Source organism: Anabrus simplex, chromosome X, assembly GCF_040414725.1.
Source record: "Anabrus simplex isolate iqAnaSimp1 chromosome X, ASM4041472v1, whole genome shotgun sequence".
Classification (NCBI taxonomy): Eukaryota; Metazoa; Arthropoda; class Insecta; order Orthoptera; family Tettigoniidae; genus Anabrus; species Anabrus simplex.
The window spans coordinates 39,515,282-39,587,370 of NC_090279.1; the positions used below are offsets into that span (position 1 = coordinate 39,515,282).

At 39.7% G+C, this 72,089-nt stretch overlaps 1 protein-coding gene across 5 annotated transcripts; it reads right to left on the minus strand.

Annotated features, from left to right (window-relative positions):
- Positions 1–7,378: 7,378 nt before the first annotated feature.
- On the minus strand, positions 7,379–52,905 carry LOC137503386 (ankyrin-3-like). Of its 5 annotated transcripts, none has more exons than XM_068230986.1 (4): positions 52,835–52,905; positions 45,453–45,604; positions 18,281–18,400; positions 7,379–9,508 (listed from the first exon to the last, which is right to left on the minus strand). In XM_068230986.1, exons 2-4 carry the CDS (start codon positions 45,453–45,455, stop codon positions 7,580–7,582), a joined length of 2,052 nt encoding a protein of 683 aa, XP_068087087.1. In that variant the 5' UTR covers positions 45,456–45,604; positions 52,835–52,905; the 3' UTR covers positions 7,379–7,579. The 5 variants fall into 5 exon arrangements, with proteins under 5 accessions (XP_068087087.1, XP_068087086.1, XP_068087085.1 ...); XM_068230985.1 differs by lacking the exon at positions 52,835–52,905 and adding an exon at positions 52,366–52,501; XM_068230984.1 differs by lacking the exon at positions 52,835–52,905 and adding an exon at positions 46,262–48,072.
- Positions 52,906–72,089: the final 19,184 nt, after the last annotated feature.

The following is a 72,089-nucleotide window of genomic DNA, read 5'->3' on the forward strand; positions in this document are numbered from 1 at the left end:
TGCTTATTATACTGCCATCCTGGGAGAATACACATACTAAATACCTATTTGAAATTATCTACCTGTTCCAGTTTTGTATTCTCAACCGGACAATCAGTTCTCTTTTAGGTGTCTTCCCTACTGCTATCACTTTAGTCTTGAAACGATTAATTTTCATGTCATATTCATTGCATCCTTTTTGAAGTTGCAAGATAGTAGATTGCACAGTTTCAATAGACCAAGTCGTTCGCATAGGACAAAATTCTTACTACAGTTATACCTGATAGAATCCTTCCCTGCCACATTATACCTTTGTAACTTAGGTAGCCTTTACCTTCTCATTCCAAGTACTCTCCTGCCATTGGTACCTGTTTGGACCAGCAATCACTACTTTCATGTCTGTTACCTTACTTATAATTTATTAATAACATACAGGCCTATAGAGGACATCAAGGTAGACCGATTATTTTATTTCTTGTGCTGTAGATCCATGTAAACAATGAAAAAGAAAGGTGAAAAGTTCATTTGTAACTATTTTAACAGGTGTTTCTACCAAAGTTTTGAAGATTTTAATTTACAAAATAAAAAAATTCATTTTGTGTGATGTGATATTAAGGGGATATGATGGCAGAACATGTACATATTTATAAAAAATATATTCATATGACAGTTACATGCTTGTAATAAAAGGTTGAGTATATTAATTACCCTGTAAGTCAATCCAAGATCTTACAAGGCCCATACACCCTACTCTGTCAAACATTAATTTATATAATCAGTATTTACAAAGTTTTGAGAGGCAATGTAAGTTATAGCAAAATTAAATATTTTACCACCTGAGCAACAGGCCTAAATAACATTTTACTGTAGACGGCAATAGTATTTAGTTGTTAGAAAGGCATACTCTTCACTTCTAAAAATAGAAGGCAAAGTGCTTGTTAATAGCACCTATTATTGTTTGCAGTGTTTGGTTCTCATTTTTGGTGAAATTGAAGGCAAAGTTTTCATCTTCCTTGAACTGATTCATAAGGAAAGTATTTCAGGACGGATAGATAGGCTTGGTACTGTTCATATCAGTAAAAAAGTTACATATGAACAATACAGATAAAGGCAAAATCAACATTGAGGTAAGAAAGAGAGTCCTACCAGACCTTTGCAGACAAAGTTGTTACTCTGTACCAAGGAGTTTACCAGCAACTTGGATGGAAGTGCAGGATTTATATTAATTGGTTTATTATTGCCAAGTGAGCAATTTGATCAGCTTTCCAGTGCAAAGTTTGGGGAGACAGTACTTTATGCTTAGTGATGAGGGTAATATACAAGACCTCGTGTGTAATTTACATGTAGTTGTGACAAGTATCAGTCTATTACACTGCCAACTTACTTATTAGAACAATATTCCAGATGCTTTTCCTATAGTTTTTAAGCTAGTGTACAGAGCACTAGCCTCACCTGAACTCCTCAAGAAATGTACACATATATGAATATACAGAACCCTAAAGAGAATTTACTTTGGAAGAGATGTCCATAGACAACCTTTCTTTGCAGCCATTTGGTAAAATTAGCTGCTTTTGAAGCTGCTGTAGTCTTCAATGATATAAATCAAGACACGATTGTCATTCTTGCAAAGTTTGGATGTGGACCTAGATTCTTTGCACAAAACACAGTAGGGCCTACAGAAATTCAGCAACATGCTTGTCATGAAAGCAATATGACTATTCTGAACGTGGCACAATAACAAAGCAGAGGAGAGGCAACAAGAGATTTGCAGAGGATCATGAGGGAGAGAAACAGTGTAAGGAACTCCATTGCTTTTCTCATTTTCACAATATTCAGAGCATATGTGCATTTTTCTTTCAAAATTATTTACAGGATTGTAATGAAACTTGACACACTATTTCTACATTAGGTAATGTAAATTTTGACTGGAAGCATTTCTTGATATGTCTATTATTTTGGTAGGTGGGATCTCACCAAGTGGTATGAAAAAAAACAAAGCTGTTAGCCTCCATCTAAATCATTGGAAAAGACAGTAATTATGCTCCAAGATCCAGCATCATTAAAACAAATAGCATAAATGGTATTAGTCTTATATTTTAAGTACAATGAACCACTGTTGTGAGGCTTTTGTTGGAATTTTCACTCTGTCAAGGATTCTGGCTGTAGTGCTTTATGAATGGGATCACATATAATAGGAACAAATCCACTGACGTTTTGTGAGCAATCCTAAATCTGTATGAGTCACCAATGTCCAGAAACCTGTAGGCCTAAATAAATATATTTCCACTGTTGATTGTAGCACCTTCAAATTATGAATTCAAATTGATGTACATAACAGTTCAGTCCTTTTTGTCAATACTTTATTAGAATCCTGTAGAATGCAAAGAAATGTACCTGCCACTAATCTTTTATTTGATATATTTTGCCACGGACATACAGTAGTTGTTTTGGAGGTGAACATCACTTCTGGCTTTAAACCTAAAAAAATCGTTGTGAATATTGAATTTAACGATAGTGTCAGCCTTTCCTCAGAACTTATATTTTCCTGTAATTTGTTTGCCTGATGTTTATTACTGACTTCATTTTTTCCTCTAATTCCTTATACTGTAATTATTGATGGGCATTCGGTACTAGTTCCTGAATTTTTCTTCATCATTCCACAACGAAGGCACACTTTGGTGGAATTCTCCATGGCTCCTTATCTTGTCCACTGCGAGCGTCTGGTTCTTTCCTTTCTCCTAATATATTCATAGGTTAGAATCATATTTCCATCTGAATTATCGCTTTCACAACACATTCTTTTTCTCTCGTGAATATGAATACGTCTGTAGCCTGTACGGTACTGGGCGAGAGTATCAGCTGTTTCCGTGCAGTCGATCCCTCTCGATCGATGAGCAGTGTGACAAGGTAAATGAATTTAGTCGTTAGTACTCGATGCCAGTTGGTCGCTCTTGATCGTTCGATGCTCTATGTGACAGCGGGCTTAGTCTAATTTATTTAAACAAACTGTCAAATATACCCTTCCAATAATATTACATCACACTTGTAATTATTCTCTTCTCAAAATTACTTTTAAATAACCAGTTTATCAGTCTCTGACTTCCTTGGAAAATACACACACTTCTATGATTCACTTTACAACATTTATAAATTCCCTTCAGTCTTTAGAGTTTCTTAACTAGTTGATACTTCTCTCAGGTTTTGAAGCTTCTTTCTTCTTGCTTCTCTCTTGAATCCTCGTTGTGATGTTCCTCTGAATCTTCCCTAACGGTTTCAGGACTCGAGCACAGAACTCTAAGGTGAATGCTAACTGAAGCTACAGTCTCCTTCGAACACTCAGTGAGTTCTCTACGCACTGTCTCTGTACTTAACCCTGTGGAACACTGCTAACCAGTTCTACTGCTTGACAGTCTTAATTGCGGCCTAATTTGAATAACTTCTTATAGTGCTGTCTTCACTAACTGATGGCAGGCTCAACTACTGCCTAATCTGACTAACTTCATATACTGCTATCTTCACTGACTTTATTCTACAGTGTCTCTTCTCTGCCAAGTAATCTAGTGTCTGTCCCTTCCCAAGAGAACGTTCCTTTCCAATGTTATAGAATAACTGCCTGAATGATACCAGGATTACTACCAACAGAATGACCAGAATGTTGCAGAATGCCCGAATGACCAAATGACCAAGAGGCTCCTTTGTCACTCCCCTTTATCATTTCTCTGAGCTTCTGGAACAAGTCATCCCCTACTACTATGTTACCTCACATCACTGATCTGTTAGTTTCCTATTGGTTACTTCAAGTGTGGTCCCACCCGTCTCATGGATGTACATGTGACTGGTGACCTTCCAGAGACTCTTTCTAGAAAGAATTATTGCACCACAGCGTGCGTTCTTATTTTTACAGGGCACCTTGCTACGTGACCAACAACAGGTTTGCTTTTCCTGGTCCACCCTCTAAAAGCTTCTATGACCTTGTAGTCTGTTTACTTGTTTCTCTGACCAATATTCTGATTGCACAAGTTTGCCTCATTCTCAGCTCACTGAAATGTTCCAAGTTGAGACTAGCTTTAAGAAATGCTTTTAATCATAATTGCAATTCTGCACTTATTCACTGCACTGATATTCTATTACACTTACTCATTCACTTCCACTGTTTCTTGCTGTATCTTCCTTTTATATATTACACTTAAATTACTCATGAGTATTAGGGATTTCTGACTGGGAGGTCACGGATCGAATCTCGTTCGATGCGCTCACCCCGTAATTTCCCACGGAAGGACGAAGCGGTGCTCGCAACACAGTATCTCGTACAGAAGAGCAGGAGAAGCCTTTGCAATAAGGTGTCAAAAAAGCATACTGGAGGCGGGAAGAGTAAATCAAGTCAGGAGGGAAGAGATATACTGAATCAAGTTTGTGAGAGGAAAATGACTACTGTTCGAAATTTGAACTTAATTAACGATGCATTTTTAAATTAAAAATGATTCCTTCAGTTGTCTTTGAAGGGAAACTAAGGGACTAAGGATGCTGGGAGGAGACCAAGATGAAGGTTAGAGAGCTCCACTGTATTAACATCCGCAGTTGGTCAGATTTCAATATTTTTGTGGCCAAAATGAATACAATGTTTTCAATAATCAACATACCTATTTAAAAGAATAAAGAGGAAATACACACAGAAATGTCAAACACGTCAAAAGTCAAAAAATCTGTGGTCATTTTAACTGAGAAGAGTTTTCATTCACCCTTTCTGGTGGGCAAAGGCGTTCAGTATTAATGCACAGAGGGAGAAAAGACCTGCAAGAGCAAATATATTATGTTTTGTTACGGCGACATGACGTCAATGAATGTTCGACTGAATTGTTGGACTCGCAGGTGCACACATACAAACCTGTGACCATGTATGGGTATACATTTCTGGAACAATTTTGTCGAATGGAAATACATAGAACAGGCATTAGTTGCCTATGAAGTGCTCTGTAACAACCAGGATGTACCATTAGCACGGAGTAATGAGCTTGTGTCGTGAGCACAAATATCTTACTTACAGAGTTGGCAAATAATTGAATTACTTCGATTACTTTCTTAGTAATTTTTACTCGTAATTTAATTCTGAAAATAAAATTATAATCGTTGCATTGCAGTAATCAATATTCATCGCATCAAGAGCTTAGTAACTCTGGAGCCCCAGCACTTGTTCATTTACTTGCAGCTTGCTGAGATTTAGATAATAGTGTACTACATTGTCGATACGGTGGTGGTGATTATTGTTCTAAGAAGAAGTACAATTGGGCAACCATCCTCTTTTAACACTAATCAGAGGGAAGGCGGAGGAGATCGTACACTTCGAAACATGTGGCGGTGAACAGGTTAAGGCATTTCCACTCCTGTATTTGAATAAGTTATCCTGAAAATAACGTAAAATCGAAAGTGATATTCTAATCTTGCCTGGGAGCTATCATTATGAATGTCTGTTTACTTTCATGTAGCAATGATGGCCTCCTAATGTCTCTAAGATAAAAAGCACAAATTTGAGTCCCCTTGCAAACTGTGGTACCATTCCATTCCCATGTGAGAAGAAGTCAGAGATTTCCTGAAGACTTGCGTTCTCTGAAGTAATTGCAATTTTACTGATAGAGAAAGTAATTATTAATTCTCCTCAGGTAACTGTAATTGAGGCCAAATACTTTTATTTTGCACTCTTCCCATCACTGCTTACTTACATCATAACTAAAATGTTTCCACTGACCGAGCTGTCTTTAGAAATGGGATCAAACTCCACCTCAGCAAACCTGAATATTAATTTCCGCGGTTTACAATTTCCACACCAGGCAAACTAAGGCCAGTGTCACTTCCTTCCCTACCTCATTGTCACCGTATGACCTGCCCGTGTTGGTGCAACGTAAAACAAAGGGTGAATATACATACATAGTCCCACGTGTAAAAACGGCCTTGGTTCTGACTGCACATAGAACTGGAGGTTCCTGGGCCTTGATCAAGATATTAACATTCAAGTGGAATATCAACGTGCACAAGAGACGTCATCATGTAAAGGGACGCCTGTATGGAAAACAATCAGGAAGTTATGATTTGATCTGATCTTGCACACAATATGAAGATTAATTTGGAATTCAAGAGGCAAACTGGAGCAAGTATTCGTTTAGAGGATTTAAGAAAATACTGCGTAAACATCTAATAGTGAACCTGCCTTAAATGCAGATCAGTGGCGACTGACTGAAAGTGGCACCCTCCTTTCCCAATACCACGGTTATTCCTAAATGCATCAAGGAATCAAATGAGGCATTTCTTGGAGGAAATGATTTGTTGGAAAGAGAGTTAAAATGTTTAGATTGAATCACATAGTGCAACTAGTGACCCACTTAATTTCTGTACAGGAACAATAGTTGATTTCTGGTGACAGGGCTGTAATGACATTGGTCAATATCCTCCTGTACATAGCTCAGTATGACAGCTGTCAGCTCACTCGTTTCATCCCGAGTGGTGTTTAAACCAATTCTACCATTTCAATGAAACTAAGATAGCATAACAGTTAGCCCGGTTCGATTCCAGGTATGTAGTAAAGAAGGTACATCCAGCTTCATTGGGGGTGTGCCAGAAATGAGCTGCACCACTTCAGGGCAATGACATGAGTGTACTGAAACTACAGCTTTTCAAACCGAATACTCGCTACAAAAGATATTTTTATTATCATAAGATAACTGAGATCTTTCACTATTATCATGATAAATTTTATGTGATTAATCTGAAAATATGGTTTCTAATTTCAGGTCTGATTTTATACTATGGTAAAATCGCATTTCACGCACTGGGACAAGTCGATTATGTTTGTCTCATTCTTTTTTAACACCACCACTTGCTTCCACCTTCACTTTCACCCCTGTTTAAACAATAATACAAATACTTCTGGAGGGATCAATGCAGGAACTACTCAAAGTGTGAATGAGGTGGTGAGGAGGCAAAACATGAAAATTACAAAAAAGGAGACTGAATTGTTCAATTGTCTTCTGTGTGATAAGACAACTTACGTACAAAATTTCAAGTTTCTCATCTGTGCCTCATCTTAAGGCCACATACCTGCATGTGATCATGCCACCTATTTCATTACCAGCGCCTTCAACGGAAATGTTTCTCAATGCCACTTACCTGGATGATCTATGGTGCTGACTACCCACACTGCCTTCACTTAATTAGATGATACTAAGTTACTACAGACACCAGTTACTCCACTCAACTCCCAATTAGAAAGCGTAATGTGGTCGACACTACTCAGGAACAAAGGAGGCAGTGAGCTGCTAATATAATCAAAAGGAAGATGGCACTGGTGCCAACACAAACTCACATTTAACAGCTATATTATCTTACAATTTATTTACAGGGTTACAAACTTTACCACATACAACTATTCACTTCCAGGTCACGACACAACATACGAGTTTTTTGTTACCGGCAGGACCCCTCACTGTAGTAGCACTGATCCTCCAGATAGGAGGAAGGATTCCTCCTCACCTCCAAGGCACAGGTAGCGACTGTATTGCAGATAGAGGGGGGCCACTCAAGATTGCTATTATTGTATGTTCCAAGGAACTTACTTATTCAGTGAGCACTGCTCTAGAAGGTATACCACATTCTGGTGACCATAAAATTTAGCGAGGGTCAGAGGAGTAAAACCACCACTAGTCTCAACACTGAGACTAGTGGGGTCCAGTAAGGTGAGGCACTTTATTACTTCCAGGTGACCTTCACGTACAGCCAGGTGTAATGGAGTGTAACCATCACTAGTCTTAACACTGAGACTAGTGGGGTCTAGTAAGATGAGGTATTTGATTACTTCCAGGTGACCTTCACATGCAGCCACATGTAGTGGAGTGTAACCATAACTAGTCTTTACACTGAGACAATTGGGGTCTAGTATGGTGAGGTACTTCATTACTTCAAGGTGACCTTTATGTGCAGCCAAGAGTAGTGGAGTGTAACCACCACTAGTTTTAACATTGAGATTAGTGGGGTGTAGTGTGGTGAGGTACTTAATTACTTCAAGATGACCTTCACATGCAGCCAGGAGCAGTGGAGTATAACCACCACCAGTCTTTACATTGAGACTAGTGGGGTCTAGTGTGGTGAGGTACTTGATGACTTCAAGGTGACCACACCGTGCAGCCAGGAGTAGTGGAGTATCACCACCACTAGTCTTTACATTGAGACTAGTGGGGTCTAGTGTGGTGAGGTACTTGATGACTTCAAGGTGACCACACCGTGCAGCCAGGAGTAGTAGAGTGAAACCATCACTAGCCTCAACATTGAGACTAGTGGGGTCTAGTGTGACGAGGTACTTTATTACGTCCAGGTGACCTTCACATACAGCCAGGTGTAGTGGAGTGTAACCATCACTAGTCTTAACAATGAGACTAGTGGGGCCTAGTGTGGTGATGTACTTCACTATATCGAGGTGACCAAACTGTGCAGCCAGATGTAGTGGAGTGTAACCACCACTAGTCTTAACGTTGAGACTAGTGGGGTCTAATGTGGTGACGTACTTCACTATATTGATGAAACCAAACTGTGCAGCCAGATGTAGTGGAGTGTAACCACCATTAGCCTTAACATTGAGACTAGAGGGGCCTAATGTGGTTAGGTAACTCACTATATCGAGGTGACCCCACTGAGCAGCTTGTACAAGAGCAGTATCCAGCATCTCCCCAGTAATACCTCCCTCCTCCACCAGGTACCTCACCACCTCCATATGGCCCTCTTTTGCTGCCAGGAGCAATGCAGGCACTCCTTGACTGTGGGCGCCAATGTTCACGTCAATGTCACATCTTCCAAAGGAGAGACAGTCCTCTTGACCCTGATTTTTCTCCTCTTCTATCAGAAACCTCACGACAAGCAGCTGCCCCCTCTCTGCAGCATGGTTCAAAGCAGTGCGCTTCCAGTCCACACAGGGATTTCTTGCAAGAAGGAAATTCACCACATTGATGTACCCCTGATCAGCCGCCCAATTTAGAATTTGCTGAAGGATTTCGTGACCTGGTTCACACTGGGTGAGCAGTTCCTGCCACCGTGGACCTTCTCGTCTGTCCCGCCACTCCCTCTCTCTCGGTTTCTCTCTCATCTCGTACTCCAACTCTTGCTGCTCAACAATCTTCTCTCTGTCCTTACATGCTCTCACCACTTCCTCTTCTCTCTCCTCACATGCATTCTCCACCTCTTCTCTCTTCTTACATGCTCTTTCCACCTCTTCTTCTCTCTTCTTACATGCTTTTTCCATCTCTTCTGTTGTCTCATTACATGCTTTCTCCACCTCCTTTACTTTCTTCTCAAATGCTTCCTCCCTTTGTTCTATCACCATCTCCCTCTTTTTCAGCACTTCTTCCCACAACCTCAGGCTGTTCTCTGTCTCTGTAAGTCTCCTCTCCAATTCTTCCACCACTCTGGTGTTTTCTCTCAGCTGCACCTCCCTCATCTCCACATCTTCCACTAGTGATCCATAGAGTACTGCACATAGTTTGCAACGAGTCTGGAACACACAATAAGACCATAAATTAACAGATAGTCCTCCTAAGAGACGGGTTACATGGAATGAATTCTACTGACACTGGCCACCATAAGAATTACCTGAAGAGATATTGATTCTCTTACGATGTGCCGTACATATTGCAACCATATTATAATTTTCTGGACATGAACTAGATCAGCTGAGTGGCACTGTAGCCAGGGGGTGAACAAAGCAAGAAAGAAAGAAAAAGCATTGTATGCTAAATTGATGAATTAAACATGTAAGTTATTTGTAGTCTGTCATTTTGAATTATACAGTGCCTACGTTTCATATTAAACTACCCGCATTTCTCAATGTTGCCTGCTGCATGTTTACTTTTAAGATTTTTACTACCTGTTAATTGTGTATGATGAGAATTTCTGTAGATTTGTTTGTGACAGCGATTGATATTTTAATAATTGTTTTTAAAGTTATTGTTATATGTTTAAGTGTTATACTATTCTGTTTCAGGTTTATTAAACTTCTGACAGGTCGGTTTTTCTAGGAAATACTTGATACGCTTGAATTAATAATCGCATTAAGTGATAATGGCATGTATTGACATGCTGTACCATAGATATGTAAACAATTCCAACAAATGCTGGAACTGTGAATAATCAACAAAGGAACTATAGAAACTGCATTCAACACTAATCTCAGTCAGTTTGGACATTTTTCTTTTCACCCCAAGTTGTTGGGTGCTGGGACTGGACTTCACTATGTATTCTACACTATTATCAATTACTTTTACATGCTACCCTCTCCCCTACTGACCCTAAGATTTTTAATGGTGTCTTACCCCCCATAGCGTTATTTCACAGATGGTAAAATGAGTACCAGGTTTTGCTGAAATAGGCCCTGTGATTTAGGTGGAGATGTGAAACAACCTCTTCCCTCACACACATGAATTATTTATATTAAGACATAAATTTATGAAATGGAACCAACACTAATAACAGAAGACTCACCATGTGCTGCCACATACTAAAACGTGCTTAGTAATGTAAATTGTGGCAATATATTGGAGCTTCCTGAGCTGTATGTTCTGACAGTACCCTTGAATTCCATCTTTTATTTTCCCTTTGCCTATACTATCACAAAAATTCCAATAGGTTCCCAGCAAAAACAGGGTGAACAGCGAATAGGCTATAAACAGATAAGGTAGCATCTTCAGTCTTACCTGTACCTAATTACATTTGTAACACATTTCAGATGGAGAATTACACAATCACTGATTCCTACCGAAATAAACCAGAGCCGATTTCTTTTTATACTTCTTATTTCTAATGTCCTCTATTTGGTTTTCAAGCTCCTAAAAGTTATGAAAATTCTTTTCAAACCCCTCTACAGATGATATATTTACAATAAAATGTCAACTGCTAAACTTGTCTCAGCATTTTTAGGCACCAATTCACTGTGCATTTATTCTCCTTTCACTGGTAGGAAAGAGTTGGGATGGTTCTTGAAGTATCCTGCTTTGAAGAAACAATTTGAGATCATAGTTAGCTTCACAGTTTTCCAAGACTTAGCAATGAAGTAGAGCGCAGACAACATTGGAACTTTAAGTGATGATGGAATCTTTCCAGCAACCATAAGGAATAAAATGTGCTGCACCAGCTTTTCCCTATAGAATGACTTAAAGGGATGTATAATACCTACATCACACATCCTTGAAGCAAGGAGCCTTTTTACATTTCTCCATCACAAAGGCGTGGAGATTCTCAGAGCAATCAGCATCACTGTGAGCCTCAATTTACAGTGTTTTCCATCACAGCATTTATCTCCTTTGAATGCCAAAGGTTAAAAATGTTCCTGGGTCCGTAGGTCAGCTCCTGCAATCTTCCACTGATTTCCTCTTCCACAGATTCATCACTAACTGTGTTTCATTCTCTATTGGATGCACTGAAATTTCCAACACCAAGAATATTTGCTACTTTACGTGCACATATCAAAATGGCATCTATCCTTCATCCACATGATGTATGCTGGTATCCTGATTATGGTGTCTGTTTTATGTCCTTGCTAATTTCAGATAGCCCCCTCCCCAGAAATACACATACATGTGAATAATATATTGGAAAATAATTTGTGGGCTAGGCAACCCACTTTTCAGAATTGTCCTGCTTTTTGAGTAAATTTGTTAAATAGGCAACCCATTCATCACAGATGTCCGTCAGTTTCCATAGTTTTCCCTGACACTCGCAGTAGGCTAGTATTCTCCATATGTTGTAATGTGTGCTGTCTGGTTTTGGTCAACATGCAGCAGTTATTTCAAGGATTATAGGTTAGTTGTGACCCCATTATACTTCGATTTTTCTACATCTTGAGCAGCCTGACGTGGTGTAAATAGCAGGAAGCATAAAATACTGAATGGAGTACACAGGAAATGCCTTTGAAAAGCATAAAATGTCGCAAACATAAATTTCAGGATTTTAATACATTTTGAGTGCACGGAAACTGAGAGGACCACAGAAAATGTTTTAATGGATGGTAAAACGTAAAATACTGGAATGTAAAAGCAGGGCAACACTATAATTACTTTAACTTTTATGAAAGGCTTAAGGAGGCTGCTCGAACATACTGACATAATGCCAGGAGCTGGAGAATGGGAAAGGAGAAGGATGATGAGGACAGAGCTGAGAATTTTAGGTCAGAATGGACGGGAGAAGAAGGTCAAGTAGAAAAGTTGCATAGAGATACATCTTACTCAATATAAGCCATGATGTATATGATACCAATTCCTAACCCAACACTAGTATTGTCAATGAAGAGGTAATGAAAACAATGAAACTTGGCAAGGAAGGAAAATACACCAGGATACAATGGAGACCTCATGGGAACAAATGTGCCATACACAGTTTAGCCTTACGAATGCTCTTGACACCAGAGAAGAGATTACTTATGCAGTAAAATGCCATTATAATAAACGCCTGTATTGTAACTAATTTCAAACTTCAGTATATGGAATTAAAATTTTGCCTTTTGGCTTATATTTAACATCTTTTCCTTCAAAATATAATTGAAGTTCATCCTGTTTTCATCTCCGCATATTTCGCACCTGTTTCTATTCACCTAATACCAGCTGCAGCTGAAGTCAAATGTTATGGAATAAGCGAGTCTAAATTTACGAAAATGGGTTTCCAGTTGGAAAAAGTTCATTCTAACATTATTAGACAAAAATACGGACAATCAGCAAATAATTAAGAAATAAATACGGACGCCAGGACAGACACTAAAAACAAGGGCACATCCTGATAAATATGGACGTTTGGTAACCCTAGCCTTGAAGAATACCGCTCTTAATTATTACAGGGTCAAATAAAGCTTTGCCTACTCTAATTCTCTGAGATCTATTTTCTAGAAATATAGCAACCCATTCAGTCACTCTTTTGTCTAGTCCAATTGCACTCATTTTTGCTGGTAGTCTCCCATGATCCACCCTATCAAATGCTTTAGACAGGTCAATAGCGATACAGTCCATTTGACCACCTCAATCCAAGATATCTGATATATCATGCTGGAATCCTACAAGTTCAGCTTCAGTGGAATAACCTTTCTTAGAACCGAACTGCCTTCTATCGAACCAGTTGTTAATTTTGCAAACATATCTAATGTAATCAGAAAGAATGCCTTCCCAAAACTTACATGCAACACAAGTCAAACTTACTGGCCTGTAATTTTCAGCTTTATGCCTATCACCCTTTCCTTTATACACAGGGGCTACTACAGCAACTCTCCATTCATATGGTACTGTAGAATTCCTTCAACCCAACACTTCACTGTACCACTCAACACAAAATACATTTCTACGTTCTGAATGGAATGCGAAATACAAGCTCAAACAGGCTCATTCTGCTATTCAGCAATCCCACAGCTAACCAGTATGCAAAACTGAACATTCCTGAAGCTAGCAGCTTACCCCCCATAAGCGCAACTTATCCTTGGAAGTTCAGGAAGGTCTTTTCCTGTAATCACGCAACTGTGGCGATGGCTCTTACCTGAGTTGGAAATCATATTTCTTTCAGAAGGGATGACAATACAGTAACATGTTTAGGTCGAGGAAAAATGTGATCGTACTAACCGGTAATGGTGAAAATTCGGTATGCGATATTTTTTATATAGATTTAATGCAATGAGAATGGGGACTTAAAATTTACGACATGCTATGTGAATGGAATACGGTGTATGGTGTTCCATACATAATGGTACTCTTCACATGTCATGGTTTTAAAACCATCATCCCTTAGTCGCTTCTTTTAGTTGTTTCTTACAAGAGGCAGGGGATATTGCGAGTGTATTTTTCGTCTCCGGATTCTACCTACAGGGGATCAGAAAATCAGACTTTTCTGATTAGGCCTACCTGCCAACTTTCAAAAAGAAAAATCTGGAAGATTGTAAAGCGGAAAATTTTTAACAACACGTGCATGCGTAGCAAAGTCTTGAAACACAATGAAAAAGGATGGCAAAGAGGGAGATTATAAACAATACTAATACAAGTCAAATATATGTTATGATCACCCATGAAATTAAATACTTACACAACGTTACATCTTTCAGTGATCGTATAAAACAAGGGAATTAAGCAGAATATGCCTCCCTAAAAGACTGATAATATCTATTCTTAGTTGAACTAATTACGAACACCACTAAAGATACTAAATCGCTTACAAATTCGTCACACAATTCCAGGAGTTTCAGAACTACCACCAATGTTACACCCACACACAAACAAAGCCTTTCACAGCTGCTACGAAGCACGATGCAGTTACTAAAGTTGTTATAAATAAATTCACAGCCTGCTACTTTTCACGGATTTCTTTTCTTAAAAATAACAGCCTGCTACTTGTTTGGGAACATCTCAGTGAATGAATTAGGAGTTGAGGTCGAAGAGGAGACAAAAGCACCATGGTAATGGATAATGTGATTATCGATACATTTACCAGTCGAATTCCAAACACTGCATCTCATATTACCAGCTAGTATCAAAAGTCAAATCTGATGTGACCGCAAAGAGCAAAACCAAGTGCGGATATTTCAAATCCGTAAAATAACATTGTTCATCCATACAATGGTAAAACACACTCAAAATCTGTACATTTTACAGAAAATCTGGAATACTTGGCAGGTATGCTGACGGCAAGCAAAAAGGTCCATTTAGAGTTCGAATTTCTTAACAATTAAGAAATATACTTGGCACAAAACTTAGGGGAACAAATGTTTGACATGCTGTAAAAGTTCATGTCATGGACCATGAAATATGTACAGGTTTATACGAATTGCTACACACCACAGTAAAGCAGTCATGGCGATTTAACTGCATAAAGGTTACCCTATTGAACGTAAACATGCTTCCAGTCCAGTCGGGTCTCAATACAAAGTAGTCCGGAGTACACAAACCAATCTCGCCACACTATTTGACATTAATACGCATTATTCGAGTATGAGACAGTCAACACGAGGCATCTAAGCGAAGTGGACGTGTCCCGAGCTGTTGCCCTACGTCAAGAACGACCTCAGAGTGCCTCCATCAGTTGTGCACAGGTTCTAGCATCGTTATGCGGAGACAGGAGGGTACGTTAGATGCCGTGGACAAGGTCGCAAATGGGAAAGTACTGCTCAACAAGACAGATTCCTATGGTTATCAGCACTACGCCAGCCCTCCAGCAGTGCCAGGGAACTGCGAAGTGACCTTACAAGAGCCTCTGACGTTCAGCTGTGTGTTCAGACTGTACGCAATCAATTACGAGAGTATAAAATACGCTCTAGAAAACCTGCGCGTGTAACCCCCCCTCACTCGGGAACACCACAGAACATCGTCACTGGCAACTGAGACACTGGCGTCAGGTAATGTTTACTGACGAGTCCAGGTTTACCTTATATGGACTGGATGGCCGTCGACGCGTGTGGAGACGACGAGGACAGTGATTCGTTGAAGGTCTTGTGCAGGAAGTAGACAGACATGGTGGGGCTTCGGTCATGGTGTGAGGATGGATCATGATTGATAACCGTATGGATCTTGCGGTGGTACCTGGCCATCTGAATGCTACAGTGTACGTCAGGGGCATCGTGAACGACCATATTGCTCCTGCTGCTCTTGGTGTAGAGCCTGATTTCTTGCTGATGCGTGACAATGCGACAACCCATACTGCATGAGGCACCAGATATCATCTCCAGTGATTGTACATCTGTGTGATGGAGTACCCTGAAAGGAACCCCGAACTAAATCCACTGGAGCACTTATGGGATATATTGCAGAGACCGATTCGGCAGTGCGAAAATGCTCTACAAACAATACACGAACCACTGGTTGAGGAATGGGATTCCATTCCACAGGCAGGCATCCAACGTTTGATATGCAGCATACTACGCAGGCGTGCAGCTGCAATTGAAGCTACAGGAGGTGCAAAACAGTATTAGACAACTACTGCTCGGGTATGCAGATTCTTCCGCAAGAAATTTACATTGTGATTGTGATAGTTCATCTGTTCTGTTGCAAATTGTGGCGAATGGCTAAATGCAGTGGCGATGGTTTTGTTGTTGCTAATTAAATAAAGCATGCAGTTCCTTCACCAACATGTGCTTCTTTTCACAAATCCACATGTCGAGATTCTACACAGCATTAAAAATCTGTTCACCTAATTTTTGTGCTCAGATAACAATAGATTTCACAAATTCTGAAGCTTTTATTTGCATGCAGTATTAATGAAATCAATATTCAGCCAGGGTAATGCTCGATCATAAAACAATGTATTGCAGACTTCCACCATGGAGGTTATTAGTTATAAAAGATACAGTAGAACCTTGTTTTAACGTGCCAGCTTTTAATGACGATTTTCGTAAGGACAATAAATTAACTAGTGATAAATATTATTTTTAAGTGGTCCGCCTATTCAATACATTTATAATTTATTACACTTAGTACATGTTTCTTCCCCTGAGGGACATCATCAGCTATAATCAAGTACATTAATATAACAGAATACAAAAATTACATTAATAAATTGGAAAGACACATTAAAAATTTGTTGCATGATAGGACATTTAAAAAAAATATTGGCAAACTTTGTTAAATTTGCAAGTCATATAATCAATAAAACTTGTTGAATTGTTCATTAAACTCTTAATGATAAAGTTCGTGGGAACTAAGAGTGTATTCATAAAATCTTAAATGATCGCTGTTGTGAATAAGAACTCTCGATTTAAAATATTTATTGATGAAAGATCTATAAGATCTTTGATAGACATTCCTTAATTTGTATATAAGATTGAACACATGGAGGCAAAAATGTAAACGAAGACTGACAGCACTGTTGTGTTAACAGTGACGGGAGTGAAAAACTACCACCACTAATAATTGGAAAATCGAAGAATCCACAATGTTTCAAGAACACCCGTACAGTCCGATGTAAGTATGATTTTAACAAAAATGTGTGGACGACATTGGACACTTCTAAATTTTTTACGAAGCTTGGATGCTAAGTTGGGATTGGCAGGAAGGAAAATAGATATGGTGACAGACAGATGTCCAGCTCATCCTTCAAATACATACATCTTTCCTTCAGAATATCAAAGTGGTTTTCTATCCTCCTAACTGCACCAGTCACCTGCAGCCTTTGGACCTTGGCATTATTCATTCTGTGAAAGTGAAGTTCGGAAAGAAATGAGGAAATTACTCCAAGCCACGCATATGTTTCTAGCAGCATGGCAACTAGTCACAACGAACACTATACAAAACTGCTTTGGCCATGCAGGTTTTGGTGCAATTTCAGAAGATTTTAATGAAGGAGACACTACTGATGGCATTGGGGAAGATTGGGGGTTGTATCAAAGGACTCGAGTGCCACAACATTTGAAGAATTTATTACTTGTGATGATGATATCCTAACCTTAGCACCACGGATGGATGCTGGAAACTTTGGTGACAATGCAAAAAAAAAAAAAAAAAAAGACAAGTACTCAAGAGGAAGAAGAGGATCCAGCAGAACCAGGGGCAGCAGCAGAGGGATGTGATATTGTGTCGGTACTTCCCTTCAACGTCGATGAAGATCTCAACAGTCTCAACCAAACTGGGAGAAAACTTCTTAGCGAGAGACTTCTGGGCAAGAGGAAGCAAACTACTGTACTTCAGAAAGTGAGGGTTAATATGTTTATTCTCACGGTTCTGATAGTCTATTTTTCTCAAAACTCAAAATCATATTAGGCCTCTGTCCATTCAAGTTAAAATTGAAGTCATAAATACATATTTCTCTTTTCCTTGCTGCAGGTTGTGTTCCAAACGATCTACTAAGGAATTTGTTACATCTGTTTTTTTGTAAATATTTTCTGCAATTTTTGTTACATGACTTCTTAGTATCCTTTAACATGTTCTTTTATTATTTAACATTACATTAGTAAAGACATAAATTTTCTTTTAACCCCCTTTCAAGGAAGATTTTTTTTTTTACAATTTGTTTTACGTCACACCAACACAGATAGGTCTTATGGTGATGATGGGATGGGAAAGGACCAGGAATTGGAAGGAAGCATCCGTGGCCTTAATTAAGGTACAGCATTTGCATAGTGTGAAAATGGGAAACCACGGAAAACCATCTTCAGCACTGCCAACAGTGGGGTTCGAACCCACTATCTCAAGGATGCAAGCTCACAGCTGCGCACCGTAACTGCATAGCCAACTCGCCTGGTAGGAAGCAATGTCAAAACCCTCCAAGATTTGTATATATTGGTGTATATTGATACAGGAAATATTCGATTTACCTCAAAGACAGGCCCAGGATTGCGTTCTATTCCCCCTGTGAGCAGTAACATGGAAATTACTGCGTAGAGCCCTCTAGGCGACTCGTTGACAGCGACTAGCTTCACAGTAGTGTAACTCATCTGTAACACAAACAGGCTAGCATACAGGATAACAGTAGTAAATGGATACCAGAAATACTGTACTTATTTGCATAATTGATGCATTTCTCCCCAAATTTCCATAATGATAAAGTTGTATACATTAACATTAATAATAATAAAAATAACAGGAACAGCAATAATCATTTGTGCATAACTACTGTGCAGGCATTTTAATTAGATGCAGTGCAGGTTGCCTGCAAGTTTCACTCTAGAAAACCAGGTAGATATTTCAACCGATTTACCTACTTTCTCTCTGTCAGCCTACAATAGGACGGACACTGCCAGAATGCAGAGAGGAGAAATTAAAAACTCAGCCTCAAGGCTGAAACCGAGGTTTCGTGTTTGGCTCCTCTGCATCTACATTTTGGGATAGCCTGTTATGGCTTAGAGCCGGCCCCGTGGTGTAGGGGTAGCGTGCCTGCCTCTTATCCGGAGGCCCCGGGTTCGATTCCCGGCCAGGACAGGGATTTTTAACTGGACCTGAGGGCTGGTTCGAGGTCCACTCAGCCTACGTGATTAGAATTGAGGAGCTATCTGACAGTGAGATAGCGGCCCCGGTCTAGAAAGCCAAGAATAACGGCCGAGAGGATTCGTCGTGCTGACCACACGACACCTTGTAATCTGCAGGCCTTCGGGCTGAGCAGCGGTCGCTTGGTAGGCCAAGGCCCTTCAAGGGCTGTAGTGCCATGGGGTTTGGTTTAGTTTGGTTTCTGTTATGGCTTAGAAAACCGTATTCTTATTTTCTACTGCTTAATCGGTGTTCTCACTGTTTTTAAAGTTTAATTCTACGAGGGCGTGTAAGCTCTGGTTGATGCTGCAATCTTACGGCTATAGTAGGAACTATATGTCGTCTTATTCTTTGATATTGTTCCGGCCAATCAGCGCTTGGTGTCGGCCATTTTTGAAATAGTCCGTCTCTGGAGAGGGAAGCGAAGCGAGGAGTCGCTGCTTTTCTATCATGCCGAGAAGACGTTGGTGTACCGAGCTCCAGGCAATGCATTGGCATAGTATAATGGACTGTGGGTAGTGAATTTAAAAGGATGTAGGATTGTGCTCCACACCCTCAGCGTTTATCTAATACATCCTCGTAGGGTGTGATTTTTATTTTACCTTGAAAACACCGACTTCTACGGTAAGGAGCACATGGCCTGGCCATGTTGTTTAACTTTCCTACTGCTGGGACCTCAAACCAACCTTTATACTTATTTGTTGTTTTCATCGGTGGTGAACTGCTTCTGCGTTTACTTAGGAGAAATCTATCAATCATCAAAATAAGTGATGCGTTCTGGAAAATTTGGTGGACCATTATTTGATAAGTGAAAATGTACTACCCTTTCAAAAGTAACGTATCGGGTTGAAAAAGATGTTAATTTGTTTGTTTGAAGCATCTAGCATGTAACGTGTCACCACAAGAAATTTGAATGTTTCTAAGGGAAATTTGAAAAGAGGTATAAATGTAAAATATTATTATTATTATCCGGTAATGATGTTACTGCTGTTCTGAAATTTGTTTTAAAGTGGGGTAATACATGGGAGTTCCAGTTAGGATATTGGTGCATTTTCGGGTTGTTTTAAATTTATTTTTCTGCTTTTTATTTAATTCCGGTCTTTTTAGTGTTTTTCCTGGTTTTTGGGATTGTTGGTTCCATTATTTTGCCTCCATTTTGCATACCATTGTTGGTCCACTATCGGGATTGGTTCTTTCCTGAATTAACAATGGATTATGGTTGCCTTGGAGACGACGACGTTTTTCTGAGAGACGTGATGGTGATGATGTTTTTTGAAGGCTGGGAGTCACCCCTGTCGTAGATTGTTCTGCCATTAAAAGGAACAGTGTTGTGTGTTTACTGTTTCTTGCCCCTCATTGCTCTTTTTCCTTTTCCCTTCAGGTTTTGTTGTGTCGGGTTTCCTTTCCCTTGAACATTTTTGAGTAGCACTTACATCCTATGCTGGACCTCCCACTGTATATTGGTTACCCTATAACTGATGTGAAACGAAAGAGAAAGAGTTCCATCTCTCAGCGAAAATCTGTGAGAGCAAAGAAAGTTTTTTTTTCCTGTTTCTTACAAGATGGTATTTCCTAAAAATGAATTATTTCCTCTCTTAAGAAAAGATTTCTTGGTTGTTAAGAAGGTAAACAGAAGTGTTTAATTGTAACATATCCTCCTTTAAAATGTTTCTCGCCGACCAGCTTTTTGGTGATTTAATTTCGTTATTTTAGGTTGGTTCAAAACTTGAAGGTACCATTTAAATTTCCTTATTTTATTTCTTACCGTTTGGCAGTTTTCAAATAATTTTCTTAATTTACTTTTAGGTGTTTCTTGGTATTTTATTTGAAGTTTTCTGTAGTTCGGTGAGGTCTGTTTACCTTATTTAATCCAATTTAATTTAATTTACTTTAATTTTAAAGACCTCTTCATTTTAATCACATGTCAATTTGATTTTAGTCAGTTTCTGGTACCTATCATTTTGGTAAACTACTGCGAAGATGTCTTGTTATTTACCTGTTAATTTTGAGTTTCATTAAATAATATATTAAAAAAAAGAAAAAAGTTTGTCTTGATTTCTACTCAACATTAATTTTGGCACACTGACAGTTGGTAGCTTGATCCACCCGTTGGTTTTCTACCACCTGGAGGTAAGTTCACCTTTTCCTATTTATTTTATTTTGTTCTGGTTGTGTAGTGTATGTGACGCTTCCTATTTTGTTCCTCTTCCACTGGATCTTGTCCGGTGTAGTGTAGTCTTTTACTCTCAATCAGCTAGTTTGGTACCAGGTTACCAAGCTGGTGGGCCAGTAAGTGGTAGCAGAGTGTGGTTCCTAAGTTGACTACGCTTGTGCTACTGTTAATTACCTGTAGGTTGGTCATATCCCCCTTTTCTTGAAAACTGTTCACTGTGTCAAATGGTTCAGTGGTGGAAAAAAGGCAAATGGTCTTAATGATTACTTACTTTTGTGAAAAGAAGCGCATTTATCTTGATTAATTTGTTGGAATTTTGTTGCATGTACCTCCACGATGTCTCGAGCGGTCCTGTTTCCCCACAAGCTCCGTAAGGCAGGTAACCTATGAGCTAGCGATACGTGGAGTTAGTCCAGCTGGTTCTGTTGCCAAGTGTGCTAACCTTCTTTCCGAGCTTATTCAGGTGCCCATTAGTCCTTCTCGTGTTCGCCCCAGCAATGTTGGTGAGTCACTTCATTTTATAACCGAGGCTTTGACCGAGATAGAGGTAATAAGGGAAGAGTTCTTGGATTTGTCTCCTACTAAAGCACAAATTGACCGTTTAAAGGCCAGAGTATATCACTACTTGGGAAGGATCCATGTTTTGTTGTCGCTTAAACCTGAACCCGAGTTTATCTCTCAGTGCACCAAATTGTTGGCTATTGCCTTTAGCATTTCTGCTGAGCTGGACCTGATGATTGCCAGCAGAGATATGGATAACCTAAAAATCAGTCAAAAATGTAATCCTTCTGACCCTATTCCTCAGTGTTCCTCAAACGATGTAGTTACCCCTCCTAATAACCCACGCTTATGTTGTGCTGCCTCTCCCGTCCTGGAAAGTTTGTTGTCTAAAATGAGCCTTACTCCCACCTACAACCCTTTAAAGGAGCTTTTCCATGGGGAGAAAAATTTCTCAGTAGATTCGATTGAGGAAAGCATTCGTTTTCTGCGGTTTCTAGTAGAAATGAAGGATTCTGGTAAAGTTTATTCTATCGATGATTTGGGTATCTTTCGAGCTCTTTTCTCCCATTGTGAAGGTATTCTGAAACGGGAAATCTCAGAGGCCATTTCCCTGAAACTTAAGGTTGATGAATTTCATGAATCGGTGTTGAAAAAATTTATTCCCTCCTTGGCGTTACAAAGCTTAATTCCTCAACATTGTATTCGGACGCAGTTCCTTCATGAAAATTTACTTTCTTATATCCTTGACCTCAGATTTTACTGCAAAGTTTTCAAAATTACTGTCCCAGAGGAAGAAATGGTGGCAAGAATTTTAAAAGGCATCTCTCCCTCATACAGGTCCTATCTTTCCCTGAGTAAGTGCCCAACTACTTTTGATGAACTGGAGGTTACATGCTCCCACGCTGAAGTCGTCAAGCATGGAGATGCCCCCAGACCTGTAAGTTTACCTCCACCTGCCAAACCTGTTCATCCTGTCCCCTCTCCTATATATAAGGATGCCAGTGCCAAGAAGTGTTTTAACTGCAGTTCTAGGAACCACCTCAGGAATGCTTGTACTGTAGTTAAGCGCAACTCTAGGGGTTGTTGCTATTCTTGTGGATCTGCTCAGCATCTTAAGAATAATTGCCCCTTGTCAGCTCCTAATTCTGGTCGATGACTAAAAGTTTCCCAAATAAAGTGTAAAAATTCTAATTTTGGAAAGTCTCCGGGCTCTGCTAAGGTTATCTGTCCCCAAAAGTGTAATAAGATTTCTACCTGTGGTGTTTCCCTGTGTACATTTGCTGAAGTCGAAGTAAATAACGAACCCCTGTTAGCATTGATTGATTCAGGTAGTATTGTGATTAATTTTGGATGGTATTCCAAGCTGAAGAGTGCTTGTAAACTGGATGAATTATTACCTGTTGGTGTGAAGTGTGTGGCTGCTAATGGGAACAAGTTTGAAATTGTGGGGGCTGTAAAGGTAAAAGTAAGAATTGGGAATTTCACCTGGAAAATCACGTGCCTTGTGGCACCTAACCTGTCTTGCAACATGATTTAAGGGACAGGGTTCTTGTCAAAAATGGGACTAGTTATGGATCTTCAAGCTAGGATGTTTTTCTTTAAATTTTCACCTGATTCTAAATTTAACTTAAGGGATCTTTCCTCGTGTGCAATGAAGGTTTCCTGTGTAGATGAGTCAGTACCGGAAGGAGTTGGTGAAATTGATAAATTAGATCTCAGCCATTTAAGTGAGGAGGAAGCTGAGTGTATTCGTGTTCTATGTAATGATTTCCCTGATGTGTTTACTAGCAAGTTAGGAGTTACTGATGTTCTCGAGTATCAGATTGAGTTATCAGATAACACTCCTGTCAGATCCCCTCCTTACCGCCTCTCACCTCCTCGTATGCTCGAGCTTAAAAAGATTATTGACCAAATGTTAGCTGACGGAGTGATCCGTCCATCTACCTCTCCCTATGCATCCCCGGTCTTCCTGGTACCTAAACCCTCTGAAGGGTTCAGGGCTGTTATCGACTACAGGGCTTTAAACCACAAGGTCATCTTGCAATCCAACCCTTTACCCGATCTGCACACTTGTTTTGGGTGGTTCTCGGGTGCCAAGTTTTTCACTGTGTTAGATCTCAATCAGGCATATTACCAAGTCCCATTGTCTAAGTCTTCCATTCCACTAACTGCTTTCATCACTGATTGGAACCTCTATGAATTTCTGCGGCTCCCGTTTGGCATCTCTTGTGGTGCGGCTGTTCTCACGAGACTGTTAGACAATATTCTCTATGATATTAAGTTCAGGTTCGTCTTTAATTACCTTGATGACCTGGTTATATGCTCAAAAACCTTCGAAGAACATGTCGAACATGTTAGAGAAGTCCTGGATCGCTTGAGGAAAGCTGGGCTGACTGTCAAGTTGTCAAAAGTAGCGTTTGCTAAGCCGAGTATGTCTTTCCTTGGACATGTGGTTTCCTCCAATGGTATCTCCATTGACCACTCTAGTACTCAGGCTATTAGGGATTTTCGACCCCCTAAAGATGTCAAAGGCATCGCACGGTTCGTGGGCATGGTCAATTTTTTCAGGAAGTTCATTCCTAATTTTGCAGTGATAGCTGTTCCTCTAAATCATCTTAGACGTAAAGACGTGAAGTTCTTCTGGGGTCGTCCTCAGCAAGAAGCCTTTGAAGCTTTGAAATCCGCTCTGATGAATGCTCCTGTTTTGGCTATTCCAAATTTTAATAAAAGGTTCATTGAGCAAACTGACGCCTCTGGCAAAGCGATTGCTGGTGTTCTTCTACAAGAGTACGAGGATGGGCGTAGGCATGTAGCTTACGTGTCTAGGACTCTTACCAACCTAGAAAACAAATACTCCATTTATGAGTTGGAATGTCTGGCCGTGTTGTTTGCCCTGGAAAAATTCAGACCCTTCATCGAGCATGTTAATTTTGATCTTGAGACAGACAACCAAGCTCTTTCTTGGGTATTGAACCGACCCAAGAGAACTGGCCGTATCACTAGATGGGCTTTGAGGATTTCATCGTTCAATTTCAATGTCAGGCATATCAGGGGTTCTGAGAACGTCATCGCTGACGGCCTAAGTAGGATGTTTGAGGGTAATTTTGGCACCGATGTAAATCCTGATGATGAAAAAATTGTAACTAATGTCTTTGGAGTTAATGCCATTCTTTCGGATCTTCCTCTACCATATCATGAAATTGCAGATCATCAGAAAACTGATCCAGATTTGAAGGAGATCATTGATAAGCTTAACAAAGGATCTGTAGTAAAGCCATACTCTCTTGTTAAGGGTGTTCTTTGTTGTAAAGGTCGAAAGAGTAGGAATTTCAAAATTGTTGTCCCTAGGGTCCTTGTCCCGGAAATTTTCAAATATTATCACTGCTCTCCCATTGGTGGACATTTGGGTACGTTCAAGACAAGGGAAAAGATTAAATAGATCTTCATTTGGAAAAAGATGGATAATGATATTAGAAACATGGTGAAATCTTGTCAAACCTGTGCTATTAGCAAACCGAGTCTGAACAACCATGTGGGATTTTTATCTTCTTCTCAAGCCTCTCGCCCAATGGAACGGCTCTTCATCGATTTCCTGGGTCTGCTCCCTTGTTCTACCTTAGGAAACACCCACATTTTCGTGTGCATTGATGCCTTTTCTCGATTCAGCTGGATTATCCCTACGAGATCTACTGACACTCGAACGACTATCAGTTGTTTGAACTCTATCTTTGCATCCTTTGGTCCTCCCAAGTTTTTAGTCTCCGACAACGCCAGTGCTTTCACCAGCCATTCATTCAGGAAATATTTGTTCGAGTTGTGCATCTCACATGTAACTACCACTCCATACTATCCTAACCCATCTTACGCTGAGAGAATGAACAGGAATCTAAAGTCGGCCTTGATTGCGTTTCATCATAACAATCAGTACAAGTGGGATTCTTGCCTGCATTGGTTGGCCCATGCGTTCAACTCAGCTTTACATGAAACTCATGGTAAGACGCCTATGTCTCTGATGTTTGGTTACCCTCCGTATTCACCCATGTCCAACCTACTTGGAATCAATGACCTTCTTCCTGACCTGTCCAAGCCCAATGATCTTCAGAAAATTTGGGATGAAGAGAGGAAAAATCTGTCTGTATCGTACGAGAAGGCTAAAAAACGGTACAACAAGGGTAGAAAATCAACAAGGTTGAAGGTTGGAGACCATGTCTTCATTAAATGCTACCCAATTAGTAAAGCTATCAAAATATTTACTGCTAAACTGGCTCCCAGGTACCAAGGACCTTGTACCATTTAGCAGTTCCTGTCCCCTGTATCAGTGTTAGTTAGTGATCCCATCGCTAAGAGAATTAGGCGAGTTCATCTGTCTCAAATCAAATCTGGATAAGATGTAGTTTCCCTTAAGTTTCCTTTTAATTTTGGTGTTTGGTACAACCTTGGGTAGGATGTGGTGTACTGTTTAAAGATGTGCCTAAGAACTACCTCTTAGTGGGCTAATTAGGGTTAATTCATGGGTAGTGTGTAAAACCATGTAATATTTTCTGATTTCTAATGTCTGTATTGATTCCCTGGCTTATGATGGTTTCCTGTGCGAGCTTTTCCTTTGATAGGTCTGGAAAAATTATCCTGTAATGGTGTCTTGATGATATTTCGTGACGAAGCGGATTTGGCATATGAAGTTTTATTACCTTATGTCGATCTTGTAGCTCTGGTGTCCTGTGAATTACTTGTCAATCTACTCCTATTGATTTAATTTCTGTTGGTTATATTTGCTCAGCCCGTGCTACCTTTCCGCGCCTTGCAAGGTTCTTTTTCCTGTCACCATCCTATGGTAGGTTTGGTTGGTCTTCAACCCTGGACTGTTCGTCTTTAAAATTCTAAACTTTACATAATTTGAAACTATAGGTGTTGATCATGATTCGAGAATGCACTGTTATGTTAGGGCACCCTTTCGGGATGTTGTGCATGATGTTTATCTCTGTTTTCCTCCCCGTTCTTCTGTCTACGGGGGTTGGTTTTGTTTCTACTGTATGATTGCTCACTCGTGCTGGTTGTAGGGCAATAGTGCATTCATCGCAGGATATGCTTCGCATTGTAATATAATTTTATTAGGTGGTGTACGTTTGGAAAACCATTATTAATTGTCAGTGACGCCCTCTCTATGTCTAATCTTTGGCGGAAGTGATTAGTTGTGAAGGAGCTCTGTCGACTGGTGTTGGGAGTGGTAACCTGTTTGCCTTGGGCATGGACTTGAGTCTTTCTGGTTCTCCACTGTCTGACTGTTTGTAATAGGTGCTCCTCCTTTACTAATCCTCCTAGTGCCCGGTTCTCTACTATTCCCATCTCTTTGGGAGTTGTGAGTTCTTTTTGAGACTGGCTCGTTGCTAGTTTGTCGTACCTAAAGGATCTTCGTACCCAATTTGATAACTGTTGGAAGTATCTTTCCTATTATCGTTTTCTGTAGCCCCACGCTAAACTTTAGTTCTGAGCTCCTCTGGAAGCTTTATTCGCCAGGTTCCTTATTTCAAATTATTTATTTTATTTCCTGTTGCGTGCTGTTCTATGCGAGTTGTGTGCTGTTGTACTATGTGGAGTATCCTACCATATCTACCTGTTGTTGTAGTGTTGTGTTGTGAAAGTATGGTTCTTAACCTGAGAATTCTACTTCTTTAGCCGCGATAGGTTTGGTGTTGGGCCTGTATCTGGTGGTGTTATTTCAGTACCGGTGTGTTGTTTTGAGTGTAAATTTTGATGGTCGCGTGATGACTTCATAGCATGGTGTTGAAGATTGTGTAATCTTTTAACCCTGAAGGGCTGACACATGTTTTTGGAAGTTATTGTGGTTTTGATGTTGTGTAGTCATTATTGGGCAGTTATGGCACTTGATAGAAGGTTGTGTGACCTTATAATTTCTCATGTGTCCTGGTAGATTTGGGAATTGTTTGTTTGTTGGTAATGCAACTCTTGTAGAATAGTATGTAGGTGGATTTAGGTAACTGGCTTCTTGTTGTATTTTGTTTCTGCCATCTCATGGATTTTCTGCATAACCTGTCTCTCAGTCGTCGTCATGTTTTCTATGGTTGTACTGTAAAGTTCATTTAAAGTCAATCTACCGTTCTAGGTGTTTCTTAGTGGATTTTGATGCTTGTTGATACGATTGTTTTAATATCTGTTGTTCTGTGTTTCATCGAATAAGTATGGGATTATTTTGTTGAAACTCTGGATGAATGCTAGAGTCCTTCCGCTAAACGATCATGAGGTATGTGCGTAGCATTCCTTCCTTCTTCTTGGTCTTATGGAAAATTTTCTATCGTCCTGCCTCGTCCCTGCCATTTATTCTTTTATTTACCTCATCTCCTTGGGATATGGAAATAGGTACCTGTCTGCTGTTGAGCAACAGGGTGATTGTGATGTCACTTATTTTTAGTCCGATTTGTGTCAAGGTCCTGACGGGCTATGGCGTATAATTACTTGAAAAAAATATATATAATTCAACCACCCGATCAATTATAAAGCCAATACAACAAATATGAGCATGATTACTTGTAATCATAATTTCTTGACTTGCTGTCAATTAGAAATATGACATTGAGTGGAGCAACAGGATGGCACGGTGCAGTTTGAATGAAACAGAAGTAATAAAGTCGTAATAACTCAAGCAATAATTGTACTACAGAAGACTGGACTGAGTGAAGCGAGGATGGGCGTATTAACATAAGAAATGGGACGGCATGATGCGCACGGCCAAGTAATGGACAACAAAACGTGCCAAAGTAGCCTAAGTGTACGTACTCTTTCTCATGAACTAATAGACATATTAACACAGAATTTGTGCTAAATGAATCTTTAAACTATTTATCTCGGTTCTTCCACTCAAAGTTTCTGAGACAACAATTACCCTAGTTTTCACTGCATTATGAAACAACCCATGCAAATACAAGAACGTCACTTTATTTCCATAGAAAATGTGGAGGGTCCCTTCGTCATTACTAAACCACACGTAAATATAAAGTTAATGAATGTAAACTACATTCGAGTCTCTACTTTAAACAGTTGAAAATAATCTGAGCCAAACTGTAGTTACAGTGAATTTTTAAAGACATTGCTGCATAATTACAGTGCTCACATCTGAATCACCTCTGTCCGCAGGGTAAAACGGCTCTTGAACGTTCCATGTCACCAAGGGGCTGTCAGTGAAACTTCAACACAGCAATTTATATATGCTGTGTTGTTTGAGTCATCAGTCCATAGACTGGTTTGATGCAGCCTCCATGCCACCCTATCCTGTGCTAACCTTTTCATTTCTACGTAACTATTGCATCCTACATCTGCTCTGATCTGTTTGTCATATTCATACCTTGGTCTACCCCTACCGTTCTTACCACCTACACTTCCTTCTAAAACCAACTGAACAAGTCCTGGGTGTCTTAAGATGTGTCCTATCATTCTATCTCTTCTTCTCGTCAAATTTAGCGAAATCGATCTCCTCTCACCAATTCGATTCAGTACCTCTTCATTCGTGAATCGATCTATCCATCTCACCTTCAGCATTCTTCTGTAACACCACATTTGAAAAGCTTCTATTCTCTTTCTTTCTGAGCTAGTTATCGTCCATGTTTCAATTCCATACAATGCCACGCTCCACACGAAAGTCTTCAAAAACATCTTTCTAATTCCGATATCAATGTTTGAAGTGAGCAAATTTCTTTTCTTAAGAAAGCTCTTCCTTGCTTGTGCTAGTCTGCATTTTATGTCCTCCTTACTTCTGCCATCGTTAGTTATTTTACTACCCAAGTAACAATATTCATCTACTTCCTTTAAGACTTTGTTTCCTAATCTAATATTTCCTACATCACCTGCCTTTGTTCGACTGCACTCCATTACTTTTGTTTTGGACTTATTTATTTTCATCTTGTAGTCCTTACCCAAGACTTCATCCATACCATTCAGCAACTTCTCGAGATCTTCTGCAGTCTCAGATAAAATAACAATATCATCGGCAAATCTCAAGGTTTTGATTTCCTCCCCTTGGACTGTGATTCCCTTTCCAAATTTCTCTTTGATTTCCTTTACTGCCTGTTCTATGTAAACATTGAAAAGGAGAGGGGACAAACTCCAGCCTTGCCTCACTCCTTTCTGGATTGCTGCTTCTTTTTTCAAAGCCCTCCATTCTTATCACTACAGACTGATTTTTATACAGGTTGTAGATAATTCTTCGTTCTCGGTATCTGATCCCTATCATCTTCAGAATCATAAATAGCTTGTTCCAATCAACATTATCGAATGCCTTTTCTAGATCTACGAATGCCATGTACGTGGGCTTGTCCTTCTTGATTCGATCCTCTAAGATCAGACGTAAAGTCAGGATTGCTTCACGTGTTCCTACATTTCTTCTGAAGCCAAATTGATCTTCTCCCTACTCAGCTTCAACTTGTTTTTCCATTCTTCTGTAAATAATACGTGTTAAAATTTTGCAGGCATGAGATACTAAACTAATGGTGCGGTAGTTTTCACACCTGTCAGCACCGGCTTTCTTGGGAATAGGTATAACAACATTCTGCCGAAAATCGGATGGGACTTCTCCTGTCTCATACATCCTGCACACTAAATGAAATAACCTTACCATGCTGGTTTCTCCTAAGGCAGTCAGTAATTCAGAGGGAATATCATCAATTCCAGGTGCCTTGTTCCTATTTAGGTCACTCACAGCTCTGTCAAACTCTGACCTCAAAATTGGGTCTCCCATTTCATCAGCATCAACAACCTCTTCATGTTCCAGAACCAAATTATCTACATCGTTACCTTGATACAACTGTTGGATATGCTCCTGCCATCTTTCTGCTTTGTCTTCTTTCCCTAGAAGTGGCTTCCCATCTGAGCTCTTAATATTCATGCACCTATATTTCCTTTCTCCAAAGGTTTCTTTGATTTTCCTGTATGCAGCATCTACCTTTCCCAGGACCATACAGCCTTCGACATCCTTGCACTTCTCCTTCAGCCATTCTTCCTTAGCTATCTTGCACTTTCTATCCACTTCATTCTTTAATCACCTGTATTCTTTTCCGTCTTCTTCATTTCTAGCATTCTTGTATTTTCGTCGTTCATCAATCAGGTCTAGTATCTCCTGAGTTATCCACTGATTCTTAGTTGATCTTTTCTTCCTTCCTAACATTTCTTCAGCAGCCCTACTGACTTCATTTTTCGTGACTCTCCACTCTTCCTCTATTGTGTTTCCTTCAGCCTTTTCATTTAGTCCTTGTGCAACATGTTCCTTGAAACAATCCCTCACACTCTTTTCTTTCAACTTGTCTAGATCCCATCTTTTTGCATTCTTTCCTTTCTTCAAGTTCTTCAACTTCAGATGGCATTTCATGACCAACAAGTTGTGGTCAGAGTCCATGTCTGCTCCTGGGAAAGTTTTGCAATCCAACACCTGGTTTCTGAATCTCTGCCTAATCATAATGAAGTCTATTTGATACCTTCCAGTGTCTCCAGGTCTCGTCCACGTATACAGCCGTCGTTTGTGGTGTTTGAACCAACTATTGGCAAGGACTAAATTATGATCAGTGCAGAATTCAACCAGCCGACTTCCTCTTTCGTTCCTTTGTCCCAATCCAAATTCTCCTACTGTACTACCTTCTCCTCCTTGGCCTACCACTGCATTCCAGTCTCCCATCACAATTAGATTCTCGTCACCTTTTACATATTGTATTAAATCTTCTATCTCCTCATATATTCTTTCAATTTCTTCATCATCCGCTGAACTAGTAGGCATATAGACCTGCACTATTGTGGTGGGCATTGGTTTGGTGTCTATCTTGACGACAATAATTCTTTCACTATGCTGGTCGTAGTAGCTTATCCGCTGGCCTATTTTCTTATTCATTATTAAACCAACTCCTGCATTTCCCCTGTTTGATTTCGTGTTGATGATTCGGTAGTCGCCTGACCAAAAATCCTGTTCTTCCTGCCAACGTACTTCACTTATACCAACTACATCTAACTTTAGCCTATCCATCTCCCTTTTCAGATTCTCTAACCTACCACAATGATTCAAACTTCTAACATTCCACGCTCCGACTCGCAGAATGTCAGTATCCATCTTCCTGATGATCGCCCCCTCTCGTGTAGTCCCCACCCGGAGATCCGAATGGGGGACTAGTTTACCTCCGGAATATTTTACCCGGGAGGAAGCCATCATCAGTACATCATTCATACAGAGAGAGCTGCATGTCCTCGGGAGGTAGTTATGGCTGTAGTTTCCCGTTGCTTTCAGCCGTGTAGCAGTATCAACACAGCTAAGCCATGTTGAGTATTATTACAAGGCCGTATCAGTCAATCATCTAGACTGCCGCCCTTGCAACTACCGAAAGGCTGCTACCCCCCTTTCGATGAACCATTCGTTAGTCTGGTCTCTCAACAGATACCCATCCGATATGGTTGCACCTGCGGCTCGGCTATCTGCATCATTGGGACACGCAAGCCTCCCCACCGCGGCAAGGTCACATGGTTCGCAGAGGAGGCAATTTATATAAGAAAACTAAAATGCTAAAATGTGATATTTTATGTAATATCATGAATACATACAAATATAAAAATATGTACAATGAAATTCAATTATAATAACCCTAACACAGTGGTTTATGAACATATAACTTTCCCCAGCATCTAAATGGAAAGGAACAAAAATCAACTCCATTGCTCACAGCAAGCCATCAGCCAATCACTCTTCTAAGGCCTGTGTTCATCAGGGACATTATTCTTAAAACTGATGTGAGTGTGCATGCCAGGTTCTGAACACACTCGTAACAGAAACATATGGGTTAGTGTTCAGAAACTCAGGAACAAGATCCCAGATACTGTAGTAAATGAAAGTGTTGACGAAATATGTATGCTGGTCAAGTAGCATGCATAGAAAAAAGCACCACTGACACATTTCATTCTTTACAGAATTTTTTCTGTGATAATTTTGATCAGTCTATAATAGTTAGCACCTTCACATTATGTATATTACATGGAGTTATTGTTTTTACAATTTATAATACACGCCTCAAAAACAGTTCTGACCTGTATTTTTTGTGTTCGTAAAGGATGTTTGCTCTAAGAGTTGTTGCATGACAGACGTCCAAAAGACATGTAATGCTACCTGTTCATGGATGTAGAGGTAAAGCGCACAGTCTCAGAACAGTCTAGAAGAGTGCGCTGTTACTGTCACCTGTGGACACAACATGTCAAGAGCACATTTATGTCCTGTACAGTATAGAGGCATGCCTCAACGATTCATTACCACTTTTGACCATACGCACATAAAGACATTGTGTGAGCAAGGCCTGTCTGTGAGGGCAGTTGCCAGCCTGGTTGTTGTTCACCATAGTAATGATGTCAGGACATACAGACGCTATCATTCAACACAAACTGTTGAAGATCAATCTTATAGTGGTTGTTCATTGTGAACAACAGAAGCTGAAGTCCATTACATGTGAATCCTGGGTCGCAGGAACTAGTCAGACACAGCAACAGAACTACGTAAAGCCTTAAGGCAAACAACTGGTAGGGCTGTGTTTATGCAGGCAATCACAAACAGGCTCCATAGAGACCACCTACACTCAAAGAGTTCCTTGGCAAGCACATGCACATACAACCCAACATCATTGCACCAGTTACAGATGGGCAAAGGAGCACTTGGTCTGGACTCCGGTAATATGGCAGTGGGTCCCCTTCACAGATGAATTCCAAATGTATCTGATGCTAAATAATCATTGGAGGAGGGTTTCGAGATAGCGAGGTAATAGCAGACGAGTCTTGTATGCCATCCAGCATGCCCAACAGGGAGGTGGATCCATCATATTTTGGGGCAGCCTTACATATGGACGTGGAAAGCCACTCACTGTCATAGAGGTCAATATAACTGGTACACAATACCGGAACAGTATCCTTGAGCCCACTTTTCAACCATACTGAGATTTTTGCAACAGATTCATTCTGCAAGATGACAACATGCACTCATACTGCTCCAATATTATGAACCTCCTTTGGAGAGCCCAAATCCATTGGATAGACTGGCCTGCAGTATCTTTGGACATGAATCCCATTGAACGTGCCTGGGACATGGTGAAACAGGCAGTGGGCTGAGCGAAGCCATCTCCCACCTGTCAGAGAATGAGACAGGATCAACCAGGACAGCCTCAACCGCCTTGCGGACAGCATGCCGCAATGGGTCTGATTATGCTTCAGTGCACAAGGTACAGTAACACTGTAATGAGAGAAAGAATTAGATTCTGTTGTTCGATAGACGGGTGCACGTTGCTGGAGAGTAGTGTGTGTTGTGACTGCCGTTGCTTTCTTTTTTACATCAATCATGCTATGTCTGACTAAGTGTGTATTTGCATCCCATGTTTCCTGGGGTCATCAGCAACATAGAAACCCAGAATTCCAGGTGGTGCAAAACATTTTTTGAGGCGTGTATTATTATAATTTAAGTTTTGGCAAAGCAATTACAAATTAATGAGGAAAGATACAATCTACGAACATTTAATTTTACCATAAAAGTAAAGACCTGGAATTACGCTATCATTAACCGTGAACTGTAAGCTACACCACACTCAAGTTTATGCAATATTGGATACTCCGCGTGCTTTGTGTACTGCCACCTTTGAGCGATTAGCACAAGTATGTCTATCGTTTTCATTTCTCCTTCACTACCACGTGCACTGACTCTGTCTTAATGTTTCTCTCAACGTACTACTCACTGTGTATGACTCGTGTAGCGTCCACATCAGTCCTGTTCGATCCTTCCGTTTGGGTCAAGTCTCAGATCAAAAGCCTCATTCTGATGTGACTAGTCATTTCCCTGTACACTTTCTGCATTTTAATTTCCCTGTGCATTCCCCCTTTTTCTTGAAAATAGGTACCCTGATCATAATTAGATGCCATTGAGGATGCCTGCTAGTTTCACTCTAGAAAACCAGGTACAGTGAAACTCGGTTAAGAAGTTTTCCTTCATATTATGTGTGATTTTCTTTGTGCCTTGATCAGTTGTATTAAGATATATGTATATTTTTCCCGTTTAAAGTGTTCTGTTGTGAATATATTTCCCGGTTAAACAGTTCAGATTTTAGAGCCCCTTGAGATAGAAAACATCCGCTCAAGCAGCCCATGGTTAGAACCCTCCAGTCTTCGCGCAAGTTGCACTGTGTTAGACCATTCGCACGCTTGTGGTGTGCCTCTGGTGTCATGGAACCTGTCCGGACTTGCCAAGGCCATACGACATCACACTATGACAGACACCAGATGCTCACTCTCACCTTGTGGAATCAAAGCAAACCTATCAGTCAAAATTTCCACTCCACCATTCCATCTAGCGGAATAGAATCGAACGGATTCTACCCGGGAAACATAAAGCACACAATGATTGATTTCATCAAATTTTAATGCAGTAAGTTGCGTGCCGTGACAGGGTGAAGTCATTAATCGAGGAGGCCTAAACATTAATTAAGAACCGTAAAGTATATTTGTCCACAACATTACTGTTTGTTAGGAATACATGTACAACAAACCTATGGAATGCCACTTATAAAATTATAATGAACACTTAAGGATCGTACATTCCAACCAATGCCAATTATTGTACTGACATACCATACTGTATATGGACTCTAACATGGTATGATTCTGAAATAAGGTCAATAATAATTGCAAAATAAACTAAATACTGTATAGGCCTAACCTATCATGAAACTGAATATTCTAAACTGCTTGATTTTTCATTCCCTTGCTTATTTCCTTCCAGGAATTCTCGCTTATGCTGTTGTTGCAATAATACTTATGGGCCTTGTCGTAGAGGAAATTACGTTTTTTAACTAAACTGAAAAGATTTTCCGTGTCCATTATTAGTGAGGTGAACAAAAACAACTTCACAATTCTATGCAGGAAACAGCCGACTTGCCAGCTGATACACATGCTGCCAAACAGCCGGCCAAGAGATCCCGATTGTCTACAAAGTTGAACGAATGTTGATAACCAACTGGGTGTTTGTGGGAGGCACACAGAGGCGTTGCAATAAGATGTGTTGGCATAAAATTAAAAGTTATTTTTACCTTTATACAAGCTAAACATTTTATTAACCTGTCACTCGTAATTATTACATCGCATTATTAGAATGTAGCACAAGGATGAGGAGACATGAAATAAAATTCTCGCAGGGAAGAAAACTGTTTACGTTTAGATGTGCCAGCGTTGCTACTGTGCCTTTATCACTCCCACGTAATACCCCAGATACTATTCCATGCACTCATTTCTGCAACTTCAAACCTGTGTTTCTTTTCTTCATTACCTATAGCACGAAGAGGACTGAAGCGGAAAAATTAACTCAATACTGACTTGGCCATGTGGTACTTGCAAAACAGCCAGAAACTACGCCCATTGCCGTGACAACCAGTAGGAATGCAGGGGCGATTCAGGCTTACATATTAAGAATCTCTAAGAATGAGTTGCCAGATTTCCCATTTGCTGCCGTTAACCTTGAAGCAGGTGTGGTTGGGGGGGGGGGGGGGCGAGGAAGATAGAAAGCACATGCTAACGAACTCTTGTCCTTGCATCTGGTAAGCCTAAGCTATGGATTGCCAAGCATAGTGTAGCATCGTAATTAGTGTGAATAAGAGTCAGAGAAGTTAATTTTACTTGAATATCAACGTATGGACGTTTAAAGTGAAAATGAGTGGCACTCAGAGGAAGGAGATCAAGCGAAAGGCACTAACAATAAAAGACAAAGTGGAGATTATAAGGAAAGTGGAGTCAACTACACTTTCCCGTGTTGTTTTAGCAATGGAGCTGGGAATGCCGCCATCTACTTTGAACGGCATTATAGCGAAGAAAGAAGAGATCTTTGCTTCTGCAGGGAATACTTTGCAAGAAAGTTAAATCGGAAAGTACGATGAAGTAGAACAAGCTCTGCTAATATGGTTTAAACAGCAGCGAAGTTTTGAACATACCTTCCAGCGGGACTATTGTGAAGGAGAAAGCCGAAAATATTGCGTGCAAATTAAAGGTACCTTTCATCGTGTCGAACGGGTGGCTGGACTGCTTTAAAAATTGAGCTGGCATTTTTATACAACAATTTGTGGCAAAGCAGGGAATGTAAGTGCGAAGGAAAGGGAAGCATAAAATTTCCCTGTACACTTTCTGCATTTTAATGGAAGGAAATGGTTCTGCCTGCTAAAATAAGCAAACCTTGCGACATTTTAAATCTCAATGAATTCACACTTTTTTACCAGCTTATCCTGGATGTCACTAGTTTTGAAGGGAGAACCTTGCCACAGAGTAAAATTAAGTAAAATGTGAGTTACGGTATTGGTTGGTACTAATATGGAAGGAACTGAAAAACTACCTCAATTGATGATAGGGAAGTGTAGCGAGCCACGTTGAATCAAAATATCAGGTTTTTGCCGTGCAAGTACACCAGCAACAAGTCAGCTTGGATGACAAGTTCCCTGTCTGAAGAATATATGCAGGCATCAAATTAAAAAATAGGGAGACAGAAGAGGAAGATTGTGGTGTTTATGGACCACTTCTTTACTACTTCTATCCAAGGAAGGAACATCAAGGTAGAAGTTTTTCCACCGAATACTACATCGGCACTACAGCCCATGGACCAAAGAGTCATTAAGGTATTGAAGCAGAGGTATCGAAAATCAGTTGTGAGCTGTATGCTGCTACACATGGAAGCAGGCGAACCCATCCACAAACCATCTCTTTTGGACACAATGCATTTCATTGCCTCATCACGGGATTCATTGAAGCCTGTAATAATAGCAAATTGCTTCAGGAAAGCAGGCTTTGATGGTGGTACCAACAGCATAGTTATGGAAACTGGTGATAAAGAGCCTGGGTGCTGGAAAACTATACCGCAGAAGATGGCGATTACCAGTAGTTTCAAAGACTTCACTGCCATTGATGATATGGTAATCACTTGCGAGGAACAGACCATCGATCAGATCTGCAAGGAAATTCAAGCAAGAGAAGAGGAGATTAAGAAGAAGAAGAAGAGGTTGAGGAAGAGAATCCCCAAAACCATCTTGCAGTGAGGCAAGCATCTGCCTTGAAAAACTGAGGTGGTTTGTGAAACGTTCAGCCAGTGTGCCTCAGAACACATGGAAGGCAATGTGGGAAATGGAGAGGTTTATACTTTAAAGCAGTAAAAACCTGAAACAGTCAAACCTGGAACATTTCTTTTCCAAGTAGAAGTCTAGACTTTTGTGTCTGAAAATGTATTCAATGACTAATGCAGTAGAGAATTTACATAATGTACAGTTACCATCTACCGTTTTAATGTTCTTAGTATTACTTCTTGTATCTTGTGCAAGGTTTTATATAATATGTTCCCTTCACTTATCAAATGTATTTATAATATGGTGCGTTCAATTATTTTACTTTATCTCTAAAAATACATGTCATGATAATACAATTTTTATATTTTGGCTTTCTTTTAGCAGCTCCTATATATTGGCTTATTTCGGTATTGTTCACAAACAAGGAAATCTGTTGGCTGTGTGTTTCACTTGTATTTCAAAATACAGAATAAGTTTTTGGGCATTACCACTTTTAAGAAGATTCCTGCTTAAGAAGCTTTTCTTTTTTTGCAGTCCCTTGAAAAACTTCTTAACAGAGTTCAGCTGTAGTTATTTCAACCCATTTACCCACTTTCTCTCTCTAAATATAGCTGACTGTCCCCACAGAACATTATTGGTTCCTCTCTTATTTTAACACAGGAATCAAGCTCATTTTAAAGTCCAAACTGCAGATCACAACTTATTTTTCTTTTTCAGTATTAAAATTTGTATTTTTTTTTTGAAAAAATAATTTGATTTGTTTAGAGTCCACTTAGGAATAGGCACAAGCACCTAATCAGTAGCTTCGTCTACTTGTTCTAATATACAAATTTTGGTATATTCTGTCTGTTTTTTTAATTAAAAGATGTGCAGATGTTAGATTTGAATAGAGAACTAAATCATACCTTTTTCAGTAAAATAACTTATCCTGAGGGCTAATTAACAGTCTACAACCAAAATACAGTTATTCAAACATGGTCAAGGGGACAGAGAACATTCTAATTCTCCAAAAGTACATCTCTCGAGTTCACATTGGTGGACATGTGGGTAAAACAAACTAACAAACACCCTGATATCGGAATTAATGTCCTTTACATTACAGCCATTATGTAAGATACATCATCATCATCATCATCATCAGCGTTCTGCCATATGCCATGTCTTCACATGACAGCTCTCCACACAATCCTGTCTTTTGCCACCTTTTTTGTTTCCTCATACTTGATACTGTCCAGCATCTGATCTATTTTCCATCCTCTTTGTCTATTTCCATTCACCGCTCCTTCTATAGCATCTACAAGCATGCAATCTCTCCTCATCCGATAACTAATCCAACTGTGCTTGCTCTTCTTGATTACTTTTAATATATTTCTCTCTTCCCAACTATTCTCAAGACTTCTTCATTCTTTACTACTTCTATCCATTGTATGCTTTCCCTCCTCCTCCAAATCCACATCTCAAATGCTTCCAATCTTCTTTCGTCCTCTTTTTTCAATGTCCATGACTCAGCACCATACAGTGCCACACTCCATACAAAGCACTTCATGAATTGCTTCCCCAAGTCTCTATCCACACCCCCACAAAAAAGTCTATTCTTCTTATTTAATGCTTCCTTCGCAATCACACTATGAGTTTTCAGTGGTGGTGGTGGTGGTGGTGGTGATTATTGTTTTAACAGGAAGTACAACTAGGCAAACATCCTCTATATAACACTAATCAGAGAGAAAAATGGAAGGGATCCGACACTTCGAAAAATGAAGTTATCTGCCAAAAGAAGACAAGGACCACGAAGGGTGTGAAAATAAAGGATTCCCTAGCCCTTGCAAACCTAATAGTGCTGGGGTCGGAAAATAACAGGAGTTCACCAAGAGAGGTCAGAAAGGATAGATGAAAGGAGCCTGGCACAAGTGGAAGCAATGCCAGGACTCTGCTAAGGGCCCTATGTTCCCCAACCTATGCTCCAAAGTTCAGAGCCCTTCGGGCCCCTTTTAGTTGCCTCTTACAGCAGGCAGGGGTACAGTGGATGATATCCTACCACTCCCACCCACAGGGGGATATGAGTTTTCACCTCTCGGATGCACTTCATGTGCTTTGTTGTTCTACTTGCCAAGTATTTGAAAGCATTCACAAATAGCCATACCATGTGTTTCCTGGGGAATATAATGTGGTAGTGTCCCCTTACTTTCCACATAGGCAAGAAGCTGCCCAACCTAATAGGCGATTATTTCATTGTGACCGAAGATGTTCACAGTTTTGGGTTGTCATTTCCTCTAAACCCAACTACCTATGGTTTGCCTGCCAATACTCGGGAGGCTGACTGCAGTGGTTTCCCACTGGGAGATGGGGTCGCCACATCCCTATTGTTTAATTTTTTAAAAGTAACTTTATAATCTACTAGCTGTAGTACCCGGCGTTGCCCGGATAGTTTTTGAATGTTAACTTTTAATATTTGTATTACCAGTTAGTTGAGTGTGAAGTGAATGCTTATAGAATTCTTTTTGAGATGCTGATTTTATGACTTATCATGTAGTTTTATAGTTATTTAGATGTATCTGACTTCAAGTTTTAGATTATTTAATTATCGAGTAAACACTAATCTCGGTCATTTTATACTATTTACTTTTAAGCCCTTCTCAGCTCCTGCCTCGATGGAGGCTGAACGTGGACTTAAACGCTATCCACAGCGTCACAGGTCGTATCAGCGACACATAAACAATGAATTTCGACATTAATATTGGTTATTTTCCTTATTTTTGCACGTCAGCCCCTCTCATTCCCCAACACCAGCGGGGGCTAGGTGTATCTGACCTCCACAGTAATGTTTTCTATATAGTAAGTCATGTGTATACCAAGTTTGATTGAGAGATATGCTAAAACATACACACATCCTTAAACTCTGTCCCTTTGGACGTTTTCAATTTTTTGCCAGTTCTCATCCGCCTGCCGAGTAGGTCTGAGCTTTATCTTAAACGGCATCCAGAGTGTTACAGTTCATCTCAGCGACCCCGAAAACTATGGATTAGACACAAATTTCGGTCATTTTGGTTAATATTTACATTTCGCCCCTACTTTAGAGGCTAGGAGTCTCTTACCCCTAGGGTATATTTCTCCAGACAGTAGATCCAGTATACACACATGCGTCCATTCTCTCGATCATTTTCGAAATTTTGTTTTTCACTTTTTCTCACCGCTATGCGAAAGGAGGCAGAATTTTGACTTCTAAACTAATTGGAGTGTTACTATTCATCTCAGCGACCCCGAAAAGAATGGATTCGACACTATTTTCGATTATTTCTACATCTCATCCCGCCGTAGGTGTGCTAGGGTTGTCATACCTCCACGCACTTTGTCTCCTGATAATAAGTCATAAGTGACCAAGTTTGTTTGAAATTGTTCCCGTAGTCCCGAAACGTATGGATTCAACACTAATATCGGGCATTTTCAGTCTTAATTACATTTCATACCCTTATCTAAGGCTTCAAGGGGTGTCTTTCCCCCTTAGTATTTTTTTCAGGTATTAGGTAATATTTGCATTAACTTCTGCTGACAGTTATACTGGAACGTACAAAAACATCCTTAATCTCGGTCATTTGGATATTTTCTGTTCTTGAATCCTTCTCACCCGCCTGGCAATTGCGGATCAACTTGGACTTAAACGACAACCGGAGTGTCACTCCTCATTTAATCGACACCTAAAACCATGGATGTGACATTATTTTCGATTATTTTATATCTAACTCCCTTCCTAACTACTCACTACAAAAGGGGCCTTAATTTGGACTTTAAAAGTCCAGAGTGCCACTATTCACCTCAGCGAACCTAAAAACTGTGGATTCGACACTAATTACGATTATTTTTATATATCACCCCCCTTGCCCCCCACCCTAAAGGGGGCTGAACTTGAAATTAAGAATTTCCCGGGATGTCACTGTTCATCTAAGCGACCCTGAAAAGTATGGATTCGACTCTATTTTCATTTATTTTTATATATGACCCCCCTTGCCCCTAATGGTTCCTGGGGTGTCTTATCCCCACGTGGTTTGTCTCCTGATACTAAAAATCCGGAGTGTCGCTATTCACTTTGGCGACCCCGAAAACTACGTATTCGACACAATTTTCGATTACATGTATATATCACTTCCCCCTCGCCCCAACGCCAAAGGGTCTGAACTTGGACTTTAAAAAATTGGAGTGTCACTATTCCTCTCAACAACCCCAAAAATTATGTATTCCACACTACTTTGATGATTTTCATATCTCAAGCCCCCCGCCCCCACCTCTAATGGTTCCTGGGGTGTCTTATTCCCACGTGGTTTGTCTCCCGATATTAAAATTCCGGAGTGTTACTATTCACCTCGGCGACCCCGAAAACTGTATATTTGACACTAAATACTATTATTTTTATATCTCACCCCCCTTGCTCCCCCCCAAAGGGGGATGAACTTGGACTTTAAAAAATCCCGGGGTGTCACTATTCATCTAACCGACTCCAAAAGGATGCATTCGACACTACTTTCGATGATTTTTATATCGCACCCCTTTCCCCCCCCCCGCCCCTATGGGTTCCAGGGGTGCCCTACCCCCACGTGGTTTGTCTCCTGATAGTAAAAATCCGGAGTGTCAGTATTCATCTCAGCGACCCCGAAGAGTACTTGACATTCTTTTCGATTATTTTTATACATCATTCCCCCTTGTCCCCCACCCTAAAGGGGTCTGAACTTGGAATTTAAAAATTCCCGGGTTGTTACTGTTCACCTGAAAAGTGTGGATTCGACCCATAAGGGTTCCTGGCGTGTCTTACCCCCACGTGGTTTGTCTCCTGATACTGAAAATCCGGATTGTCGCTATTCACTTTGGCGACCCCGAAAACTATGTATTCGACACTATTTCCGATTATTTATATATATCGCTCCTCCCTCGCCCCCACCCCAAAGGGGCTGAACTTGGACTTTAAAAAAAATTGGAGTGTCACTATTCATCTCAGCGACCCCGAAAAGTATGGATTCGACACTATTTTCATTTATTTTTTTATATGACCCTCCTCGCCCCCCGCCGCTAAGGGTTCCTGGTGTGTCTTACCCCCACGTGGTTTGTCTCCTGATACTGAAAATCCTGAGTGTCGCTATTCACTTTGGCGACCCCGAAAACTATGTATTCGACATTATTTTCGATTATTTGTATATATCACTCCCCCCTCGCCCCCACCCCAAAGGGGCTGAACTTGGACTTTAAAAAAAATTGGAGTGCACTATTCATCTCAGCGACCCCGAAAAGTGTGGATTCAACACTATTTTCGTTTATTTTGATATATGATCCCCCTCGCCCCACCCGCCCCCAGGGGTGTTTAGGATGTCTTACCCCCACGCGGTTTGTCTTCTGATACCAAAAATCCGGAGTGTCGCTATTCACTTTGGCGGCCCCGAAAACTACGTATTCGACATCATTTTCGATTATTTATATATATCACTCCCCCCTCGCCCCCACCCCAAAGGGGCTGAACTTGGACTTTAAAAAAAATTGGAGTGTCACTATTCATCTCAGCGACCCCGAAAAGTGTGGATTCGACACTATTATCGTTTATTTTTATTTATGACCCCCTCGCCCCTGCCAATAAGGGTTCCTGGCGTGTCTTACCCCCACGTGGTTTGTCTCCTGATACTGAAAATCCGGATTGTCGCTATTCACTTTGGCGACCCGGAAAACTATGTATTCGACACTATTTCCGATTATTTATATGTATCGCTCCCCCCTCGCCCCCACCCCAAAGGGGCTGAACTTGGACTTTAAAAAAAATTGGAGTGTCACTATTCATCTCAGCGACCCCGAAAAGTATGGATTCGACACTATTTTCATTTATTTTTTTATATGACCCCCCTCGCCCCCCGCCGCTAAGGTTTCCTGGGGTGTCTTACCCCCACGTGGTTTGTCTCCTGATACCAAAAATCCGGAGTGTCGCTATTCACTTTGGCGACCCCGAAAACTATGTATTTGACACTATTTTTGATTTTTTGTATATATCACTCCCCCCTCGCCCCCACCCCAAAGGGGGCTGAACTTGGAACTTTTAAAAATATCGGAGTGTCACTATTCATCTCAGCGACCCCGAAAAGTATGGATTTGACACTATTTTCGTTTATTTTTATTTATGACCCCCCTCGCCCCCCGCCCCTAAGGGTTCCTGGCGTGTCTTACCCCCACGTGGTTTGTCTCCTGATACTAAAAATCCGGAGTGTCGCTATTCACTTTGGCGACCCCGAAAACTATGTATTCTTGATTTATGAATTCCATTTTCCGTATTGACATTTACCAATCTTCATAAAAGGAATCTAGATTGTAATACTTTGCAAGAAAATAAATGTATTGTTTAGGTGGAATTTTTCTTTCCTTTTATGAAGAACTATGTATTCTTTCGATTATTTGTATATATCACTCCCCCCTCGCCCCCACCACAAAGGGGGGCTGAACTTGGACTTTAAAAAAATTGGAGTGTCACTATTCATCTCAGCGACCCCGAAAAGTATGGATTCGACACTATTTTCATTTATTTTTATATATGACCCCCTTGCACCCCCGCCCCCAGGGGTGTTTGGGATGTCTTACCCCTACGGGGTTTGTCTCCTGATACCAAGTCATAAGTGTATCAAATTTGGTTGAAATCGCTCCAATGGTTTGGGAGGAGATGTGGTACAAACCCACCCACCCACATACATACAATGACTTTTATATATACATATATAGATTACTTCCAAGATACAAACACTCCCATTTTCATCTGGAAATATATCACGAGCATTGTGTATCAGTACGTTAACAACAATTTTACTGAACTGTGGGTTTGTGAAAACTGGGCTTACTTTCTATAGAGACCTTGCGGTTAACCTGTTAAATCTTAACCTAGTCACCATGTCTTAACATTTACATTAATAAATAATAATAATAATAATAATGATAACAATAATAGTTCATGGTGTTTTTTTTTTTTTGCTAGGGGCTTTACGTCGCGCCGACACAGATAGGTCTTATGGCGACGATGGGATAGGAAAGGCCTAGGAGTTGGAAGGAAGCGGCCATGGCCTTAATTAAGGTACACCCCCAGCATTTGCCTGGTGTGAAAATGGGAAACCATGGAAAACCATAAGTTCATGGTGTAGGCTTCTGCAGTCACATCCTAGCTAGTGAATGATGGGGAGCAGCTGACTGATCTAGTAAGTGGCCTGAGAATTGGAATACCAGTTGCTACAGAACAGCAGTTTATATCTAGATAAAACACTGAGTTATGGCCCTGCTAGTGAAAAGTTACTGCAAGTAGCTCACAGTTGTCAGAAAGCATTCCCAGCCCAAACTATCTCTACACTGGTCTGTTTTCAGAGGATTTTTGCTGCAAGAGAGTGAAGTTGGTGCACTTGGGATATATTATTCATTCGTTTTTAAATAACAGACATGAAAGGAGTGAGAATCATTGCTGGTACAGACAGGTGGGAACAATGGTAGGAGGTACTCAGAATTTGGGGAGATAAATGCCGAGTTAGGAATGAACTTATTTGATAAATATGTAAACCAGCATAATAGGTGGGGTCACATGAGGAGAATGGAGGATGATCGGTTACCAAGAAGAATAATGGACTCAGACATACAGGGAAAGAAATGTAGCAGATCAATAAGATGCTGGTTAGACTCAGTTTGTAATGGGTTAAACATTACAGGTATGAAAATTAATGAGGCCAAAAAGCCTTAAAGACTTACCATAGTCCTTCTTCCAAGTTCCACGGAGCAAAAATGATAACACTAGCTGCAGGAAGTGATGGCCGATAGACAGCTTGGACACGGGTCACTGCTGATCTCTTCTCTCACAATAACTGTTGTATTCAAAAGTATGTAGAGCTAAGTATAAAACCCTATAAAGAACGAACAAATGGATCAGTCCCAATCATTTGGTAAATACAACTTCAGCAGAAAAGAACTAACAGAACAAGCAAGTAATAGTGAAAATAAAAACAAGCTATTAACATCTAGATTTGTTGTTTAACATGAAAGGTGACCACAGAAACACACAAATATTACATACTTTCATGATTTTCCATCTTTATGGCACTGAATTCACATCTTATTAAATGTAAATCAATATAAAATCAACAACTGCATGCAGGCAAAAGGCAGTTTCAATTTTAGACTAAAATTCTCATGAGCTTCATAATAAGCCAAATTGTTTACTGCTATGATCACCCAGTAATTAGAAAATGTTGTTTCACAAAATGTACAACTATTTTCACAAATATCAGATGAAATAAAAGTTTGGTATACAGATCAACAATAAGTTGCTTTAAGATGTGTTAAAGTTTGGTAGAAATCAGATCAATTTTCTTAAAGTTATGTGTTTCCAAAGTGAGTGCTCCATTGGAAATGGAAAAATACTGGCACTTTTTTTTGTTGAACCTCCATTAAAATTTTAACTGGGTATGATAAAAATTTCTGCTACACATAATTAAACATACAATAAAATAAAATAAATTTTGGTGTAGCTTGTTTCTGTGTGGGACAAAGGGTAAACTCACCTTTTACTCTTCGGCCGGAGAAACAAATGCCTACAAGACCTGCCTAGCAACGACTTTACATAAGTGCATACTTGATCTGCTTATGAACTTCAACTATATTTGTTTTCGGCGCAAGATAGTGATGTTCTGTTCACTCTCTTGACTGTGATTATTGTGTTTTGAACATTAACTGAATTGCTACGATATGATACAATGTTAATTTTTTGCCTGTGTTCAATATATTAGTTGTTTTAAGATCTTCGCTAATTGGCTGATGATGACACTTGAGATGTGTTGAAACCGGTCCCAATAAACAGGTTGTAACTACTTTTTAGTTCAACTTACTACAGAGTATTGAAAGGTGGATCCTTCCCTATAATATTGTACATCTTCTTATTTCTCTATTCAATACGGAACAATCATGAAGTTTTTAACTTTAAATTGACCATGGCTGGCATTACCTTGTAACTCACAGCTACCATTACCAACTCACGCAGAATAAAATCACAAGATTCACAAGAAAAGGCTGTGATAGAGACTAACCGATCTTTGGAAATCCAAGCCACTCTGTCATGAGAATAGTGGGGCCACACTCCCTTCAAGGGCCTTTTATCTATGCTGCAGCACATACTGCCTAGACAGCAAGGAAGAAAGTATTTTAGTAACGATCACCCAGCATGTCAAATCTCTAACCTGGGGAACTACTTTGTTTCAACAGTAATCACTCTGGGGAACTGCACCCCCTGACCCCTTTTACATTTTTTCTACGGCAACAGCGAATACCCACCACATGGCAATAACCTTTTGTAACAGTTCAGAGCACGTTAAGATGCTCCTTCTGGTAATCCCCTGAATTAAGCAGAGAACAGAAGTAAAAAAATGCTTCACCCACTGCAGAGTCTCCTTGAGCACTATGTGAAGTGTGTTAACTAGGGTGTTGCCCATCCCTGCCTTTGCAATATATCTCGCCATGGTATGTCTAATTTTACCTCCTTCCGCTGTTTTATGACAATGGAGTTAATATACTACATTTTCCACCTCCTCAAGCGTAATTTTGCTACCATCATTGTCCTGATCCCCATGAGATCGGTTGTTCACAATGTCAACTAAAATGATTTCCTTTTACAATGACAATATTATCAAAATATTTCTTCCATCTGTCCAGTGATTCCCATGGATCTACCATCAATTCACCTGATTCACTCAAAACACTGTTCATTTCCCTTTTCCCCATCCATTTCTAAGATTCCTTATTACTGACCAGATAGGTATATCTGACACTAGGCCAAGCCTTTCCAGATTCTTACCAAAATCTCCTAACCACCGCTTAGATTCAACATTTATGCATTTCGTTCTCTTTTCTTCATCTACGTACAATTTCCTGTTTGCATCAGCCCTGGTTTGGAATGTCTGATACACCTTCCTTTTACTTTACAAGCTGACCTCACTTCATCATTTCACCAAGATATTAACTTCTCCCCATCTTTACCCACAGTTGTCGCTAGGCACTCCTGTGCTGTTTCTACTGCAGCATCCCTTATGCCACCCATTCTCTTATCCTGAACCTGCTTCCTGTCTATTATTAGCAACCTTACACTTATCATATCACTGTACGTGTCTAATTCCCACGCCCTGCAGATTTTCTATCCTTATTCGTCTCCAGACTAATATCACTTTCTGTATCCTAGGCCTACATGTACTTAGTTCAAGACAGATCTGTATCATCAAAAAATTTGCAGAATACTCATACATCCCTAGCAGATTTCCTGAATTCAATGGCGGTTATGTTATGGCCTATTATGGATCTAGTGCCTCTACCCTCCCATGTGAAGTGATGAATAGCCTTATGCATGAAGAATCTATTCGCAACTACTAATCCCATACTAGCTCAGAAGTCCAGTAAACGTTTCCCATTCCTATCTGAATTATTATCTTCCCCATCACCTTCTCATATTCTTCATTTCTATAATTCTTGTTATTACTGATGAACAGCCTGCCTCACACTCTGCACATCCTTTTTTTTTTTTGGCTAGGGGCCTTACGTCGCACCGACACAGATAGGTCTTATGGCGACGATGGGATAAGAAAGGCCTAGGAGATGGAAGGAAGCGGCCGTGGCCTTAATTAAGGTACAGCCCCAGCATTTGCCTGGTGTGAAAATGGGAAACCACGGAAAACCATTTTCAGGGCTGCCGATAGTGGGATTCAAACCTACTATCTCCCGGATGCAAGCTCACAGCCGCGCGCCTCTACATGCACGGCCAACTCGCCCGGTCCTTCCTTTTTTAACACATATTAACAACACATTATAATCACCTATCTACTCCCTGTTATATCCTCTTACACCTCTATCAAGGTTAGTATATAACATGTTGCCCAGAACTGAGGTTTCTGCAATCGGAGGGCTTCGGCTACGCTTGATTATAAGTCAGCCAGTTACCCAACCAATAACCTTGACCGCTAGTATTGCTAAAAGTCTGTGCAGTAATACTGTGAGTGAGTAGTATGGGAGTTTCTTTAATATGTGCAAATGAGTTGCAGTTTTGATTTTATAGTTTTATGGTGCTTTCTATGACTAGTCCTTGTGGTGAATAGCTGCTTTCTTATGTCAGTGTTATTTTGTGTTTGACTTAAATTGATTTGTCTCGGGTTGCATATAAACATACCTGGTACGAGGTGTATGATTGCTCATCTCACAAATTCCTACAGTCCAGCAACTTCTAAAGTCACTAGCAAAACTGTGTATGGTCGTCAGTTAAAACAACAAGACAAAATTTTAGATAAAATGTGTGGCCTTATTAACAGTATGACCTGCAAGGGGAAAAAAGTAAAGCAAGTGTCCCAGAAAGCTATCGTTGTGACTATCTCCTCCTTGAAACTTTTGATCTCAGGAGTTCAGAATCTAGGAAATAAGTACATTTTAACCCACCGACTGAACCAAGATTCACTTGAGAATTTGTTTTCCCGGATCCATTCTCGAGGAGGATTATATGGCCACCCTACGCCGATGAATGCTCTTTATTGTCTTTGGATGATTATTCTCTGAAATAATACCAGTAAAATAGAGAAATACATGAGATGAAATGGCATATGGCTTTTAGTGCTGGGAGTGTCCCAGGACATGTTTGGCTCCCCAGGTGCAGGTCTTTCGATTTGACAACCGTAGGCGACCTGCGCGTCATGATGAGGATGAAATGATGATGAAGGCAACATGTACACCTAGCCCCCATTCCAGAGAAATGAACCAATGAATGCTAAAAATTCCCAATGCTGCTAGGAATCGAACCCGGGGCCCCTGTGGCCAAAGACCAGCACGCTAACCATTTAGCTATGGAGCCGGACAGAGAAAAACAAGAACACATGAACAGAAACCTCTGATGAATATCTCTCATCATAAATGCTGAGGAAGAGCGAAATAACGTGTCGTGAGTTAGAATATTCTCCTGCTCAATGTTATTTTAAAGAAGGCAAATATGATGCTGTTCCAACATTTACCAGTAAAACTGACAATGGAATGGGGGACGAAGGTTTGAATTACATTGCAAGTTAGATAGCTAAAAAACATGTAAGCACTCATCCACACTTAGGTTTCCAAAGACGCATAGGAAGAACATAGGCCAGTACGTATTGTTCAGGGTCCTGGGTTCGAAATCTGTCATACAGTGGTCTTACGGAGCTGACAGCTGAATGGTTACAAACTGTACAAGATATGCAGAAAAGTTTTTGTTCTTATCACGGACTTACAGTCCGAAGAGAACCAGTTTCTTTAATATGTGTAAGTTATCGTAATTTAAGTAGTGATCTGGTGGCCACATTTGTGAAAATGAGGACATATGCACACATAAAACTTTTAAACAAATGTGAGGGAATAGTGGAAGCAAATGTGTCAACGTTATGGAGGGGAAAGTAAAGGAGATAAAGAAAATGAAGAAACTTACCAATTAAGGTAAGACTCACTTTATCATAATAGAACTATTTGTTCGTTCTTTTATTCACTTGCTTGTTTATTGGTCATATTTAATGCACAGTTTTGTTTAACTCAGAATACTTTACTGGATTTCAGTAGCGTAGTATGGCGACTAAAATACTATTAGCAATAAAGATGGTCTTGCAACACGATTAGCTCTTGTATTGTACATTATTGTGTTCGTTATCTACTATTTACAAGGTCAATTTGAGCAAGTATAGGGGACACACAAGATAATAATTGGTTGGTTGGTCAAAACATATTGCAACCACTAAATTCCTTTGGAAAGTACTCCTGCGATCAGAGAGCAGTATCTGTACGATGTCACGCTCGAATAGCCAATGACTGCAAGCCAGCCATTGTGGGTAACCTGTTACATACTAACTCTGCCCCTCTAATGACAATTAATTCTTAACACATCCAGACACATCCTCTTTGCAGCCTCAGCCAGTGCTACTTCCATAAGCCCCATTAATATTGATATCTCCCCTTTGAATTGTTGCCATGGAGTCCTTCGCCTTAAATGGAAGTGGAATTCCATCACTCCCGTAGGTTGAAGTTTGCTTAAAACGTTTTGAGCATGATTGGTATGAATTCTACAGAGAGGAATGTTACGCTACTTAGTCCCAGTGCGTAGAGGTGGGCTAAACTGTTTTTTTTTTCCAATAACATGTTCCAACATTCCAGTTTGATCGAGATAATATGTTCTGTTAACAAAAATAACATGATCAAAAACCAGAAAAGCATAACGTTACTCAACAAAGTATTTGCTAGATGGCACCAGATATCTTGACGAGCGAGTCAAGTTGCACAGTCAGTCAAAGGGGCGAGATTTCTTGAGAATCATTCATGTACAGTCTATTGCCATGCACTTCTGACCACACAGCTCATGTAGTGTAGTGTAGTATACTACACTGAGAGCGCTTTCAATTAATTAGTGCCAATAAAAGTTTAGCATACAGAAATACGACAAAACTGAATCTAGGAAGCATTAAATGTACACAGGGCTTGCACTTTTCACTTCTTGCTATTTGCTTCACGTCACACCGACACAGATAGGTCTTATGGCGATGATGGGAAAGGCCTAGGAATGGGAAGGAAGCTGCTGTGGCCTTAATTAAGGTACAGCCCCAGCATTTGCCTGGTGTGAAAATGGGAAACCACGGAAAACCATCTTCAGGGCTGCTGACATTGGGGTTCCAACCCACTATCTCCCAGATGCACGCTCACAGCTGCGCGCTCCTAACTGCACGGCCGACTCGCCCAGTGCACTTTTCACTAGACCTTCCATATTTTTGTAATGCATTGTAGTAAACAAATAATAAAAATAAATGCAGTATATTCAAACAGACAAAATGTAGACATATTTTATACAAAACCATTGATAGGCTATATAAGAGTGCATGTCGCATGTCTTGAAGATGTGGCATTTAGTGACACTGGCTCAGATTTGAGAGGACAATTTTATCATGTCCAACCGTAAGATGCCATATGGATTGGAAATATTAATGTGATGCCCTCTCTCTCTCTCTCACACACACACACACACACACACACACACACACAGAGGGAGGGAGAGGGAGAGTGAGACCGTGTACAGAATGTGCTAAAATACCATGGGCATATACAATCAGCTCATGTTAATAAGAACAGTCAACATGTTATGAATAGTCCACCAGCGATTACGCTATGCAGTTTGAAAGTAGCTCTGAGATTTACATTCAGGAGATCCTGGGTTCAGACTCCACTGTCGGCAGCCCTGCATTCATTCTTCCAGTGTTTACCATTTCTACACCAGGCAAATGCCAGGGTAGTAATTTAATTAAGGCCATGACCACAGCTTCCTTCCCCCTCCTAGCACTTTCATATCTGATCATTGCCGAAAGAATTATCTGTGTCGGTGTGATGTAAACCCAATAAAAAACAAGGATAATCAAACATAAAATCAGTGAACATAGAATGCATATGGCATACATTACAATTATTGCAAAAATCAGGTATTGAAATAATACACAAAACAAATAAGTTGAAGCAATTAATGAACTTAGCACACAATATGCGTAATCAACTTCTATTATTTCACTTGGCAACTGTTTTTTAAAGATCAGATTCAGTGGTCAGTAAATCAAGAAATAGAAGGCAATACCAAATATCACACCTCGAACAAGATCACACACTTCAGGAACATATTTTCAGGATGGATGTCCGTTTCCCTGTGACAGGTTGTGGTAGTGATTGAAATGGCCGGGTTAGGTTGAGGATGCATTGGGTATAATGCCAATGCCTTCTCCCACATTTTCTTTTAAAACTGATGGCATACTATGATGCAGAGTCATTTTCGTATATTGTGGGTACCGGTACAAATTGAAGTGGTTGAGTTTGAATGGGCTCCCAAATTTAGATTGGGGTTTTTGAAATTATTAACGGTAAAGTTAAAACAGCCTTTGATCACAAATGTCATACGAAGTGATTTTATTCAGTGTCATTAACCGAGAAATATATGTTTATATACGTTAATCTGTGTTCAATCTTTTATTTATTATTAGTCTGAGAGGGGATATTTTGAAATGTTATAAGTTGACAGAATAACACAAAGAAAGGTATCAGAAGCACGCTACCGGTGTTACCTGAACAGAACCCTCGTTGGCATGGAACAATGTTCCACAGAGCTGAGGCTGCTATCTCGACAAAACATTAGTTGTGAAGGAACGTTATTCCACAGAAAACAAGATCTGCTGTGGCCGTTACCTCCGCACAATACTTGTTACTGTGGAACAGTCTTCCAAGTTCATGGGAAACAGGCAGGTAATTCACAGCACAATACACCAGCACAGTAATACCACAAATAGCGCACTACAGTCATTGCCTTGCTCTTGAAGTGTGCATTCAGAAGGTGAGCTCCCTGGATACACAAATGAATGATGGTATGTAATAAGGTAGATCAAAATATAGAATGCCATGCATAACACATGGTCTGATTGAATACGAGGAAAGAGAATGAATCATGACATGCTTTCTCCTGTGTGAAACCATATTACGACATGAATAAAAACTGATTCAATGAAGAACTTGCTAAGTCATATGGAACTAAATTAACGTCAGTAAAAATCAAGTAATGTAGGATGGCAAAAAGACTAGTGAGATACTTAAGGGTTTAGGAAGTGCTGCTACCTGTGACGAAAATAACAGGGTTAATTCAGTACCTACAATGTTACCAGGCTGGAACAGTTGTCTAAACTAGTACGTTAAATATCACCCCATCTCTACCAGTGAGCATCTCCCCTGTAACAGGTTAGGGATCTCCGGAGGAATGTATAGTCCTAGCCGTCTCAGAACCACTTATTAAGCCACTTAGCCGTTGCTCATGGTTCGCCAAGTAGGACATAACTAACCCTACCTTTCACATCGAACTACTACTAATAATAATAACAACCGAGCAAGTGGGTGACCGGTTTGTGTCACGTAGCAGTGAGCTTGAATTCGGCAGATAGTGAGTTCAAGTCCACTGTCGACAGCCTAGTATATCGTTTTCTTTTGTTTCCCATATTCACACCAGACAAACGCCGGGATGTACCGAGAGTCGGTGCGACGTAGTAGTAATAATATTTAAAAATCATCATCATCACGTCACACCCTCCTTTGCGTTCATACTTCTTCTTCTTGGTTAGTTGGACATCGTCGTAAGACGCTACGTCCAGTCACTGGTTTGCGGGTTAATTAATGTCGGGGAAAGGTGCCAACAGTAGAAAAAAGTAGTACACTACGAAAGAGGAGGGAGAGCTATGTAAAAAAGCGAATTGCAACGGTTAATGATGAAACTTAGAAAAATACCAATGATATATAGGCTAAACGATCAGGGAAGAACACAAAAACACTGGGACACAGGGTTCTAATTCGTCACGTCTGTGTGGTCTGTCACGACGTCTTACTACAAACAAACAAAAACCGGACCACATATACGGGTGAGTATGTGCAAGTCCGTACCCAGATGAAAGGAAAAGGTTACAAATGGATGTTACATACAACAAAAAAAATGATAATTAAGTCCACAACGTGAAAAGTCGGTTAGGACACGAAACACAAAACGTTTAACGGCAGGTGGTAACCCTCATGAAAAAGCTTACCTATGCATTCGCGACGGTGATGTTCATATGTCTGACAGTGAAAAAAAAAAAAAAAAAAAAAAAAAGGGAGTTACAGTACTGACTACTCGGCCACATGGACAGAAGGTACTGTCAAGAAAAGTAAGGCAAGAGAAATATGTAAGCTTACAGACACGATTGAGGCGGAGGCGAATGTGTGGAAAGTGCTCCTACAATTCTATTACAATAGCCGTATGTTTTACTTGGAAGGAGGGGAGGGTAAACATAAAATAATATCTTCCTGTAATGACTTTAACAAATGCTTCAAGCGGACATTTTGTCCCACGTCTGCTATTAAATCGTCAATTCTCTTAGAAAAGGTGCTACGTTGATCGATAAAATTAACATTGGAATTACCGTGTAAAGCCGGAACGGAGGGAGATGCTGAAAGTGGTGCGTGGGAATCCGAAGGTTGCCCGAGGGGACTTGACGTCCGTGATGTAGATGCAGGCTCGTTAGAAGTAGCAGGTATCAAACGCACAACTGGAGTGCCAGAATGTTCTGGAACAGTCTTCGGATTACTTATCAAATTGAGATATGATGCCCTGTCATAACCTGGTTTAACGGATGGGCGGGAAGGGTTACTAACCACCATAGTAAATTTATGCTTTCGAGGGAGAGTTTCTTCCGATTGAGATGGTCTATTGGGTAAAGGAGGAAAATGTTGGGCCATCAGAAGGGGGTTAGATAGGGACTGTAATGGGGCAAAATAGTTTTTCGCTTCTAAATATGATTTGTTTTCAACACTCATAATGCGTTTAATTTCATTTTGTTGTTTGTGGATTTCACAATGTGCTGCTCCCGCAGGATGATTTCCGCCACAGTTAGCGCATTTAACGACTTGGTGAGTGCAATCTTCAGTAGAATGAGTAAGGGAACATTTTCCACATCTCGGCTCCCTGGAACGACAATTAGTAGCGGTATGTCCATACCGCTGACATCGTTTGCATAATAAAGGAGAGAATATAAAGGCCTGAACCTCTAAAATGACTTTAAAAATGGACACACTTTTCGGAAGTTGTTGACTTTCGAATACAACCTTCACAGTACCTGTAGGGATATATTCAGTTTTTCCTTCTTTGGATGAACGTCTATTTAGACGTTGTACTTTCACTACAGGATATGGTGAGTCTAAATAGGTAAGAATGTCGGATTCGGAAAGAGTAGTGTCTACTCCCCGTATTACCCCTACTCGCTGAATATTCGAGGACGGAATAAAAGCTGTCAATTTCTTTTCTGTAAGAATGGGATGAGAAAGAAAGGCGTTTGCAGCCTTACTAGACATGAAAGTAACTTGAATTCTATTTCTTCCCTTCCTATGGATGGCCTTGACGTCACCAATGTGCCTCTCGTAAAAAATCCGACCCAGAGTCATAGGGTGAATATGTCCTATTTTATTTTGAGATTCAGTCGATTCGACAAATACTATGTAAGGGCCAAGATGAGTGTTAGAATAGGTAGGTACAGGAACGTGCGGACGCTGATCCATGTCACGTATTGAATCTTGAGAACTAGCTCGTTGGGGATCAGTATTACTAGCGTCCATGTGTAAGTCCTCACGCACGGCATCTTTACCTATATCAGGAGGTCGTCCTAAAGGGCCACCTCCACTATCTACAGACATAGTATTCCAAAAGGGGATTACACTATACTAGCACCGGAACAAACACAAAAGAAAAATTACTAGGATACCAACACAAACATAAAACACTCTACTTATCTACAGACGGGAAAAAGCCGCTGCACCAGTGACCGGAGCGAGACGTGTGCACTGCACAACAGCCGAACACCGAATGATGTGCGTTCAAACTTTACTGACGTACTAAATGCACACTTGCCTTCTTCATGTCAACAGGCCCGCAGCTGGAATGACGCCAAGCCATAGCAAACACCACTAGCATCAAGAAATGACGTCATGGCAATCAGGGCTGCCAATATCCACGAACAAAACTATCGATATCTAGTATTAAAATTATCGTATGTTCTTTACTATTGACTATCAATATAGTAGTGGTAGGCAAAACTCTCGTTCCAGACAAATAGCAACCGAGTAAGAGAGCATTGGTGGTTAGTCTGAAGATTTGTGTTCGTATGGATATTAGTGATTCTTGGTGACTAAGTTATATGTAAGAACGACCTGTGTGTGTGTTAATTGTCACAGGTGAATAAGAAATATAATTTATTTTACGTGAACTAAGTGCGAAACAGTGTTTGAGACCGGAATTTCTGTTTGAGGTTATGCCCAACAACAAACAAAAGAGTCGCGGAAGCACGGAGATGGCAAGCTTGGAGCAGCAACAGCCACAGCAGCGCAGTGCAGCGGATGGGATTGTGGGGACTCCACCTAACGTAAACAGTCGCTCAGAGGATCTGTCGGCCGCAATGAATAAAATACTTCGTAAGTCAACATTTTTAGATTCAATTATGGATCGATTAGTTGACACAGTTATTGACAAGCTGAAGGAATGTATTGCTTTCAATACTAAAGTAACTGAAGACCTAAAATTGGAAATCAATAAACGGGATGAAAGGATCAAGGAACTTCAGCAGTTCACAGGATGAAGGCCGATTCCCATGATGAAGTGGAAAATGATAACCAATACTTAAGGAGAAACAATATTGAAATCGATGGCGCACCAGAACTTCCGAATGAAGACATTTATAGTGTCGTGACAAATATTGGTAAAGCTATTGGATTTGAATTTAATAAGTGTGATGTAGACATTGCTCATAGAATTTCCTCGGCAAACAAGACACTACCCAGACCCATCATTGTCAAATTTATGAACAGATGGAAAAAAAACAGGAATTTCTGGCAGCAAAGAAGAATGTCCGGCAGATACCATCTGTAGCAATGGGCTTCAATGCTTCAGATCGCAGGATTTAAGTTTACATCAATGATCATCTTACACTCAGAGCCAAAGGTCTTCTTAAGAGAGCCAAGGATTTAAGAATGAAAGGTTATAAGTATGTGTGGACACGGGAAGGTAACCAGAAGGAAACCAGAGAATTACAGACCAATCAGCTTGACCAGTAACTTATAGTTTGTAAAATACTGGGGAGTTTAATAGCAAAGTACATCAGAGGGATATGTGATGATAAAAATTGTTTCATGAGGAGCCAGTACCGGTATGGATTTAGAAAGTAATTTTCTTGTGAGGCACAACTGGTGGGATTTCAGCAGGATATATCAGATCAGTTGGATTCAGGAGGCCAGTTAGTTTGCATAGCCATAGAACTTTCCAAAGCCTTTGATAGAGTGAAACATGGAATATTATTAAATAAATTGGAGGGAATAGGATTGGACATAAGGGTTATACACTGGATAGAAGCATTTCTAAATTCAAGGGTTCAGAAATTCAAAGTAGAAAATAATATATCACAGAAAGAGAAAGTTTGGAAAGGAATTGCACAGGGTAGTATAATCGGTCCGTTACTTTTCTTAATATACGCAAATGATTTAGGGAACAATGTAACATCAGAAATAACATTGTGTGCAGATGACATAATTGTTTATAGGGAAATAAATAACATTGAGGATTGTTCAGAATTACAAAGGGACCTTGAGAGTATCTAACAATGGGTTGAAGAAAATAATATGAAGGTTAATGGAGGCAAATCAACTGTTACAATATTTACAAACAGGAGCTTTAAAACTGAATTTGAATTTACTTTGGATGAGGTAGTTATCCCAAAAGATAGCAAGAGCAAATACTTAGGTGTGAGACTTGAAAGTAATTTGCACTGGAACGGTCATGTTGATGACATTGTTGGGAAAGCTTACAGATCGTTACATGTCATAATGAGGCTACTTAAAGGATGCAACAAAGAATTAAAAGAAAAAAGTTACTTAAATATGGTTCGTCCAATATTGGAATATGCAAACAGTGTTTGGGATCCTCACCAAGAATACCTAATAAAAGAAATAGATAGTGTGCAGAGGAAAGCAGCAAGATTTGTAACAGGGGATTTCAGGAGAAAAAGTAGTGTACCGGTATCACAAATGTTAGAGGAATTAGGGTGGGAAACTTTAAGTAAGAGAAGGGAGAAAACTAGACTTATAGGATTAAAAACAGCCTATACAGGAGAAGAAGCATGGGGAGAAATCTGTGAGAGGTTTCAGTTGGAAAATAATTATATCGGCAGAGCTGACCACAAGTATAAAATTAGAAGCAATTTTTGCAGCAGCGATTGGGGTAAATTTTCATTCATTGGGAATGGCGTGAAAGAGTGGAACACTTCACCAGGGGTAGTGTTTGATCCGTTTCCAAAATTTGTACAAATATTCAAGAAGAGAATAAACAGCAACAGAGAAAATAAATTAATTCAATCCCGTGGTCTATGGAGTTTGGACAGCCGAAGTAGGGGACTGCCTGTAGGGGTGAAATACAATGTTGACTTCGAGGGTCCTGGGACCGCTACGGTAGCTGTGAAGGCCCTTCATGAACTCTGAAAAGTGGTGGCAAAAGGGGCTCTGGTTAAGACGCAGCAGGTCGTTATGCTACTTAGGTTCGAAAAGTGGGTAAAAAAATAAATAAGTAAATAAATGCAATGTAAATTTTAAACTTATACCAGTTGTATAGTATTATTTGAAGTAATTCAACATACTGTATATGAGTTGACTATGTAAGTACAGGAGATATTATAAGTAGAATTTTGTAAACAATATAAATTTATTAAGGATGAGCTGTGTGTTTAATAGAAAAATTGTTAGCGTAAATAGTATAATATTGTATTCTAGGAAACTTTTCTTCTTCTCTTGTTAATTTAAAATTTAGTGCTTGACAATAATGTATTTTAGTGTACCATTTGCCACCGAGGTGGACACTTCATTTACAAATAAAGAGATTTTGATTTGATTTGAAGATTTTTGTTAGGAAGGAGGACAACTCGAATGTGATAAGCATACGAAATATCGAAGATGTTCTTAATCTTGAATCAGCTTGAATTATGATATGGAAATTGTAGAGGCTCAGTTAACAAACATAAGACAACTTAAAACCAGAGAATGCCATCTGAGAATTTTTATGCTAACTCGCAAAGTATCCGTAATAAATGGCTAAACTTAACCAGTTTAAGTGTAGATGTACAGATGCCAGAAATCATTATTATAGTAGAAACATGGTTATTTCCACAAGATGAGAAATATTATAATCTGAAAAGTTATGAAGGTTATTTTTGTTCAAGAACAAAAGATAGAGGGGGAGGGTTTGCTAAATACATTAAAGAATCCTATAAAGCTAAAATATTAGTTTCGATTTACCACTCCTGGCGCTCCGTACAACTTTTTATTGGTTAAAGTGAGCGGTCTAGAGAGGGATCTTCTTATTTTGGGATGTTATAATCATTCATTCATTCATATCCTAAAGGCAAGTCCTTGTCGTTGCAACCACATTTGTCTCTCAACTGCTGAGCGTTTCAGATCAACATATGTTTTCAAATTCAGCCTGTCCATCACGGAATCCAGATACTTCTTCCTCGGCTTTCCTCTTTCCTTCTTACCGAGAACTTATCCTTCCAGCAGAGTCGTGAGGAATGTGTTATGTCGAAGTGTGTGGCCAAGGAATTTATTTTGTCTCTTTTCTACAGTGTTTATCAATTCCCTTGTTTCGTTTATTTCCTTAAGGACCCTATTGTTTGACTTTTTCTCTGCCCAACTAATTTTCAGCATCCTCCTCCATATCCACATTTCCATTGCTTCCAGGCGTGTTATATCCTGTTTTGCTAAGACCCATGTTTCGCAACCATACAACAAAACACTCCACACAAACATTTTGGCAAATTCTTTCCTAACTTTAATATTAATGTTCCTGCTTGTCAGAAGCTGTTTCTTGTTACTGAAGGCCTGTTTAGCTAGAGCAATCCTCCTCCTGATTTCTGTGGTGCACCTGTTGTCCTGAGTGATAATGCTTCCCAAGTAGCAAAATTGACTTACTTGTTGTACATTTTCATCGCCTACCTTAATGTTTATTGGTATTTCCTCAGTTGATTTCTTGACAACTAATACTTTTGTTTTCGAGGTGTTCAGTTTCAATTTTGATTCTTGTAGTGTTGATGTTAAAACTCGTAGCATTTTATTTATTTCCCTCTCTGAATCTGCAATTAATGCAATGTCATCGGCAAACCTTATACAGTGGATTTGTTGTCCGTTAATTTTCATTCCTTTGGTTCTCTGCTTCAGTTTTGATATGGCCTCCTCAATGAACATGTTGAACAAAAATGGAGATAGCGCACAAACTTGTCTCACTCCCCTTCTAATGGATGCTGTCTTAACATTACCATTGATTTCTATTGTTGTGCTTTGATTTTTGTACAGGAGTAAAATGAGTCTTCTGTCCCTCCAGTCCAGTCCTATATTCTCCATGTTCCTAAAGAGTTGTTTCCAGTTTACTTTGTCAAAGGCTTTCTCTATATCCACAAATGCAATGTATGTTTTCCTGTTAACACTTAGTCTTCTTTCTAGAATAGTTCTTAATGCTAGAAGAGCTTCTCTTGTTCCCTTCCCTGTTGTAAAACCAAACTGATCCTGCGATGTATATTGTTCAATTTTCTTTTTAATCCTGTTCTTAATTACATTAAGCAGTATTTTGGATGCGTGTGATAGCAGTGTTAGTGTTCTATAGTTGGAACAGTCAGTAGCATTTCCTATCTTTGGTAAGGTAACTGTCCTACTTTTAGTAAAGTCTCCAGGAATTTCTCCATTGTAATAGCATTTCGCAATGATGTTATACAGTTGTTGTTTCATTCTTTCTCCTATTCCCTTCAGAAGTTCTGCTGGTATGTCGTCCGGTCCGGTTGCTTTCTTGTCCTTTAATTGTTTTAGTGCTAGGTCAAATTTTTCCCATGTGATTATTGGGCCTATATTGTCTTCTTCCACCATTTGTTCAGGTTCAAGATAGTCTGAAATTGCCAATATTTCTTCATCCCAGTACAGGTCTTCAAGATATTCCTTCCAGCGTTCTGCGATATGTTCACTATCGATAAGTAGTTGCCCATTCTCATCCTTTATAACTGAACTTCTTGTTTTGGGTTTATATTGGAGTGATTTGATCATGCCATATGCTCTATCTGTTCTTCCTCTTATTATGTCATTTTCTGTAGTCTGCGTAATTTCCTTCATCCATGCTTCTTTTGCCTCCCTACATTTTGTCACAATGAGATTCTTTGTTTTTCTGTACTGATCTTGGCTTAATGCTGTGTTTATCATCATATACTGGTTTCGTCTCTGAATGAGGTCTAAAATCTCTTCAGTAATCCATGGTTTTCTTGGCTCTAGTCTTCTATTACCTAAAGTTCTATGTGCTATCTCAGAGATTCCTTGTTTCATCATTTCCCAGTCCATCTCACAATTATTATAGTCCATGAGTGCATTTGTATCCTCCACATATTTCTGTTTAATTTGTTTGTTTTGCAATCTGTTTAAATCCCATCTGACTTTCTTCCTTCTGATTATCTTTTTAAGTCTGAAATTGCATTTTGCATCACAAGTGTGTTATCACTGTCCACTTCAGCGCCAGGATAGCTGTGGCATGATTTGATTTGATTTCTATACCTAGCTTTAACTAATATGAAATCAATTTGGTATCTTTGCATGTCTCCGGGACTTTTCCAGGTATATCGTCTTCTCAAAGGCACTTCAAACATGGTGTTAGTTAATACCATATCATACTGTTCGCAAAAATCTAGTAGCCTTTCACCTCGCCTGTTTCTCTTTCCCAGTCCAAATTTCTCTATTCCAATCCTGTCTGGTTTTGAGCCAACCACAGCATTGAAATTTCCCATAATCACCAGATTTTTGAAATTTTCCAAAGAGTCTCTTAATGTACTTGAGGATATATGGAATAAATACGGTAATTATATGTGTTTTACTGTAGATGATTTCAATATTGATAAACTTCAGCAGAGTCTACTAAAGTCTGCACTTAAGAGGTTGTGGCGGCCTCTAGTATCAATATATGTGTATAAACTCATATATGTGTTATAAACTCCTTGAACTTTGTTAGGGTTTCGAAGACTTTTATATATTGATGTTCTGTGCTTCTAATATTATCTTTATTCTCTCTGATTATTATTCATGTTTTCACTTTCGTCTCCACGATATTTGGAGTGTTAATTAAACACATTAATACACCGTCCCTGTTCTATTATTCAAACCGGGCGAGTTGGCCGTGCGCGTAGAGGCGCGCGGCTGTGAGCTTGCATCCGGGAGATAGTAGGTTCGAATCCCACTATCGGCAGCCCTGAAAATGGTTTTCCGTGGTTTCCCATTTTCACACCAGGCAAATGCTGGGGCTGTACCTTAATTAAGGCCACAGCCGCTTCCTTCCAACTCCTAGGCCTTTCCTATCCCATCGTCGCCATAAGACCTATCTGTGTCGGTGCGACGTAAGGCCCCTAGCAAAAAAATTCTATTATTCAAGTACATAATCATCATCAATAACTACATTGGTGACCCCGACGTGATATTAAAATACGGCGCGGAACACATTTTGTGGTTAGTCAAGTGTGAAAATGACCGATGCCAGCAACGAAACAAATCCACCGCCAACAACAGTATGGAACGAAGCGGATATTGCTCGCATTTCAGTGAAGATTCCACCCATCTGGAAGAAAAACATAAAGGTTTGGTTTCTTCAAGTTGAAACACAGTTTACTATGTTGGGTATCACTAACGAAACCACGAAATTTAATCATGTTGTTGCGTCATTGGAAGCGGATATTGTAGGATTAATTTCCGACTTTTTATCTCGACCACTATCTACCACTCCGTTCACAGAGCTTAAAGCACGACTAATTCAGGAATTTGAAGAGTCAGAGAATAGGAAAGTGACGAAATTATTAAAAGAATTAGAATTAGTTGATAAGAAGCCAACTCAACTCTTGCGTGAGATGCGAACTTTAGCCGGTACGCAAGTCAAGGACGATTTCTTGAAAACCATATTTATGCAGCGGCTTCCTGTTACCGCACGTTCTATATTAGCTACGAGTAAAGATAATCTGGACACCAGAGCCACTATGGCTGACAAAATTGTTGAAATTTCACAACAGAGATTAAATGTTTGTGCTCAAACCGCGCAGGCACCATCCACCATTGCAGTCGAAAAAATAAATGATGTCAGTAACGATCGTATCTCAAGACTAGAAATGCAGATCGCTGAATTAACACTGAAAATCAATGAAATGAAAACGTTGTCACGTTCTTCAAGAAGTAGCTCACGATCATCTCGTTCCTCACCAAGAAGGTCACGAGACAGGTCCCAATCAGCCCACTCTTTTAATCCTAATGGAGCACTATGTTGGTATAACTTTAAATATCGCAGCAGGGCAAAGATATGTCAAAGCCCATGCTCATATCAACCACCTTCCGCTCAGAATTCTAACATGCAGTCAAACTAAAACGCTCCACACTAGCGGCGGCAGGTGATCGGAGTCATTTTTCACGCCGCCTATTTCTCACAGACAGAAGTAGCGGAAGTCATTTCCTGGTCGATACCGGAGCTGATATTTCTGTGATTCCGCCTTCGGATAGTGATCGCCCAAAAAAGACAGATCGTAAACTTTATGCAGCAAACGGCACTGGTATTAACATTTACGGAGAGCGTCTACTAGTACTCAGTTTGGGCTTACGGCGCAATTTCACATGGAAATTCGTAATTGCAGATGTGCAATCACCGATTATTGGAGCCGACTTCATTCACCCACGGCTGATGACGAGCAAGTTCGTTTTCGTTCGACACGATGCGGTCAGAACACCTCTTAAATCACCATATGACGGGCCATATCCAGTCCTGTCTCGCAGTGACAAACACTTCGAGGTGGAGATGCCAACAGGGAAACAAACTATTAGCATTGACAGAATGAAACCTGCCTTCCTTCTGGCAGATCAATCATCGGACAACAAGGAAGACATATCTGGAGAAACTACTCTGGACATTCCGTCGAGTTCCATTCCAAAGACTGTCAACCTTCAGAAGAAGACAGGCAACACTCAATCCAATACACCCGCACCACGGATCACCAGATCAGGTCGAAGGGTCACCTTCCCTCGAAAATACATGGACGCTGTCACTGCGGAGGGAGTGTGTGGCGGCCTCTAGTATCAATATATGTGTATAAACTCATATATGTGTTATAAACTCCTTGAACTTTGTTAGGGTTTCGAAGACTTTTATATATTGATGTTCTGTGCTTCTAATAGTATCTCTATTCTCTCTGATTATTATTCATGTTTTCACTTTCGTCCCCACGATAGTTGGAGTGTTAATTAAACACATTAATACACCGTCCCTGTTCTATTATTCAAGTACATAATCATCATAAATAATTACAAGGTTATGTGAATGCTATAACCAAAACCCATGTAACAGCAGTTTTCCCACCAGGATTACTAACAGTACAGCTAGTCTGTTAGATCATGTTTATGTCAATAAGCTTTGTAGGTGCAAACTGTATAATATAATTAATCATAATTTATTAGTCTGCGATATAAATTTGTTACCGAAAGTGAGAACAGAAAATTCATACTTGAAATCAAAAACATGTAATGTGAAGAACATGAATGCTTATATGTCTGCCAATCCTATGATCATCAGTGAAGGTGATAGTTGTGATGTGATAGTAAATAAACTTAACAATTATCTGCAGGAAGCCAATAGTAGCAGTAGGCCTATAAATCAGAATGATAAAGCAAAAAATAAGACATCCAGAGGTAGGCAATATTGCCCATGGATGAATGGAACTTTTTCCAGCCTCATTGACCAAAAGAATAAACTTTACGCTAAAATAAAAAGACAACAAGTAAGAGTAAAAATGGGCTGTGATTATGCATCACAGCAATTGATAAATTACTATAAACTGTTGTGTAATCAGGTAACTAAACTTAAAAGACAGTTGGAAAAGCATTTTTCATAAATAGATTAAGTAATGCCAAAGACATTCCTTGGAAAATCGTCAATGAAATCTTTTAACTTTTAACAAAAACAGGAATTTACAACTCAAAGTTCAGGATAATATTGTGACTTGTCCAGTAGAAATATCAAAATTATTTAATGACCATTTTATGAATATAGGAAAAGTTAGCTACCAATACTCCTACCCACAAATCACCTAATATTGAAAATGGGCCAAGTAATTTATTGTTTTTGAAACCTACTAATGACCTGGAAGTTTCGGAAATAATAAGAAAATTTAAAAAATAGCAGCAGTAGTGATGTGTACGGTATTATTAATAACCTATTTAAGACTCTAGCTGTGCATTTAATTCCGTGCATTACGAAGTTAATCAACAAATCGTTAAGTGAAGGTATTGTTCCACGTGAGTTAAACATTGCCAAGGTCATACCTGTGTATAAAGGGTCTGATAAATTTGATCTCAATAACTACAGACCTATATCAGTCCTTCCCATTGTATCAAAAATCCTAGAGATAGTGGTGAAGGATAGGCTATTAAAATACCTACAATGTAATGACTATTTTTATCCATATCAGTATGGATTTTTGCCTAACTCTAGTACCTACAATGCTGTGGAAGACATTATTATTAAGTTCCAGGAGTACTTAGCCTCATGTATGGTAGCATCAGGCCTCTTTATAGATCTTCAGAAAGCATTTGACACAGTTAACCATAACATTTTGCTACTGAAGTTGGAAGCAGCAGGGGTTAGAGGTTTAGCACTTAACTGGTTTACAGATTATCTCAGAGACAGGGTACAGTTCGTTAGTTGTATGGGAGCAGAAAGCACGTTGCAGACTATAACAACTGGTGTGCCTCAAAGTTCTGCTCTAGGAAAAACATTATTTCTTGTATTTGTCAACGATATTGGTAACTTGCCGCTGTTCGACAAATTGTCATTATTTGCTGATGACACAAATATTTTCTACACAGGGAATTGTATATATAATATTGAAGAAAAGATGCAACATGACATATCTTTAATTCAGACCTGGCTTACTACCAACCGACTACGAATTAATCATAATAAAACTAACTATATCATATTTCACAGACCATTATGTACATTTCCTCTGGCCATCAACTTAACTTTCTATGATCAAGTGATACCTCGAGTTCAATTAACCAAATTTCTAGGATTTAGCATAGATGAGTCGCTAACGTGGGAGAATCACATCACAATGCTGTGTGCTAGAATAACTCCTGCTATTGGTGTACGCAGGCGAATAAAATACAAAGTTTCTCGTGGACTGTTGAAGAGTATTTATCATGCCCTAATTAAAATGATTCGTATCTGGGCATGTTGCAGTAAAGAACAATTTGAAAAGATCAGTATCTTACAGAAAAAATACTCTTCAACTTACTCACTCTAACACCAACCATACAGGTCTACCAGTATTGTAATGTGCTGGTCTTCGTAAAAAAGACAAAGACACCTCCATACAGGCCATGAAGGCCCTTGGAGGAGTGCAAGGTAAAGGCTTCCACCATTGTTAACCGTGGCACGTGATGGGGTAGAGTGGTTAGCTCTACGCCCGGCCGCCTTAGTACCCAGGAATTAACCTGGTACTCATTTTTGGTGTAGACTGAGTGAACCTCAGGGCCATATGCACCTCCGGAAGTGGAAATCTCGTTTCTTAAATTTTAAGACTTCCTGATGTGGATTCGAACCCACGTCCTTCCGGGCGAACCTCGGCCAGGCAGCCCCTCTTCGTAAAAAAAAACTTCACTTATTATGTTGTATAAATTGAAAATGGACAAACTCATTCGAACACACTTTGCAACTTGAATTCTGATATACGGTACATTCATACAGTACAAGAGGATCTACTAAAATTCACTGTAAATCATCAAAGTCTACTAAGTATGGCACTAATTCTTTATGGCATTTCTCTGTAAAGTTTTTTAATAGCCTTCCTGAGCATATTCGAGAAGCTGCTAAATTACCCGGCATTAAAACCAAGCTTCTTAATTTTCTAAAAGTAAAAATGCTATGCCTATAGAGTACTGATTTAGTATACTATATCACTGCTGTTCATATTTGGTTTCTATCACTAGGATACCTTAATATTATTAATATTATTCATTGTACAGTATATTATATTTTTGACCTAGAAGCTGATGTTCTCAAATCTCATCATTGTTGCGAAATGTAATTAAATGTACTGCTCCAGTATGAGCCTTGGCTCTGGTGCCTCTTTTGAAATAAATAAAAAAGACACTCATTAGGTCGAAGTCCTCACAAACAAAAAGAATACAACACACAAGGCTTTCACAAAAAATACGGTTCTAGGCCAGCCTCCCCTCACAGCGGGCGGGGATATGAACCTCAAACCAATCATTAAAGGAAGAACAAAATTCGTCCCTTTAAATACACATCATATTACCGCAGCATATCCCTATAATCACGAGGTCAATTCCTCATTCATAAATCTCTACATGTGCAATACCAATATCTGACACCGTGAGTCCTGACTTCGAATTATCCTGACTTTGCAAACCTCATCTCCGCACATAATTTCAAAAACAGCTAATCCGGTGGTAGTTAATGTGACACGATCCCCTGACCATCAAGGCACCGTTTCCTAATATTAATATTGTTCTTCGTCTTAATATTATTATCGTTATTATTATTATTATTATTATTATTATTATTATTATTATTATTATTAATGATGCTTTCAAATGGGTCTACACTTCCTCTGACCTGCCTACTTGATTCATCTTTCACACACGCATCAATAAAGCAACATACTGCAATTAAATCAACACAGGTGTCAATAAAGCAACACACTGTAATTAAATCAACACACGTGTTAATAAAGCAACAAACGCACAGATTAAAATGACGCAAATAATGTGAAACGGTCTCTAGCTAAGTAAATCGTTGGAGGGCTTGGCTTCAGTTGTATTTGCACCTCTTCTCAAAATAACTTGCCCTCCCATAATATCACTTCGCATGCATAACTAACTACGCCGGTCCAATATCAGCTTATCCTACATTATTAAACCTAGATTCTATCGAACTACAGATCTTATAAAACAATAATGTAACCTATACTCCCCAAATAATACGAAAAATAAAATTCCTTCTCCCATAGATCATTTTCACCATATTTACAATTAAAGCCACTCAGACTTACTACAAAGGAACGCCTATGTGCTCTGCTTTGGCACATTTATGTTTAAATACAATTGAATCCCTAACATTAATAGCTATAGTTTTTCATAAAATAATTCCCGTATCTAAAAATAATGCATAAGGAGATATGGATACTGAGCCTCAATTTCCTCGGGACACCTTCATCAGGTGAGGTTTAGTGCCAATCCATCAGCACCGAGACGGTCGCTGATTGCATCTGTTGACTGCTGAGTTGACTCACCATTGTGCTTGGTTGGTGACGACTCTCCAGGTAACTAGGCACAGAATATGCACATGTTTAACCCACGTTACGCACGTCACCTTCACCGCGCACGACACGATGCGTTCTTTGATTAGAACCCTTTCAGTGTGAAATTATTATTTTTGGGAGAATTCTTTTCTCCTTTAGAGTAGTTGTTTTAGAACACAGTGATCATGTTTGTTAATAACGTTCAGAATTTCCTACACAAATTTAGAAAATCCAGCATGTTGCTCTGGGTTATCTTTGGGAGCCTGTGGTAACATTCAACTGCGACATACATATTTCACAGAGCAAATTACATGGTGTTCTTCTGTACGCAAAATTACACCTAGCAAACAACATCTAACATTGTCTCATTATATAATTCTACAAAAGCGAAGTCCGACTCGTTGGCTGAACGGTCAGCGTACTGGCCTTCGGTTCAGAGGGTCCCGGGTTCGATTCCCGGCCGGGTCGGGGATTTTAACCTTAATTGGTTAATGCCAATGGCACGGGGGCTAGGTGTATGTGTGGTATTCATCATCATTTCATCCTCATCACGACGCGCAGGTCGCGTACGGGCGTCAAATAGAAAGACCTGCACCTGGCGAGCCGAACCCGTCCCGGGATATCCCGGCACTAAAAGCCATACAACAGTTAATTTTTTTTTTTACAAAAGCGAATAGAGCAACAAATCGTGCATCAAAATATATAGTTTCCTCAATTATTTGTTATGAAATTGGAAGAACGAGTTCTTTGCTCCTGTCAAGCACAAATTAACTCTGCATTTAGAGCAGGTCATCTGGATTATTCCACTAGGACAAAATTTACATCGGCCTTTCTTCGTTTCATACGGAGGCCAGTGTCCATATGCATCATACCTGACATCATCGACTGGTCTTGGAGCAACATTTTTTCGACTGGGTTCTGGAATTGCCATTTGGTCACCCACGCTTCCGATTCAGAACCTGCTCTGTCCTAGTCAGTGCATGAGACATTTCTAACTGAAATTGTACAAGGGAATACATGCATTTTTCTCCTCGCTGCATTTTATGTTTACGTTACAGTAGATAACCATTTGTTACTGTAACACTAATTCACATACATCACTTGACCAATCTAATGTCTATTCTGTATAGCTAGATCTACTCTCCCATGAACTGATTATATTATTTCACCGCTTGGGGACAGCCATTTTCCACAGTTTTCTTTTCTGACTGGCCCCATCGTTGTCTTTTATATTCTGGACCTACGCCTACATATATGTAGAAATAAAGTTGACTGCTTCCTACCGAACAGCCGAATCACTATCTTCGAAGTCGGACTTTGTCCCGTCAACAAGCTTCTCAAGAATATACTCAATTTCTGTCTCTTTCCGTTTCCTTCCAAAATGCTTAATTTTGCTCAGTATTGTTTTGAGGTTAGGATATGGTAACACAGTTTACCCCTTGAGTCCCAATGTTCCTTTAGATTAACAACTACATCAAACCTATTTATAACAAAATATTTCTAAATTTAAGTTTATCTGATGCACATGGTATTTTTAAAGCTTTTTACACCAAACAAAATAAATACACTCCTAATGCAACACACTCCCACTTATAAAACGTAGAATTTAAACACCAAGATATAATCCTCCATGACCATGCAGTACACCACTGTAAACTTTTTTATCTAGGAGAAATTAAATACGACTTTTCTGCCATCTGTTGACTGCTTATGGAAGCTTACATCTATAGTTAATTCACAGGAACGTTCGAACACAGGGGAAAATAATAATTTTAGTGCATGTATGCACTGAACATCATGTTAACCTAAAGCAACATTGGGATGAAAGGGTTAGCAAGTCCCGAATCAAAAAATGTTGATACAAGGTATTGCGATACAGCCCGCACAAGAGAATCCACTACTCAACACTGAGTTACCCTGTATCTTTACTGGAACAGTTCATTTACTACCACGCGTTCCCACAGTTACTTCGGATAGACGTTGGATAGTAGTAGTAATAATAATAATAATAATAATAATAATAATAATAATAATAATAATAATAATAAAAAGTTTACAAGATACGTAAAGTGTTCTAAAACTCGACACGTTTTTATCACTCAGTCATTGAAGTCGCTTGCATCAGTACAGCGGACAGTTCACTCGAATTAATCGGTTTGTTTGCTAATTTGAAACACAGTTCACAGAACAAGGGGATACTGGGAGCTCGCCTGGCGTAAGTCCGCCCCGCTTAATACTGGGAGCTCGCCTGGCGTAAGTCCGCCCCGCTTAATACTGGGAGCTCGCCTGGCGTAAGTCCGCCCCGCTTAATACTGGGAGCTCGCCTGGCGTAAGTCCGCCCCGCTTCAGTAAGGACGTGAACAAATCACAGGCAGAAGGAATATCTTTAAAGTTATCATTGGGATAAATCACTGAAAGTTCACTTCTCAATTTCTCATGGTAAATAAATGGACTGCAACTTAATGAAAAAGTATTGACTAAATTCGTTGGGGAAATTTCTCTGAACGTAGCAAGCATTTTGGAACAAAATTTCGAAACTACTAAATATATGAGACTGTTGGAATCTATCTTTCATTTGGTTGATTACTATATCCCACACTTCTTTGGCATCTACAATCAGATTTACACCAGAACTGTATTTAGAGCTTTTCGTTGCTGGAGTGGAACATTCATCTTCATCTACCTGATACCTTCCATTGTTCTCTCTTATTTCAGAAACAGCTGATTCAAAACGTTGTAATCCATTGGATATGGTAACAGCATTGGCATTCTGCGTCGGAATCGTGTTATACAAAATATCAATATGTTTCATCGTCTCATAGAAGAACTTCATAAGGAAAGAACATTCTGAATTATTAAGTAATTTAAAAAGAGAACACTCCCTTATTGTTACATCATCCCAAACATCTTCATTCTCAATCTTCTCAAACACTCCAAAAAATGTGATTTCTTTTAAGACCATACAGCATGTAGTTGAATTGAAATAGTCCAAAAGGGATGATTGCGGCTGAGTTTTCTTTACCTTCGTCTGCTAAGCATATCTGTCAGAAGGCTTGTCACATGCCTGATTTAAAAAGCACTGTTTTATCTTGAAGAATGTAACTGAAGTCATCAGTGAGAGGCATGGTACACTCGTTGGGTCTGCGATAGTTACCGCACAAACACACACACCAGGTTAACCAGTCAAATCTTAAACACAAGGTGCGAAATGGATCTATGTATTTACTTTTAGATAATGCAAAACTAAAAATCAGTATTATTACAGTCTGTAGCCTGCTGGTAGCCTGCTTTCAAGTGCGAAGACAACTGCTGCTCCTAACACCTATTGGACTGTCGCGGATGATGGGCCGATTTAGATCCTTGGTAAGTATCAAAGGCTGCGAGGTAATCAAATCGC

What these genes read in the sequence shown, in the direction of transcription:
- LOC137503386 (XM_068230986.1), bottom strand. An exon ending in ATCCTGGGCCTGTCTTTGAG is followed by an intron (nt 9,509 to 18,280) that starts GTAAATCGAATA and finishes TGTGTGTTCCAG; the next exon opens with ACTCGTTGCAAACTATGTGC.